A 69,927-nucleotide genomic window follows, 5' to 3' on the forward strand; every position below is an offset into this window, starting at 1 on the left:
GGGATGGAATTTGTAGGCGTTGAATCGGTTGAGGTTGGAGGCTGCACTTCGCCGACAAGAGATTAGGAAGTTGGAGGCTGGTCTTCAGCAGAAGAAGGAACGATCTCGTGATCTGGAGATCAAACTCACCGATGCGCAAGGTATATTTTTTACATAGTTGTGTTGATTGAGTTCTTCGTACCAATGTCCTGAGTCAATTATTGTTCTTCTAGCCGAAATATCTAGTATAGATCTAGACGCTTCTTCGGAGTATAGGCTTATGAAGAGAAAATGGGATATCGAGAAAGATCATGTGGAGAATCTTCGACAACGAATTTCCAATAAGGATGGGAAGATAGACCGATAGCAGGCCGAGATCCAACAACTTCAAGAGGAATTGGACATATATCGCCTGTTTGAGTATGTCCCTGAGGAGATAGATAACTTACAGGCTCGCTTGGGTATGTTTCAAAGACTTGCTGGTGATAAAACATTACTAGCCGATAATATGGAGAGTCAAAAAGGTTCCCTTAGGCTTCAAATCGAGATCTTCATGAAGATCGACGGCGAATTTTGAGGGGAAAAGCTGTGGCCAAACAGTCCAACTAAGATCTTATTGAAAGGACCAAAGGTTTCAATAAGATGTCCAGTGACCTAGAGTGGACCCAAGCCCAGTTATCGATGCTGCAATTGTCCTATAATCGTCAGAGGGCCGAGTGAAGCGATCACAAGAAATATTGCCCTTCGAATGAATTCAATGAACAATACTATAATGAGTTAACTTTGAAGCTTTCTAAGGCCGAGGATGACTTGTCCAAGTCCGTGGAGTCGTTAGAATCTGTGTTGTCAACCCTATCAGGTCTATGGAGTGCATGCTGGGGTGGCCTTAAGACCGAGTTAATTTGTTGTTTTTACCCCGTGTTCTGTTATATTCCGTGTTTAATATGCTTATAATGTTTTGTTGCATCCGAGCAAGGTCGTACTAAGGATCTGGAGCGAGATGTGCACAACCTCGGAAAGAGGTGGAGCAGTGGAAGAAGGCTGAAGGCGAGACGAAGGTTAAGCTCCAAGCCGCCAAGTCGAGGTCCGAGCAGCTTTCTCAGCAGATTGTGGACGAGAGAAACGCTCATCAGAGCGAGCTTGCTGAGGAGATCAAGGCCGATGTAAACGAGTACATCGCGCAAAAGCGCCGCGAGGTTGCTCAGAGGAAGGGAGGGTCCGGTGTTGTTCTACACAAGAGTTGATCACTCCTTTTGTAGTGTTGCGCCACTAATTTTCCCTTTGTTGCGGGTTGTAATTCGTTTGAACACTTGTCCCATGCTTATTTGAACAATTTCTTTAAATGGGGTGCTGCGTCGCCAAGCTTGCTTTTCCTTTTCCATTGTGTTGACAATTCTCTTGACAATTTCAGCCTTATCTTGTTGTTTATGTTACGCACCTGCATTTGATGTCACATGTATTGGTTATTAGTGCCTTTTCTGTCGAACACACTCAACAAGGAGGGTCATCGGGCCCGATGCCATGTCCCAGCCGAGGTATCTCATCACTATCTTTTAGATTCAGTGGAAGGGTTATAGTCGCCCTAAGTCTAGGCCCGATAGTCCCGAGTGGTTATCGATCAACCAACTCGGGCAAGTGGTCACGGCCACCTGCGATGGGGGTAACCTTTCAGATGTAAGTAGGTTACCTAGATGAGAAGAAATCGTATATTAACAACCTTTGTTATCTGGCTTCCAACCACCAGTACCCTTAGGCTACCTCGGCACTTGCACACTGCCACTGCCCCGAGTACCGAATAGCCAGTCGACTGTAAGTCACCTCGGCACTTCCACACTGGCTTAACCCCGAGCACAAATGATCATTCGAGTGTAAGTCACCTCGGCACTTCCTCACTGGCTTTTCCCCGAGTACGAATGACCATTCGAGTGTAAGTCACCTCGGCACTTCCTCACTGGCTTTGCCCCGAGTACGAATGACCATTGGTCGCTCATGTCATATTTCCTACCCCTCGTGGTTTTATAGAGATAAATGACAAGTATGTTTACCTGTTTCCCTCGAACCCCTCATGGGTAATAGAGTTTCAGATGTTGAGCGTTCCACGGTTTTAACTCGGGTTTGCCGTCTGGTTTGACTAATCGATAAGCTCCCTCGCCAGCTTTAGACATGATTGTGTATGGTCCTCCCTACCTTGCCGCTAGTTTACCGCCCTTTTTGCCACGTTCCCAATCGGCTAGATATTTCAACACTAACTGCCCCGGTTGAAACTCTCTTGGTCGAACTCGTTTGTTGTATTCTCGTTGTAATATCCTTTGGTAATTCTCCATTTTTTGCAACACCATCTCCCTTGTTTCCTCCAAGTCATCGAGCTTGGCCAATATTAGATCTGCCGATATGTTTTGCCTCCAGGCTTTAGTTCTTATGGTGGGTATCATTGCTTCAGTTGGTAGTATCGCTTCGGTTCCATAGGTCAGCATGAAAGGTGATAGCCCTGTTGCTTCCCTTCGAGTGGTTCGATAGGCCCATAAAACATTGTAGAGTTCTTCGCACCAATTACCGTATTCTCCATCTAATTTTTTCTTCATATTATCGGCGATAGTTTTGTTTGTGATCTCGGCCTGCCCATTACTTTGAGGGTATATGGGGGTAGCCTTGCTTTTTATGATGTTGTAGGTGTTAAATAGTAGGTCGATGTTTTCTCCCTGGAGCTGTTTTCCATTATCCGAGACGATGACCACCGGTACTCCGAAAAGACATATGATGTGCTCCCAAATGAACCTGAAGACGTCCTTGTCACGGATATGTCTCAGTGGTGCCGCCTCCACCCATTGAGTGAAGTAATTCGTCTCTACTATTAAGTATTTTCTCTGCCCCGATCCCACATGTAATGGTCCCACGATATTGATCCCCCACTTTGCGAAGGGCCAGGGGCTTACTACCGAGTTTATATTTACTGAAGGTGCATGTAACTTCTTACCAAACCGCTGGCATTTTTCGCAAGCTTGCACCATTTGTTTTGCATCATCGTTCATATACGACCAGAAGTATCCCATCGTTTTCGCTCTCGTTGACAGGCTTCGTCCCGAGCTGTGATTTCCGGCTGCTCCATAGTGTAGTTCATTCAAGATTGTCTGGCCTTTTTCCTTACTTAAGTATCTTAAGAGTGGTCCCAGGTATGATTTCCTGTATAGGATTCCGTCTCTTAGCACGTAAGCGGCCGATTTTCTTTTTACTTTGTTGATCTCGGGTCGCCCCTTAGGTAACTCGCCTGTCTCCAAGTACGAATGAATCGGCTTTCTCCAATATCCGTCCGGATAATTGTCGGCCGTGTTGATAGCCACGTCGACGTGCACCTCGGGTATTTCTGGTATAGATGGGGCGAGGAGTCTCACGACACGAATACCCTCCACACTTGGGTCTGTGAGCTGGGATGCAATATATGCCAATGCGTCCGAGTGTCAATTATTTTTTCTGCATATGTGGTGAAATTTGATGTTGGGGATCTGGTCAATATAGAATTGGGCGAGCTCCCAGTACTTCTGCAAAATCGGGTCGTGGATGGCGTATTTGCCTGTGATTTGTCGGATCACCAACTGCGAGTCGCTAGTTAGTCTTACATCTTGTAGGTCCATCTCGACGATTAATCTCAGGGCGTGAATCGCAGCTTCGTACTCGGTGACGTTGTTTGTCGCCTTAAATTCCAATCTAAACGAATAGACCATTTTTCGTCCCTTTGGTGTGGTAAAGACTATCCCAAGTCCCGATCCATCTTTGTTCGACGCTCCATCGACGAATACTTCCCAACGTGATGGGTTACTTGCTTCGAGTAAGTCGGCCGGGTCTTCTCGATCTTCTTCCATTCCGGGTATGTCCTCGACCTCATCTTCGTCGCTTAGTGGAAAATCTGCCAAGAAATCTGCCACTACTTGTTCCTTCACTGCTGTCGTCGTTTCGTAGAAAACATTGAACTGTTTAATTTTCCCCCCCATTTGGAGATCCTTCCAGATCGGCCTACATTGTCCAGTACCGCCTAAATAAGTGATTTTGTGAGCACGCGGATCCGATGGTCTTGGAAATATGTCCTTAGCTCCAGGGTGGCAAAAGCTAGCGCTAGAATCATCTGTTCCATCCTTGTATAATTTTTCTCGGCCGGACTTAATGTTTTGCTAATGAAGTAAACAGGCTTTTCCTCGCTCCCTTCATTTCGAACTAAGACTGCACTGATAGCATATGAAGTTGCTCCGAGGTATAATGTGAGGACCTCCGATGGCTCGGGTCTTTGTAATACTGGAAGACTTGCAAGATGTAGATTAATATTCTGAAACGCCTCCTCACAGGCGTCCGTCCATTTAAATTTCTCTCCCTTTTTAAGAGTGCTAAAGAAATCCTTGCATTTTTCGGACGACCGAGATATGAATCGCCCCAATGCTGCTATACTTCCGTTCAGCTTTTGTACGTATTTTGTTGTGGCCGGTGACGGTATATCGAGGATGGCTCTGACTTTCTCGGGATCTGCTTCTATCCCCTTTGGAGTGATGATATATCCCAAAAATTTGCCCGATGTGACCCAAAAAACGCATTTGGTCGGGTTAACTTTCATTTTATATTCTCTCATTGTTTGAAAAATTTCCCGCAGGTCTCAGATGTGATTCTTGGCTAGGCGACTTTTTACTAGCATATCGTCGACGTAGACCTCAATGGTGTTGTGGATCTGGTATTCAAACATGTCGCCCACCAACCTCTGATATGTGGCGCCTGCATTCTTCAGCCTAAACGGCATCTTGGTGTAGCAGTATAGGCCCCTTGGTGTGAAGAAGGAGGTGTGTTCTTGATCCTCGGGAGCCAGCGGGATCTGGTTATACCCCGCGTATCCGTCCATCAATGTTAGCGCCTCGTGCCCCACTATAGATTCCACCAGTTGATCGATGCTTTGGAAAGGGAAGCTGTCCTTCGGACAGGCTTTGTTCAGGTCGCTGAAGTCAATGCAGATTCTGACTCCTCCGTTTTTCTTTGGTACCACGACCATGTTGGATATCCACGGTGGGTAGTGTGATTTCCTGATTATCCCCGATTCTTGTAACTTCTTTAATTCCTACTCGACGGCCGTGTGTAATTATGGTGCGATTCGCCTCATCTTTTGTCGGACTGGCTTGAAGCTTGGGTCGATCCTTAGATGGTGACAGCATACCTCCGGATCTATACCCTCCATATCGTGCATGTTCCATGCGAATGCGTCCATGTTTTCCTTTAGCACCACCACGAGCTGGTTTACTTGTTCGTCCGATAGTAAGGACCCGATCCTTACCACCCTTGGTTCTTCTACAGTTCCCAAATTAATCTCCCGAGTAGGTTCCACGGCCGAGAAGTTTGGTTTTGATTCCTTCACCGGCGCCGTCTCCTTTAGTTGCTATGAAGGCTTGTTTCCTTGTGCTTCGTAAGTCATGACCGCCTGCGAAATAACTCTTTCCAGTTCTTCTGCGACTTTGGCTTCTTTAGCCTTTTTCTTCTCTCCCCTTTGTCGTGCTCGCCGCTCCTCATTTATCTGGGCATCGACCTGCATGCACTGTCGGGATGCCTGTGGATCTCCTACGACCTCAGCTATCCCCTTGTACGTTGGGAATCGTAGAATTTGATGATAGGACGATGCCACTCCTTTGATTCCCGCGATCCATGGTCTTACGATTATAGCTTCATAGGGCGAGGCGACATCAACCACGCAGAATGTGGTTAAAGTATCTAGGTAACCACCTCCATCCGATACCCTTAGAGTTACTTCGCCCTTCGGGATGGTTACGGTCCCATTAAAACCGTAGATATGATATGTCGATGGGACGAGTATATCATCTGACAACTCCATCCTTTTGAATGTATCGTAGAAGAGTACTTCGACTGAGCTCCCACTATCTACTAGTATCCTTCTTACCCCCCATTTCTCAATCAGCAGGGTGATAACCAAGGGATCACTGTGAGCTTGGCCGTTCATCGGGACATCCTGAGCCAAGAAAAAGATGGGTCGCATCATCCAGGGTTCCATCGGCAAAGCTTTTGCTACACTGAAAATTTCCTTCCCATTATGATCTCTCTTATGGATCCTTGACATGATTCCAGGATTCAGATTGTACGCTTGAGTGGCGGAATGGGAAATCGTGTTGACAAACTGCGTGGATCTGTCGATCCGGACCTGATGAACAGTTGCATCGGGCGTTGCAGTCGTCTGGGCTGAGTGTTGGACGAACTGTCTCAGATAACCATCTCTAATAAGGTGTTGCACGATGTCTTTCACTTCTCGACAGTTATTTGTAGAGTGGCATCGATTTGATGATAATGAAAATATTGTGGGTGATCCTTGGTCTCCTCGAACTGTATCCCTCTTGAAGCTGGGTATATGCTGTCACTCCTTTTTTCGACCTCTTTGAAGATTTATTCTAGTGGAGCATTCAAAGGGGTGTATGTCCTCGCCTCGTGCCTCGGCCTCTTTCCTTTATCTAACCATTCCTTCTTCCCCTTTCCTTGCGTAGGTGGGCTCGGTATCTTCTCGGGCCGACGTTGAACATCGTCCGATGTCGACTCGGGAGCCGCACTAGCCTCCTACACTCCCCTATCCCTTGACTCTTCCTGAATTTCTTCTAGGGCGATGAAATGTTCTTGCATTTTCCTCATTTCTTTCAATGTTTGTGGTTTTTCAGTGAACATGGCTATCCAGATGGGATCTGACCTCCCAAGTGCGTTTTCGAACCCGAATATCTGCTGGTCGATTGATACTTTCCCAATTTCTGTACACAAATTTCTCCATCTATCGGTCAATGATCTGAGAGGTTCTCTGAACCGCCGGGACAAGGTGAATAACATGTTGATCCTGGGCCGAGGTCTGCTGTTGTGCATGTATGTTTCAAGGAAGGCTTCGACTAGAGTCTCATAACTGTCGACTGTTCCTGGTGCGAGGTTGTAGAACCATTTCCTTGCCTCTCCTTCCAAGCTTGCAGGGAAGAACTTGAACATTACCACCTCATGGTTTTTCCATTGTATTAGGGACATTGTGTACATCTTCAAATGCTCAACTGCGTCTCCCGTGCCGTCGAACCTTGATGGGAAGGTGGGGAGCGTGCACTTAGGTGGGAAGGCCCTTAGTTCTATCTCTTGGGTGAAAGGGGTCCTCTCGGCCTCTCTTATAACCTCGGCGAGCTTATCTTCTTCGCCGATTCCTGACAACTTCCTTATCTTTTCCTCTAACTCTCTTAGCTTGGCTTCAGTCGCATTGTCGGACCTTGTGTTTCTCTGTTGATTATTCCTCTCGTGCCTTTCGTCGTCTGTCGATGAATCCTCGGGTAGACCGTATCTTCCGATAGGTGGTGTTGGGGGTGGTCCTGATCGAACGGAATTGCTTGGTCCTACTGCAGGTGGTACCTGCCCGATTCGACCTTGGTGTCCTGATGTCTCTCGGCTAGAAGATCCTCTTGACCTCGACCTTAAGTTCCGTAGCTGATAGTTCTCGAACTCTAGAGCTAGGTTCCTCTGCTGAAGATCCCTTAAAGCTGCCTCTTGCCTTCTTTGGCCTTCTAGAATTGCGAGTAGTGTTGGATCTGTATTCTCATGGCTAGAGTGACCATTTGGATGGCCTAAATGGGAAAGGGGTGGTGCCGTCATCACAGGTGGTGGAGGTGGTACTGTGGGGGGTATCTGAGTCGATGTCGCCGGATCGATTCCGATAGTTGTTTCTCGTCCTAGTTGTACTCTCCTTAGTCGTTCTTGCTCTCGCCCGAGGGTTTCTTGATACTCAGCTTGTCGTCTGATGTTTCGTCTCTGAGCATGCAGGATTAATGCTTCCTCATCATCTTCCGTGTCTGACGCGGTAAGTCCATCTATTTGATCATCCCTCCTTGGGGGCGAGGCGATTCACTCCAGAGGCGATGGGTCATCGTCTCGTCCTATATCGATCTCCTCGTCCACAGTTGGCATACCCCTTGCAGCAGCTCGTGATTCCTCTGGTGGTGGATGCCCGTCACTCCCTCGCATCGTCCCAGTTACTCCTCCTTGCATGATGTTACTGAAGATCGTGCGGTTCCTAAGAGTTCTTCCCATCCCTGACGTGCTAGCCATCGGACACAGTGTGTTGTTAGTACGAGAGTCGTCCCTACCTACGTCAGTGAAAACAGACAACACCTTACTTTGACCTGTTTCTGAAAAGTTTCTATAGTACGTACAGTTTTAGAAGAAACATGTGACTGACACTAAACTGAGTTTCAAAAGTACGATCCCCTCTGCCATGCTGACCTCGCCAATTTGCCCTGTTCAGACTCTAAGTATCTCCTTTTAGACGGGTATCATGCTACGTCGCTTTCAAAGTTGCATGACGTCACTTTCAGTACCACGACTCTGCATTAACTACAATTTGTCCTGCATTCCCTAGACTCCAAATCATTAACACCTAGTTCTCTGTGGGCAAAAGGTCCAAATTCGTACTTTTATGAGGTCAGCACGCCACGGAAAAAACTAGACTAAGACTTATGCACTCCCTTGGAACTACAAAGGGATGTCTTCCCTTGATTCCTTGGATTCCTTCACCGACGACCAATAATCTCGTTGTGCTGTTGTTTTGGCATTTTCCCCAGCCAACATGGAACCTCAAGCAACTTCAACCACACATCAAAGATGTTATTTGGGAGTTTATGGGTATTCCGTTGTTGAACTCGCAAGACAAAAACTAAGATCAAAATACGAAGACAAGTGCAAAAAATACTATGAAAACGAAGATTAAGACATGAAAACAGACTCGCTTACAAGCAAGACTAGTCGACTGTTTGGGATCGACCCAACTGAAAATGTTTGCTAAAGACTCGATCTTAACAACGAAAACTTAACTATATCAATAGACTTCAAACCAAACGATCATATACAGACTTTCACCGAGCAGAGTTGATCCCATAGCATCAACTAACACGCAAAGTGTTTTTAGGAGCTTTTGGATCGTATCCGTCGGCACATGCAGTCAAGGTATACGGAGAACTTAGACGATCCCCTTAGTCGGAGCCAGAATGTAGTTGCATAAAACAATACACTACATCCAATGGTATAGAAGATAAGTGAAAACTATGTCAATATGTTCAACAAACATATACACAAAGATATAGGTGGTTCGGTATGATTACCTACGTCCACGGGGTGAAAGGATGAATGTTATTATTTATTTTATTTGATTACAAGGTGTTCTCTCCTTCTCAAATGGTGTAACTATCAAACTCTCCTTCTCAAATGGTGTAACTCTCAAATGTAGTGTCTTCTTGCTCTCTCTTTCAACCTGCCTCTCTCTCTCGACCTGCCCTTATATTTATAGGCCAAGGTCGACATACAACAGAATTACAATGTTGGTCACATTACATCAATTTAGCTGTTCCCTATCAGACCTTCACTGCTCGCCCGACTTTCTGGTTTGACCGATAGTTCTTCACCCGAGGCCGAGTATTAATCGCCCTTCTTTCTTCTCGTTCCTTTGTTTGACCATCTTCCTTCGTCTGACCGAGTGCTTTCTGATTGTTCGCCCGACCTGCCAGAGGATAAGGGTCACGCCACATCCGACAACTATTGGGCCATCACGTCCGACCCACGTGATACCTCACTCTTTGCGCCGTTTGGTTCTATCTTGTGCTTCGCCGCTCTTTGTTCTTTGGTGTATCACAGCTTAGGATCTTTCCACCTATCCCTGTGGATTATCTACACCTACATAAAGATACACTGGGAATTTTATTGAGGAAGTTTGAGAAAAAGTGTTGGTAGAAGATGGTGGTGAGGATGACCAAGACAGCAAGCTTGAAGGCTTTTTCGAGAGGCTAGTCAGCTTTTTCAGACTTGGCGAGAACTTGAAGGCTGAAATGTGAACCTATCAATAGGACCCGTAAGGAAAGCGTGGGGAGAAGTCATAGAATCCAATCTAAAAGGTCTTAGTTGGTTGGTTTTGTCTTTGTGGCAGGCTGTTGGTTTTGTGATGCTGCTGGTCAACTTTTTTTGGGAGAGATTTGTTGAGTATCTCTCAGTTTTTTTCCCCTAGGATATTGTGCTAAGTCTTGTCGTGTTTCCTTTATTTCCGGCATGGGCTTTTGCCTTCCTTCTGTATAGTACATTTTTTATCGTATTTGAATGACGAGTTATTTATGGTAATGGTTGTTGGAATATTGTGTTCGTGTGCACTCGTGCAGTGAGCCGAAGTGACCGTGAAAAAAAGAATGTCCGTACAGTGTATATGAAGACAAGATAATTAAAGATTGCAAGATAGAGTATTGCATGTAATATTTTAGTTTCCTAAATAAGCATATTCTAATATTAATTAGTAGTATATTTTCACCCTCTCTTGAAACACTCAGAAGGGTGCCAAGTTCATTGAATCGGCCTGAGTTGCGCTCTGCAGCTTAGCGATTGAATCAGAGATTTTCTTCTCAAATGTTTTCGTTTTCAGTGCATCGTCTTCATCAATTAAGGTGTTAATACTGAATCAGGTGTTAGTTAGAAGTTTAATCATAATCATTTCCTTCAGGTGTTATCATTAATATATCTGAAAACTGAAGCAAATGGAGAATTTCTCAAATTCTCGATCGGAATCTGAGATTTCAAAAAAGTTTAATTCAGAAAATAATTTTGTTCCTATGACTCTTAATCCATCAGTGTTCATACCTGATGAGGTTATCGATGAGAGTGTAAACGAATGGAGATTTAGTTTGATTGGAAGGCTGGATTTTGTGATGTTGAAGATTTCAGCTGCTGAAACAAGTTTGAGAAAACAATGGACTCTTACAGGTAACTGTCAATTCATTCCTATTGGTAAAGGTTTTTTTATTATCAAATTAGAGAATAAGGATGATATGAAATTAGTTTATGAGGGTTTCTGGGAGATTGAAATGCAATATTTGAAGCTTAGATTATGGGAACGTGATTTTAAACCTGAATTACAAAAATCTTCTAGTGCTTTTGTATGGATGATGTTTCCAGTGCTTAGTATTCAATATAGGAAAGAAGACATTCTTATGTCAATGGGTAGAGAAATTGGTAGACCAATCCATGTTGATGCTACAACCCTGAAGAAAGAAATTGGTTATTATGCTAGTATCTTGGTGGAAATTGATTTGGCCAATGTTATCCCTAATAAGGTGGTATTCGAATCAAAATACTGTAATTTTGAACAAGAAACCAGAGTATCAAAATTTCCTAAGTTTTGTAGTCAGTGCAAGATTGTAGGACATTTGGTAACAGAATGTAGAGTGGCAAGAAAAGAACATCAGCAAAGAGGCAAAAATAATAATGTGCATATAGCTCAATGGAGATACACTCCAAAAAAAGTTTCAGTGCAGAATCCTGGTGGTTTTGATATATGTTTTCCTTCTTCTAGTAGTAAGATTTTGTGTCCAATAAAAGACAGTGAAGAAGTAACAAGTGATAAGTTGATGCAATAGTTCCTCATATTTTGAGTATTACTCCTTCTGCTCATAAGGATAAAGGTTTTATTGGAATTCTAGAGTCTCCTAAGGAATTTCCATTACTTTTTATGGGAAAGATTATCGATGTGGGTGCAAGTGTGCAAGCATTGCATTCAGTTAGTAGTACGCCAACTAGTGAAACAATTATGGAGCCAACTGAAGTAACATCTATTCAGAGCACTTCTGAAGATTCCAATAATGGCTTAAATGAGCTGTTAACAGCTCAGGTTTTATCTAATATAAATACAGAAATGGCAAGTGTTGAAGAATGGAAGGAAATAACAGGTACCAATGCTAAGTTCAGAAAAGTGATTAACAGTCCTACTTCAGTTAAAAGTTTTGGTTCTCCAAGTAAGTTTCAAGCCTTAGTTGAGGTTGCTGAAAAAAAAAATCACATTTTTTCCAAAGTAATTAGTAAACCTACTAAAGGTAAAACTACTAAAGGTGTTCCTAATGTTATAACTATAAAGCAAGCAAGCATTTCAGTTAAGTCAAATGTTGGTGGGGGAAGTACTAGTACTTCTCAATTAACTCATTGCCAATGAGAGTACTTTTTTGGAATGTCAAAGGCTTAAAAAGACTTCAATCCAAAGACAAATTAAGAAATTTTGTTAAAAACTTTAATCCTTCTTTACGGTGGGTGGCTGAACCTAAAATTAGAGTGTCTGGAAAAGGTATTCAACATCTAGAACTCCCTGGTATGAGTCAGAATTAGAGTGTCTGGAAAAGGTATTCAACATATTAGACTCCCTGGTATGAGTGATTAATCATAATTCTAGTGATAATGCAAAAGGAAATTTATGGTTGTTCTGGAATTCTTCTATATCAAAACTTATGGTGATTTCTACTACAAGACAAGCTATTACAGTTAAGTTGGAGATGTTCTGGTGACTGGAATTCATGTTGCTTGTATTACAGTGGATAGAAGGGATTTGTGGGAGGAATTGGTAGAAATCAGTGAGATGAAGCTTCCTTGGTTGGTTATTGGAGATTTTAATATCGTTTTGAGTAGTTATGAAAAAAGTAGGAGGAAGAAGACCTTTGAGAGTCTCAATGCAAGACTTCAGAGATTGTGTGGAGACTTGTAATTTAATACAAGCTACAAAAATAGGAATCAAATTCTCTTGGTGTAATAATAGGGTGGGAAAAAAAAGAATTTTGTATGATTTGGATAGAGCTTTCTATAATTTAAAATGGTTGGAAAAATTTGAAGGTTGGTGTAAGGGGTACTTCAGATCATGGAGCATTATTTGGTGAAGTTGTAACTATAGCTAAACCAGTGAATACTCCTTTTAGATATCAACCAGTATGATCTTCTCATCCTGATTCTTTGGAACTGATTAGAGAATCATGGGGTGAAAATGTATCAGGTAACCCAGCATTAGCATTTTCTTTCTTGTTCAAATTAAAAAAGGCTAGATCAAGTACTTAAAAAATGGAATTGGGAAGTATTTGGTGATCTAAGATTAATAGTGAAATCCACAGAGCAAGAGGTTTTGTCTGCTTCATTACAGTCAGATAATGACCCTGAAAATATTGAGTTACTCAATAAGTTAGTCACAGATAGAGGCAAGCATGAAGTAGTTGCACAACAATATAATGAGTTAATGAGAGCAAAGTCTAGAGTAAAATGGATGAAGGAAGGTGGGGCTAACACTGGTTTTTTCCATGCAAATATAAAAATTAGGAAATCTCAAAATAGCATCACTGAGGTTGAGGATGAAAATAGTAACTTGGTGACTGAACAAAATGCAATTGCTGGTACTTTGGTGAAGCACTTCACAATGAAGTTTGAACACAAAGATGTTAATATGTATAATGAGTTACTTGATATAATTCCAAGAATTTTAACTCAGGATGATAACATTTTCTTGGATGTTGTTCCTTCTTCAATGGAGATTAAAGAAGTTGTTTTTGGAATGGATGCAAACAGTGCTCCTGGTCCTGATGGGATTCCAGGCTGTTTTTATAGATATGCATGGGAATTTGTGAAAGATGACTTGGTAGAGGATATACAGTTTTGTTGAAAACATGGATTTATACCTAAAGGGTTGAATTCCAATTTTTTATTTCTTCTACCCAAGACTCAAGGTAATAAAAGGGTTGAACAGTTCAGACCAATGGGTTTGGAAAATTTTAATTTCAAAATTATCACCAGAATCATACTACTATGTTGGGTACAATGATTGAGAAGATGATTTCTATGCAGCATGGTGCTTTTATTAAAGGGAGGAACATATATGATAAAATTGTTCTAGCTTCAGAAATGATAAATGAACTAAATATCAAAAGAAGAGGAGGAAATGTAGGTTTGAAGCTAGACATTATTCAAACTTATGACTTATTGAGCTGGAATTTCTTGTTTGAAGTGCTTAGAAGATTTGGTTTTTCAGAAGTTGGTATTAACTGGTTGGAAATTTTTTGAATCTGCAAAGATCTCAGTGCTTGTAAATGGTGGTCCATGTGGCTTCTTTGGAGTAGGAAGGGGTCTCAGACAAGGTGATCCTTTGTCACCTTTCTTTTTATCTTAGATGAAGAAGTACTAAGCATAAATATAACTAGAATGGTGTAGGGGGGTAAGATACAAGCTATGGTTAATAGAGGGGGATGCCAACCTTCTCACCTGATGTTTGCTGATGATATTTTCATCTTTTGTGATGGGCACAAAATATCTCTGGATAACTTGATGACTATGTTGGGGAAATATCAAAGTTCATCTGGACAGGTGGTGAATAAAAGTAAAAGTAAGTGCTTTGTGGGTAGTGTTTCTGATTCAAGAAAAATAAAATAACAAATTACTTAAACATGGATTTGATTGAATTCCTAGATAAGTATTTGGGAGTAATTTTAAATCCTGGAAGAGTAAAATCATTTCAGGTCTGGGGGACGGTGGAAATGATGCAACAAATGCTTGCAGGATGGATAGGAAAGTTACTTGCATTCTCTTCCAGATTAACTTTAGTAAAATATGTGCTTTGCAGTATGCCAGTATACAACATGTCAGTGTATAGATGACCAAAGTCAGTTATAAAGGAGTGTGAAAAAATTATAAGGAATTTTTGTGGTCAGGTGACCCTGCAGTAAAAAAACTAGTAACAGTCAAATGGGATGAAGTAAATTCACCAATCTCAGAAGGGGGACTGGGATTAAGAAGATTGGAGATAATGAATAAGGCACTGCTAATGAAATTACTAAGGAAGATTGAGACAGAGGATGTAGAATGGACACAATTCATGAGGGACAAATAGAAAAACAACAAAAATGAATGGATTACATCTTATAAACAGTCATCCATATGGCCAGGCATTAAGTGGGTGATTCCCGAGATTAAGGAAGGAAGCATATGGTTAGTAGATGATGGCCTGCAAATCTCTGTGTGGAATGATAAATGGATTAAAATAATATGCATTGATTGAGAGGTATGTTGATGATCCATTTGTGTTACAGAATATGGATTTAAAAGTACATCAACTGACAGTGAATGGTAGATGGCAAGTACCTGAATATATGTACACATTCTTTGATAGGAGTGAACTTCCAGTACGTACTAGATCATGGGAAGGATAGACTAATTTGGGAAACTAATCTTCAAGGAAAATTCTCTGTTTCAAGTGCTACTCAGCTGGTGAGGAAGAAATACCAATAACTCATTGGGAAAGCAAGGTATGGGATCCATGCATTCATCCATATACTTCAACTAATTTGTGGAAAATTTTAAGAGGAGCTTGTGCTACTGAGGAAACAGTAAGAAAGAAAGGCTTTATAACTGTCTCCAAATGTTACTTGTGTGGTAATAATCAAGACACAATGGAGCACATATTATGGCAATGTGAATTTAGTGTTCAAATTTGGCACTGGCTGGGGGATTATTTAAATGTTTAAATCCAATGTCTTTTGAAAAAATATTGCAGGTGGCTAAAGGGAAGAGTGAAGCTATAAAAGCGGTATGGTATAACTGTGCTTTTAATACCATGACAGAATTGTGGCATACAAGGAACATAGTGATATATGATGATGAAAAGCCAAACCTCATTAAGTTTAAACAAAGAATTATAAGATTTACAGGGGAATGTGGAGTTAGAATCAAGAACACTAAATGGGGGGAATGTATGATTTGAATATCTTGATGTATTTTGGAATCACTAGAGTGAAAACTTAGAGTCCTCAGGTGAAGCAATGTTTCTCCAAACTTCCCTCAAGAAATCAAATATTAATATGATGTGATGGTGCATCTAAAGGAAACCCAAGGAATGCTGGTTTTGGTTTTGTGGCAAGGGATGAGGTTGGTGAATGTGTGGGGGCAGCATCTGGTGGATTGAGGATTGCAACCAACTATCTGGCTGAGGCAATGGCACTAGTAATAGCAGGTGAGTGGGCAGTTAGGAAACACTATACAGAGGTGTGTTTTAGTTTGGATTCAAATGCAGTGCTGCAGGTGTTCATGAGTGGCAATATACCATGGATTGTTGAGTCCAGATGGAATAATATTAAGACAAACATTGCTACAATATCTTTTAGACACTCATACAGAGAAATAAACTTCTCTGCTGATAAAATGGCAAAGAAAGGAGTATTTTTATCAAGAGGAACTGTCTTATATTATGAAGAGAAGCCAGATTGTCTGGGAGGACTGGAAAGCGAACAGGGTTTGTATTTTAGATTTAGCTCTTGATTTTTTTTATTTTTTTTTTAAATTTGAAGTGTAAAGCTTTTTAGCTTAAGGATTTTTAGCCTCTTTTGTATATTTTTGGTGTTATTTTAAGTAATAAAATTACATGATTTAGAAAAAAAATATTTTCACCCTCTCAACTCTATAAATAGAGTGTAATTGTAATTGTAATCTCATCTCAGAATTTTTGATGATCAATATCATTCACCCTTATGGGTTTCTCGGTGGACGTAGGTCGAGATCACCGAACCACGTAATATCGTTGTCTCATGTCTTTCCTGTTCCATTTTGGTATGTACATGTCAAAATTTAAGATGGTATCAGAGCGGTAAGATCCTCTCAAGTCGCTTCCGCAATCCATATTTCCATGACCAAGTATTTCATGGTTGTTTCACTTAGGCTGTGTTTGATAACGGAGAAAGGAAACAATTCCATGGAATGTGTTTCCATGGAATCAGTTTCCTGGGGGAGGCAAGGAAAGACTTTCCATAGAATTTCATGGAATTGAGTTTAAAACATACTTTAGGCCACGCTTTTATTGCAATTCCATGGAAACAGATTTTTGACCAAACGACGGAAAACACGCTATTTCCATGGAAAGATGGTTAATTCCATGGAATTAATTCCTATCAAACACAACCTTATTGTTGATTTGGATGAGTCATTCCCAAATCATCAATTGCTTCCTCTACTTATATTTTATACAGTCATTCAATGGCTTTATTCTTGCTGATGTCCAAAGCAACAAATAAAATAATCATTCAAATTGAATATATATATATATATATATATATATATATATATATATATATATCTTTATCATTAAAATTATATTACCTTGCTATATTTTTTTTCTCCTCCGAAACAAAATGGTTTGTTTTACATTTGTTTTGTGTATTATGGATTCTACTTTGGTTACTTGTTTGTTGGCATCAAGTAACTTAGTTCTTGTTCCAAAAATTATCTTCATATCTTATCATCATCAAAATATGTCTTTGATTCTATTGACAACTAATGGTTGCAATAAAATGTTCTAGTTGTTTTTCGTGCCATGGTCATTTGACACTTTCCATTTAGATCAATCAAATTGGTTCTATTTGTCTAACAATTGGTTGATGTGCGCTAAAGATTCCGTCTTTGATATCATTATCTATTGTTCATTGCATCTTCATCACTAAAGATGTATTATATCAATTCAGTTATCTAATCTCTTAACAATAATATTCAATTCAAAATATTGTTCGGAAAAACATTTACTTTGAATTATATTATTTCTTTTGGATATCAAGTATCCTTTATTATCAATTCAATTCTGAAAATCTCACTATATTTCAAATATCTCCTTATCTCCTTACATTTATAAGGACGAAAATATTCTATTTTCTGGGTAATCTTGAAAATCTCCATCATCTATTCTTGGTTTTTATATCATTATGATACGGGCATTCCCTATAAATTATCTCACTGTCAAATCCGGAACTATCTCTTAATTTTTCCCGTAATTTTAAAATATTTCTATATTTGTGAAAATCAATTCAAAATATTTTCCATCTTTATCTCGGTAAATTCCTATTCAAGATATCATACTTTATCCATTTTGGTAATTTATTTAACCAAAAGAACTATTATGGATACGAATCTGAAGATATTTCATTTTTGGAGTATTTTGTATTTAAAATAACAAAAAAAATCAATTCCGAAGATATTTTTATTTTCGTAGTTCTTGCCATATTCGGTAATCAATCATTTCCAAAATATCTTTGATATTTATGAATTCCAACTAAAATGATTTTCATCTTTATCCTAGATACTATCTATGGAAATCATAGTTCTGCCACTTTTGGTCACCAAAGATGATTTTACCATTTTTGGCAATACTTTTTACCCAAAAAGATTTCACATATTTCCGAGGAACAAATGATTCAAATCATTGTGAATTCTTTCATAATGTTATTTCTCCATTTGAGAAATATCTCAATACTTCATTTATTTTATTGAGGGAAATTCGATAATCAAATTTCAAGTTACAAGACTATTTTTCAAGAAAAAGGTTCAAGTTGATCGAACACTTCAAAAAATTTCCGTGTCCAACTTGAGGGGGGTGTTGGAATTTGTGTCCGTGTGCACTTGTGCAGTGAGCCGAAGTGACCGTGAAAAGAAGATTGTTTGTGCAGTGTATATGAAGAGAAGATAATTAATGATTGCAAGATAGAATTATTGCATGTAATATTTTAGTTTCCTAAATAAGCATATTCTAATATTAATTAATAATATATTTTCACCCTTTCAACTCTATAAAAAGAGTGTAATTGTAATTGTAATCTCATCTCAGAATTTCTGATGATCAATATCATTCATCCTTATGGGTTTCTCTGTGGACATAGGTCGAGAAGACCGAACCACGTAATATCGTTGTCTCATGTCTTTCCTATTCCATTTTGGTATGCAGATTTGGTTTTCTTTACTATTCATTTTATCATTGATTTAATTTTTATTGTTTGTCTAATCGATGATACCATCTAAATACCATCTCAAATTTTGACATGTAGATCAAATTTGAGATGAATATCATTGATTAGACAAACAATAAAAATTAAATCAATGATAAAATTAATAGTAAAGAAAACCAAATCTACATACCAAATGGAATAGGAAAGACATGAGACAATGATATTACGTGGTTCGGTCTTCTCGATCTACGTCCACGGAGAAACCATAAGGGTGAATGATATTGATTATCAGAAATTCTGAGATGAGATTACAATTACACTCTATTTATAGAGTTGAGAGGGTGAAAATATATTACTAATTAATATTAGAATATGCTTATTTAGGAAACTAAAATATTACATGCAATATTCTATCTTGTAATCTTTAATTATCTTCTCTCCATATACACTACACGGATAATCTTCTTTTCACGGTCAATTCGGCTCACTGCACGAGTACACACGGACACAATATTCCAACAACGGTAACTATGCAGTGAGCCCGCGGAATGTGCCAAAAAAAAATGCAGTGAATTTGGACCGTACCTTCGGTGACTGGCGTCGATTGTTTAAGTATTCCTAAACCCTATGACGATTTAGTTCTTCTATCTTCTTCCATTTTTTTCAATAGAACACGATTTATTCATTATTATTGTTCATAATATAGAAAGCACAAAGTAAATGGTAAAGAATCGATGTAATTGAGAGTCTGAGACATCATTTAAGACTTTATTGCATTATCAACAGCCTCCGAATTAGAATACCTACAAATCAAAGAAATGAAACACAAACATCACTTCAAAAACTAAAATTTAATTAGAACATGTGTACATATCGATCCAGAAGCAGAATGCGTCAATAGCACTCCCATTGACTCGCTATGTAACTATTGAAAATCCAGTAGTACACCCAAATAAGAAACAAATCAGATCTAAGACATAACCAATATTTTGGATAAAAAAATTCTTTATTAATCAACCACTAGAGATAATGAAAGTACAAGTTTCTGGATACAAGAAAATCCTAATCTCACACTCCAAGCAAGACTACTCCTCTCCCCAAAATTTCCGACCCCTCTTACATTGTCCAAGGGTCTCTATTTATAGACCATCCAATCCCAATGGAATACATCTCATTTTACTTCGTCCAATGTCGCCGAGTTCTCGTGGGAAGCTTTTTACTTAGCCCAGACCATTTTCCATAAAGTTTTTCCCCTTCTTTCGCTGACAACTTCAGGAACTTGTCGGGATAACTGTCTCTTTTCTTGTTCAATAATTTACTGACTTCACAGGTTATCTTTCCATCCAAGTAACCTTATTTCGCCTATCTGATTTCTTGATCGGTATCTTGTTGGGGACTCCAATTGATCCTTTGCGTTTTAGATTCTTCTAGCGAGTTACTTCGCCTTAAAATGCTATTTCGCACATGGATTTTCTTACTTCATTTCGCCGGTCAGTTAATAATGACGACCCTGACTTTTGATTTGACAAGTCACTGAAGGGGATTCTTGGGGAATGATACAAGATCTTTCGGCAGGATTTCCCAAGAATACTTCGTGTCTTCTCCCGCGACCACGTGGCGAACGTTTTTTTAGGTATCTACATTTTTCCTTTTCTTATTCTACTCGAACGAGGTAAGAGTGGAATAAGAACCGTCTAAGGTTGTCTAACCGTCATGTCTCCTCTTTCATGCCCTCCATGTGGTCTCTTCCCTTGTGCAACCGTTGATTACCGGTTCATATTCCTTAATCGTGTGTATGGCCTGGTTTGATCATTTATCCCTTTATAAATACTCCACCCTTCTAGGTTTTCTCTTTTAACCTTTTTCTTCTTCTCTACCTTTTACTGTCTTCTGTAAATTTTGAACTTTCTCCGTCCTTTATCAATGGCTCCTAAGAAGATCCATAATCCTACCATATCTAGGGCTTATGAGGAATTCAAAGCCGACTTCGAGAAGATGGGTTTCTCTCTGTCCCTAGCGATTGATTCTACTGTTTCACTTCCAGTTACAACAACCAAATTCATGGAATTGAATTATCGATGGATTCAGGATGGGACATGGACTTCTACGAAGATGCTAATCACCGCCGGTCAGTTGAGGGCTGGTCTTTCTTTTCCCTTGTATGATCCAAAGAACCCTTTCTTTTATGAGATTCTGGTCAAACTTCAACGAGGTATTTATCAATTGAGTGGGAATGCGATTCGTCTTTGTAATGAATTCGTCAGAAGATCTAATGGTGGTCCTTCCCAGATTCCACTCTTGCTGCAAGAATTTAATCCTGTGGATTATAACATTAACTCTTTCTCCGCGAATTACATTGATAAAGCTATGACCACGAGAACCTATCAGGAATGGGGTGTCAAGATTTATCGCAAGCCTGTGGATGACCCGACCAAGGTCCTTCTTCTGTATGTTGATCCTACTGGTAAGAAGCGAAACAGATATCTTCGTTTTTCTAATGACGAGTACTGGATGATGTTTCCTTTAGTAGCTGAGGGCCCTCTGGTAGGGTTTTGATGAGAATGGTAACGCCCGGACCGGACCTCTTCCGGAGCATGCCCGTCTCGCGGCATATGAACCGGGTATGCTTCGCTGGTCTGAAATTCCCGACGAGGTTAGTTTACTTCTCATTTTATTTTCGTATGGTTTTATACTTCGAGTGACGCACTGGGATTTTTGCCTTGCTGGACGGGTTAAAATCTAACCCGCTAGAATGGGAAATTCCTGGTATGTTACAACTTTGATGTTATATAATAATACTATGATACTGTATAATAATGATCGAGAATATCGATTTCTCTCATTGTTATAGCTACGGATCTTCAACAACGATGGTGCTAAACTTACAACCTTTGGGATCATTGGAGTACTTGGAAGGACGAAGATTTCAAGGAACGTTGAAGATTAGACTATGGAATAGGAGCCACTAAAGTTTATCTTTTTTGTATTCCATATGTATTAATAGTTTTGTCACTAAAATTGACAAAGGGGGAGATTGTTAGAGCATAGCTCGGTCAACCTCGCATGCGTTGCTATCTCAAGCATGTTTGTCAATGTTAGTGATCAAAACTATAAGTCTTGATTTCTAGCCTACATAGCTAAGTCTCGGACTAGGATAGAAAAGTGTAGTTGAGCTCAAGGACTTCATGGTGATTCATCATACAATGACGAATATCATCAACAAAAAGTTATGTGGAGACTTGAACTTATCTATCACTCAAAAGTCTATCTCTTCTATCTCCTACTTCTTATGAGACAAAAGTCGTATGCTATATAGACTAGATCATACACATTTGACATTTTGAGCTGAGCATTCATTGCTTATCTTTTATCTCGAAATCGTGTGTTGGTAAAGCGTTTCGCTTTGATCAAGTTTATTTTCACCTAGTGACGAAAGTTATGAAAAGTTTCAATCACTTTGAGAACTGCTCTGACGTGAATCGGTCTGTGAATAACGGCTACATAGCGTCCTCTGAGAATGTCTCAATGATAGAAATAAGAGTTTAGATTACATAACCATGTATTCCTTGAACCGAAGTTTTCGAACTTTGTTGATCAAGAGAAATTGGGAGGATTGTGGAATTGGCTTACCAAGTCCACGAACCTAGTTCGCAGACTCAGTCCGGGAACTGTCGGAAGTTCTCGACCGAGAATTTCTACTGGGATTTTCCAAATACTCATTGTGTGCTTAGTCCGCGAACCCAGTCCGCGAACTGGCGGAAGTTCTCATCCCGAGAATTTCTGCTGAGTTTGGAAAACTCAACCGATTAACTTAAGTCCGCGAACTTGTTTGTGAACTTAAGAGGTTATGATCTAAAGATGTGCTCTGAACATGAAACATTAAATTACTAAGGAATGCTTTATGCAAACCGTGGCTATAATGTTCATGAGCCGATTCAATTGAATCGAATCATATTTGCTTCAATTGTGTCTTGTGTAGTTACATAAGATCTCATACCAATTGAAAAACTCTGTAACTAGTTCATTTGAGTCAATTGAACTAGTTATGGTGAAGATGAACAAGGTTAATATGAAATGCTCATATGGTTAACCTTTTGGGTTACTATGTTGAACCGACATACATGTACACGTTTGGGCATGGTTTTCACGAACCCAGTAAACGTCTACCCAAGTGTGTGTGACAAGCTAAGTTTTAGATATAACGGTTGAGAAATATTAGCTTGAATCTAAATCAGGTTTTCATCTAACGGTGAATAAGAATTGCTGTGTAACTAAGGCAAAACCCTGATTTGAAGGCTATATAAAGAAGACATCTAGCATTGTGCAAAATTAATCCCCACACGTCTGTGTGCTACTAGTGCGCCCGCTAGAGTCGATCTCCATTAACCTTTGATTTTCTTCTCTAAAATCAGGTTAACGACTTAAAGACTTCATTGGGATTATGAAGCCAGACCGATACTACTTTATCGTAGTTGTGTGATCTGATCTTGCATCTTCTATCGTACAAGTACAATCGATTAATTGTCTTGAGATCGTGAGAGTTATCCAATAGGCAAGATAAAGAAGTCACAAACATCTTCGTCTCACTGTTTGTGATTCCTCGACAATCCGCTTGTGTAGTCAGGAAGGATTGTAGAGAGGTGATTGATTAATCTAGAATGTTCTTCGGGAATATAAGACTGGATTATCAATTTGTTCCTGTTACCTTGATTTTATATATAAAGACGGAACAAAACCTAGGGTTTATCTTTGGGATACAGATTTATCCGTTTATAGACTTTTGTGTGTGAAACAGATCTGTTTATTATCAAGTCTGTGAGTTTGGGTTACAACAACTCTTGGTTGTGGATGAGATCATCTAAGGAAATCAAGTGCGCAGTATCCTGCTGGGATCAGAGGCGTAGGAGTACAATTAATATAGCAACACATGCGAGGTCGACCGAGCTATGCTCTAACACTTCGCATCTCCCAAATTTCCTTTTATCTCGCAAATCCCGCTTGGCATTGGGAATCGTATCGCCTGGTGATAAGTCGATGCGACACCTTTTATCCCATGGATCCATGGTATGCCCATGAGAGCATTATACGGCGACTCCACATCCACCACACAGACAGTAACCTCCGTCTCTAGTTCTCCCGCGAAGATCTTCACGCATATTTCTCCCTTTGGTTTTGTTGCTACCCCATTGAACCCGTATAGATTGTATGACGAAGACACCATGTCAGAATCCTCATATCCCAAAGCTTTGAATGCATAATATAAAAAAACGTCCACTGAGCTTCCCATGTCCACTAAGACCTTGTCCATAGCCCAGATCTTTCTTTTATCGTATCAATCCTCTTTTCCTCGTGAGTGTTTACCACTGGTCAAGGTGATGACCAATGAGTTCGTGTGCGAGATTCCTCCTGTTAGTGCATCTTGCACTGAAAATGATATATATCTTTTTTGCCATTCCTTTAGAGGTTCATTCTTCATCACAGGGAATATCTCATTCCCTTCGTAGTCCCTTTTATACACCCTTGAGAGCACGTTATCATGGAAATTTTGGAAGTCTTCCTTCGAGTGCACTATGAAATTACAGTCGAACCCCCGTGTCCCTTGGTTTATCTCAATCTGATGCCCCTTTGCCTGGCTCCCATGATAATCATGTTGCGGTGGCGGTGGTAACCCCCGGTCCTTTACGTAATGTGCGAGTTTTCCTTGTTCAATGAGACGAAGTATGGTCTTCTGGACATTCCTACAGTTGTTCGTATGGTGCCCATGAAAGCGATGATATCGGCAAAACTCATGGCTTTTATTTCCGGGTGTGGATCCTTCCCCAAGTTTGGTGGTGTTGGGATTTCTTCAGTCAATACTACTTCCTCCCATATCCTTCCTATAGTCGTGTTTAGTCTTGGGAGCTTTACCTCCGTGAATGCCAGTATATTTGATCCTTTCTTCTCTGGTCCCAAGTTGTTCATTAGATGATATATCGCTTCACCACTTCACGGCTTTTGATTTCTTCGCCGTGATCCTCCTTTTTTTGGGTTCTGATTACCCCTCATTAGTTCTTCATCTGGCGTTGTTACCAACTCCACACGAGCCAGAGCAGTAAGTGAGTTCAACGTGTCTTCCTCCATCCATTGCGGTGCCCTTCCTCTTTGCGAGCTCCCCGTTTGTATCTTCATACTTCGAAGCTCATGTAGGATTTCCCGATCTAAATTCCTTCCTCTTACTTCGTGTACGTTTCTTCCTTCCTCATTGCGTTTGCTTTCATCCTCGCGCCTTCTTTCCTCCTCGTACCTTAGCTTTTGATTCTCGTACCTCGCCTCTACTAGATCTCTTTCCCGGTCATATCCTTCTTGTAACATCCTTCTCTGCATTCTTCCTTCTTTACTTCGTCTTCCTTCATATTCATATCTTTCATAAGAACCGTTCCCTCGACGTGGGATCATCTTTTGGCATGAAACTGTTATCGCTTCCGAATTCATATCTCCATCTCGCGGGTTTCCCATTATCATTTTGATGCAGTGTTCATACTCTTGTTGCGTCACCTGGTCGTCTTGCTTTGCCATTCCAACTCGCCCTTTCAATTGGTATCTTACTCGCCTTTTCTCTCGACGGGGCGTCTTACTCGGTTCTTCCAACGTCATGTTCTCGTCAACAACATCCTTTCCCATTCTTCTCGGGTCGATCCTTTTCCGTGACAGCTCCGGCTTTCATAATTCGTACAGGTTCCTCCATGAATTCAGTTTCTTCACCCGTCTTGTTTTTTCGTTGGCTTACGCTGTTTTTTCCATATACAACTGATGCCTTTTCTTTCATTTCTTTTCTCTGGGCCTCCAACCGCTTGCTCCTTCTTACCACCGTTAAAGATTTCGTTCTCCCCGCCCTTCTTGCCATCATTCGATCCTTTTTTGGTACCTACAAACCAATTTTTCGCTTGCCGCCTCACCAATATTCTCTTTCAGATCTCAGATCCTAGACGTAAGCAAATCACAAAATCTATGAAACCCTACCGTGTAAAACAACTCGCCTAGATCTCAAGCTATTAAGATTTTAAAATGATTTCAACTTTTCTCAAACTCTTAGATGAGGATGAATCCTCAATCCAAGTTCCATGTTTCTGGACGCCAAGATGTAACTACTGGAAATCCAGTAGTAGACCCAAATAAGAAACAAATCAGATCTAAGACATGACCAATATTTTGGATAAGAAATTCTTTATTAATCAACCACTCGAGATAATGAAAGTACAATTTTCTAGATACAAGAAAACCCTAATCTCACACTCTAAGCAAGACTACTCTTCTCCCCAAAATTTCCGACCCCTCTTACATTGTCCAAGGGTCTCTATTTATAGACCATCCAATCCTAATGGAATACAACTCATTTTACTTCGTCCAATATCGCCGAGTTCTCGTGGGTAAGCTTTTTACTTCGCCCAGACCATTTTCCATAAAGTTTTTCCCCTTCTTTCGCTGACAACTTCAGGAACTTGTCGGGACAACTGTCTCTTTTCTTGTTCAATAATTTACTGACTTCGCAGGTTATCTTTCCAGCCAAGTAACCTTATTTCGCCTATCTGATTTCGTGATCGGTGTCTTGTTGGGTACTCCAATTAATCCTTCGCGCTTTAGATTCTTCTAGCGAGTTACTTCGCCTTAAAATGCTATTTCGCACATGGATTTTCTTACTTCATTTTGCCGGTCAGTTAATAATGACGACCCTGAATTTTGATTTGACAAGTCACTGACGGGGATTCTTGGGGAATGATACAAGATCTTTCGGCAGGATTTCCCAGGTGTACTTCGTGTCTTCTCCTGCCACATGTCCATGTGTTGTGTTTAAACATAAGGGAATAGTGAAATGTTTAGCTTCCTATGGAAATCAAAGTTTGGATCTCGAGCTTTTTCCTTTGCCAAGATCATTTCGTTTATTCTCCTAATCTAGGAAAGTAGAATGTACTCTGTACATTTCATCTTTGTTTTTCTACGGATTTTCAATTTTCTTTAAGTCTCACTCTACTTCCCTGACCAAAGAAAACACCGATCGATTTAGGGACACATCATGGTGTCTGTTTTCCGGTGTCCAGGTGCAGGCAGCTTGAAAAAATCATTCAGTTACAGAAGTAGGATGAACAGGCCTGCAACTCATTCCACTACAAAAATATTCATCTTTATCCACGATAAGAATCCGTGGGTATAAATCAAAAATCAGTGGCAAAAAATACATTGCCACGGCTGACCCTTCGTGACTAATAGTCCAGTGGCTAATAGTTTTTGCCACGATGTCAGCCACGGGTTTTATGTCGTGTCTTGATCGTGGCTAATTAAGGGAGGAGATTCACACGTTTGTGTTAATTATCCATGGAAATAAATCAGCTGTGGCTATAGCTCGGTCGGAAATTTGCTACAGATATGTTTGACAAATGTCCATTCTAGTGGGTTCTTACTTGACAATTTCAAATAGACCTGAAAAATGAATTTATTTAACACAAGTATTTCCAACAAGGCAACAACATTATCCATTCATTCAAACGATTATTACAAGGTCATAATTGATTACATTCAAACAACGCAAGTAAGAGCTAAATGAAATATGATTTCAAGTTATAATGTTGAAATTTCCAACTAACAATTTAATTTAACATTAAAAAATTAAAATTAAAATGAATAACAAGGGGATGACGTGACATTCCTTCACTTCCAATGTAAATCAACATGTATCTTCACCACAACCTTCAATATATACGTCACTACAGCCTTCAACTTATACCACTTAGTGAAACCTGGAGCATAAATACGGTTACACATCAATGGAAACTTAATACGACAACAAGATAAATAAATCGATCTCTTAGTATTCATATCATTTAGTGAAACCTGGAGCATAAAATTGATACAGCTGCACATCAATGGAAAGTTAATACGACAACAAGATAATAAATCAATCTCTTAACTACAAGCATTAACCTACCGGTGATCAACATGCTAAGTTCAACTGAAAGCTATTGGTCCACCACCTTGCTGTAACATATTAAAACAAAATCCTTTTTGTGTGAGCATATTCCGTTTCATCAATTTTTATCCTGCAACTCTTAAGGAAGAGTTACCTGTCTGTAATAAAATGAATGTCAGCATCACTCTTTTCATAGCTATCATCTGTTTTAGTGCTAGTGGTGGTTACTCTAATAAGATTTCAATTTCATGGAAAAATTGGAATCCAAGCTCAATCACAATTCACAAGGCGTGAAAAGGCACTAGCAACAATAATGTAACAAAACTGTCAACCCAACCAAAAAGGGTGTGCAAGCGCCAAAAGTTGCATATAAATTTCACATAATACGCTAATAAGGTAGTATCCAAAAACAAGAAATGATAGGCACTGTACCATAGTACCTTAAAACATTTGCTCCGCATAGTTAATTCCGGAAAGAGACATATTGTACGCCCAGCACAATCCTTATCCCATCCTACAATAAGAAACCAACTCCCCAGCTGATTGATCAAAAAAAACAAACAAACTCAGTTTAAACATCCAAAGGGGATGACAAATAAATCAATCTGGAAATTAAGCGTAGACCTTAAGGAAAACATAAAAGAAACATATTCCATTACAAGCACTCATAAACCATATATGATTTCAAGAGTAAGAGCTCGAAGACTTAAAGATCTACAGTTATACAAATCAACTTCAAAGATTATATACACTTTGTTATATGTACAATAACAAAATCACAATGTCCACCATTACCATAATCGAAGCAATCTAATATCAATGCAAGTAATTTAATTAGAGTTTTCAAACTTCAAAGTTTGGATAAAAATCAAACTTTAGATGTAAGACATTTTTACCAGGAAATTAAAGGAACAACGGATTTTATTCCAGCCGAGCTAAAAATCAATGTACTTAAATCCCACAACTACAACTGAACTTACTTGATCAGTGCGACCAATGCATTCACAATTGACCATTGGTCCATTGGGAAAAAAAACATATATCTCTAAAACTCTAAGGTTAACCTATGAAAATGGCTAGATAGAAAAATTACCATAAAATAACTCCATCCTTTACAATTTTGAAGAGATCATTAGTCAAAGAATGTACAGGAAGGTATTTCTTTAAGAATTGATCTTTTCCGAGGTAACTGTGGATATTATGTAATGACGTCTTCGTCCGTAGCAACCAAGAGGAACGAAGAGTCGTATGCACCACCACCATCCGTTCTAGTATTTGTATGGGCTAGCATTTTCAAATACACCTGCCAATGAAGATATATTTTAATTTCATTCCTTAAAACAACAACCAAAAATTATTGAATCATTAATACTCTACAACCTCATAGTACAATCCTCTGAATCTTGAAAAATTGGCCTACCAGTCTCGGATTAGATTCCTAAAATCTCAATTTCTACTAGATGTTGTACTGGTACCAAAATTTTTTTAATTAAAGATAAGTTTACATGACTATTACCTGAGCAGATCAATTGTATTGTAATTTCTAACAAAATCAGTATAAAATTGAAATCCTTAGAAACAAATACCTGTGGAAACTAATATGACTTGATTCAATCAAACCACTAGCAATTGCGGTTTTCTCACCCTAAGAAAGACTTCAAAATTAATTGCTCGATTCAACTCCAACTAGATTCAAACTCCACTAAAAACCATTTTCTCTCCTCAATAAGATTTTCAAACCCTCAAATACATTCTCTCAAATCAACTATGATCGACCCTTTTTTGGTTGACAACTATAAATACAGGTGATTGATGAAATTGTATTCAAGAATTAATAGTGTTTGCGGTTTAAAGAGAATATTAGAACGGAGGAGAACAAGGCGGGAAGGATTTTCATGTTCGGCTAATGGAGTAAAAGAAGAAGTATTGGATTTAGGGTTTTTTCTTTCACGGGAAAGGAAAGGAAGCTGTAGGTTTAGTTTTTTTTTCAAGTTTTGAGGGGTCGATCGTAGTGGAGGCTAACTCCGAGTAGAAGGGGGAGTGGGTAGGTTTCCATCGTGGGCCAAATTTTCATTCGGCGCGGGAATTTTTGGCGCTCAAGAATTTGGCAGAAAGGGAAAAGTTTATTAAGAGAAAACATGGAATCCACAAAGCAGTGGAAAGCATGAGAAAAAATTACAACTGCTATTTCAAGGAAAGAACATCACAAAAAAGAAAAGGAAAACTAGCCTTAAGCTCACATTATAGGCTTTGACAAAATATGTACTAAGTAATGCCTAACACCCCATTCCAGTTGAATAAAAACTGTTAATAGAAATGTTCTCAAAGATCTTTGTACCTAGAGACCAATTGTAAAGCAAGCATTTTACTTCAATCAAAAGCTGATTGTAGTTCTTATATTTCCCTTGAAATAATCTGGCATTCCTTTCATTCCAAATTATCCACCAAATTGCAAAAGGAATCATGCTCCAAATTTTTTGTCTCCAAGACCTACCCTTTTTTCCATTCCATTCACATTGTTCCCTTAACATCTTCCCTGAAAACCCACACAAGCTTGAAACTTGTAAAGAAAATATTCCAGAGTTTTCTTACTTCTTCACAATGTAATAATAAGTGAGAGTTATTTGCACATGATACATCCATTAATCACAATGGAGTTATGCAGAGAATCAAGAGTTGGAGCTGCATTGTAACATAAATTCCAAGTGAAAAATAATACCTTCTGAGGAATTCTTGGATTCCATAAACTTTTATGAGGGAATCTGATGAAACCTGCCACTTCAATAGCATCATAACAGGTTTTTACTGAGAAACCATTACCAGGATTCCAAGACAAATAATCATCTCCAACTTCAGTTAGATTAGGAACATTGATTTGGCCCAGCAGATCTGCAACCATAACCACTTCCTCTTCTTTTATATTCCTAATGAAATTGAAATCCCAAGCACTTCCATTGTCATTCACCTTCACCATCTCTTTTATAGTAGCATGTTTGTTTCTAGAGAGTTTATAAAGAGAAGGAAATAGCTTAGCTAGTGATATTGTCCCAATCCAGATGTCATTCCAGAAGGAACATCTATTGCCACTTTGAATATGCATTGTAGATAGCTGCTGAATGGTGCTTTTTGATTTTAGAATGCCAGTCCACAAACTCTTTCCCACTGAGTTGTTAGTGTCATTTGGCAAAATAGCTTCAATAGCACCTCCAAATTTTTGATGCACGATAGATCTCCAGAATGCTCTTCTTTCTGTGTTGTATCTCCAAATCCATTTGGCATGTAGAGCTCTATTCATGAGTCTCAGCTTCTTTACACCAAAACCTCCTCTTTGCTTTGATAAAGAGACATTTTTCCATCCCACCCAACCTTTTTTTTTCCATTACCCCACAGAAAGCTTCTCATTATGCTATCCATTTGCTTTTCTACAGAAGCTGGTAATTGGAAAAGTGAAAGATAGTAAATAGGAAGGCTACAAAGGACATGTTTAATAAGCATCAATCTACCTCCTTTAGACAAATATCTTCTTTGCCAATTGCCCAGTCTTTTTTGGAACTTCTGCAAAATTACTTCCCAAACTGTTACTGACTTTGATTTGCTTCCAGGTGGAATTCCCAAGTATTTTAGAGCAAATTGCACAACTGGACAACCAAAGATTAATGCACTGGAATGAGCATAATGTGCATTTCCAACAGCAACCAAGGCACTCTTCTTGTAATTCACTTTTAAGCCTGAAACCATCTCAAAAGCAATCAAAAGATTCTTGAGGTTTGCAACTTCTTCTTCACTGTCACCTAGAAACATTATCAAGTCATCTGCAAATTGCAAATGATTTATTGTGTCTCCATTTGCAGAAGGTTTTAAACCCTGAATCGGATTTAACTCTGCAGATTTTTGTATCATCAAGGACAAGACTTCCACCACTAAGATAAATAAGAATTGTGACAAATGGTCACCTTGTCTTACTCCTTTACTGCTTCTGAAAAGTTCTGAACAAGTCCCATTTAAGGCTATTGAGAATCTCATAGAAGATATGCACCAATGGATCCATTTCCTCCAAAAATTCCCAAAACCAAATCTTGACAAAGTATAATCTAGACAACCCAAATTTATGTTGTCAAAAGCTTTTTGCATATCTACTTTGACAATTAGCCCTAGAATATTAGACCTCTCTCTTGCATCTATCAACTCAGAAGCTATAAGAATTCCATCTGTAATTTGTCTTTTATCAACAAAAGCACCTTGAAATTTTGAGATAATTGTAGGCATTACAATTTTAATTCTGTCTGCCAAGCACTTAGAAATAATTTTGTAGATGCCTCCAATTAGGCTAATTGGCCTGAAATTGTGCATAGAAACTGCACCTTCAATCTTTGGCAGAAGGATAATGTTTGTGCAATTGAGTCTCCAATCTAGAGTACCAGTAAAGTGAAATTCATGAAAGACATTCATTATGTCCTGTTTGATTATATCCCATGAGGCTTTAAAAAATTCCATAGTATATCCATCTGGACCTGGAGACTTGTTCAAACCAAATGACATTGCTCACTTCTTCTTCTGTAAAAGGTTTCTCTAGCATAATGTTGTGTTGCACTGACAAAGAAGGCAGCTGCAGATCATCAAAAGTTGGTCTCAGAATTTGGTCCTCTTTGAACATATCAATGTAAAACCTCTTAACTTCAGCATTGATTGCATCTTTGTCATGACTCATATTGTCATTTATGATTAGAGAAGTAATGCCTTTAGTTATGTATCTACAAGAAGCATTCTTGTGAAAAAACTTAGAATTTCTTTCACCATCCATTAGCCATTGGCCTTTGGATCTAGGATGCCACTTTCTTGCAAGATTCAAAGAAGCATATTTATGTTGAATTATAAATTCCTCCCTTTCAGCAAAGTCATCTTGAGATAAACCAGTTATTTCTTCTAAAATTATCCATCACATCAATAAGATTCTCCAACATGTCTACTTCAGCCTGTAAAGAACCAAAATTATCTCTCCCCCATTTCTTGATGAAAAATTTCAGACCTTGAAGCTTCTTTGCAAGAATATAACTTGGTTTCCCAGTGAAGGTCAAGTTATTCCACCAAATTCTCAAACAATTCAAAAAATCTGGATGAGATAAGAAATAATTTTCAAATATAAATGGAGATTTGAAAGAAGTACGTCCATTACAGCTCAAAAGGATAGGGGCATGATCAGAGATAGGACTTTTGAGTCTTGTTTGCACTAAACCTGGACATCTATCTACCCATTCCATAGACACAACAAATCTATCTAATCTCTGGAGAAGTGGAGAGCTTTGGGAATTTGTCCAAGTGAATCTACTTCCTGCTGTTTTGGGAATTTAGGAAATTCCTAAAATTCTTTCTATTTATTTTTTCTCCACTAGCTTTATTTCTCTCAGCCTGACACAAAATGGCATTCCAGTCTCCACCAACACACCATGGCTCATGCAAAATTGTGCGGATGTCTTCTAATTCTAGCCAAAATTAAGCATAGTTAGCTGGATCAGAAGCACCATAGACTGAGGTAAAAATCCAAGTGAAACCATCTTTGACATTTCTAAATTTGATAGTCATTGAGAAAGCTCCCATAAGGATCTCCTCCATACACACCTCACCCCCATTCCAAAGAGTAATGATACCTCCAGAATTACCTTCAGATGGTAAAAAAGCATATTCACAATTGTTACTTCCCCACAAAGATCTTATTAGGGCTTCATTCACTACTTCCATTTTTGTTTCTTGAATAGTGCAAATTGAGACTCTATTTTTCCTTATTGCTTGTCTGACTGCCTGAATTTTGAGTTCATCATTCAATCCCCGAAGATTCCATGACATGATGCTAAGATCCATTAGACAGATTATTCCCAGAATCGACAAGATAATCTTGAACAATTTCTTCCTCAAAAGCAGAATCATAGTCTTCCAAACCATCTAAATCTTCAAATATAGTTTGGATGTTACTTTCCTCCGATTTCTTTAGATTAAGGAGAAGATTCTTACATACATTGCGAGAGTAGACATTATCGCAATTGATACCCAATTTTTTATTAAATGAGATATAAAAATCCACCATTTTTCCAATCTTCTGTACTGAAGTAATTGGAATTGTAGATTCAACGGCTACATGTTTTGGGGAATGGACTGTGTCAGCTACAACGGTGCCATTAGTAGTATTTGAATTTTCAAAAATTGGGTACACTTCTAGAGGGGAAGAAATAACCTGATTAATAGCCAAGGAACCAAACTGAAACTGTGAACAATTGACTCTACTCCAGTCTGATTGACACGCACGCGAGACAGATCAGAGTGAGTTTTGCTGAACACTTTCTGTTGACTCAGATCTCAATGAATCCTGGACTGGTGAAGACCCTGATTTACACGCAAGCGAGACAACCAAATCACAGTGATTCATAGAGATTGAGTGTGGTATGTCTTGGGAAGAAACACCAGCCAAGTGCCCCAAATTGTGACCTTCCACATTCCTTTTTCTCCTTCTTACCGTAATCCATGGGTGTGGATCGTCCGAGTCTAGCAGTAACTCTGAGTTATATGGAACAACTCGAGTTGTGCTAGGTGAAATTGAGTATCCCCTTAACAACAACGTGTTTACTGGTGGTGAAACCTCAGTATTCAAATTTGGCGCCGAAGAATCCGCCCCATTTGAATTCAAAAAATTATGTGGAATATTTCCCGTGCTAATTGGAGTAAACTTAGCCGGAGACTTTCCGTTATTGCATGAAACTGAATTAGTGGAAGAATTCTGTTAATAGGGATTTGTTGAGCCTCTGTCGTAATCACCGATCTGAGTTGTTTCTTGAGATCATGATCAAGAATGAAATCATCTTGAATCCATTAAACACTCAACCAAACACCTTGAAAGTTAATAACAACATGGATTTTATGAAGTTCACCTAGTATCTTAACCTTACTGATGTTAGTTTTGGTAAGATTGATAGTGGATGGATGAAGATCGATGACTCTTCCCCAAGGATGACAAATTAATTCGAACGTACGTCTATTCCAAAGATGTAATGGCAATCCCCTTATGCCGATCCAATGCTGCTCCGACGATGAAAATGCCTTATTGATATAAGCGTCTTCCTGTTTCCATTGTCTAATCATGATTTGGGACTTGCCCACATTTAAAGATTGTGGATTAGAAAACATAGAAAAAGTTTTCTGAGAATCTACTTTGAAGAAAGCCATTTTCCCGTTGATATTACAAAGATTAATTTTACCCCATCTATAAAACTTTAAAATACCTTTTGCGATCTTTGTCCAGCCAACATTGTAGTTTTGAATGGATACTGCCAAGCCAAGAGAGTAAATTCCTCATCATTGGATTGTATAATCGATTCAGATGGTGGAGCGATGGGCTGCCATCTATTTAGAAAATCCACTGAAGGGTTTGAGTACCTTCTATAACCTGAGGTTTCTTTGCAACTGATGACCAAAAACTGCTCCAGACAGCTCCATCTAGACCACTTGGTATGCAGACAAATCTTTGAACTAAATCAGGAGAAGTGCGTGTGATTTTGAGATAACTACCTTTTTGTTAGATAATAGCTCCAAAAGGACTACTATCTGATTAAATCCTCTAGACCACTTTTGCTTGTTTTTCAAAATTGCTTTCACGGCTTCTAAAGTGGATTGGAAAAACCAATCAATAGCTTCAACATTGATGAAAATCCAATTCTGAAACCCTCTATATCTCTCCAGAACTTTTAAATCTTTAGTTTTTCCTTTGAGAGACCAAGATAGCTCAAAAGATTTGGATTCAAGAAGAATCGTTGTTGAAGATTTCATACTGAAAAAGATTAAAACTAAGAAAAATGAAAAAACAAAGGCGAGAAAGATCTCTACTAACCAATAAATCTCGGCCCCAAGGGGAAAGATCCAGAGATCCGTCCTTGGACATCGGAGAAGTTCAGTGTAGCACACTCCTAAATTGAATCACATCACAAGGATTGAAACGATTAGGAGGCTGAGATAAAAAACCAGAATGGTGAAAATCGCCATGAGAGAGAAGCTCCGTGAAAATTGCACTTATTACAAATAGCCCTCCGAATCAAGAAGTTTGATCAGTTAGCATGGCAAACAAAGATAACTAAAAGATTTTTGTACTTCCTCAAGAATTTGGCAGTTCCCTCATAAATTACCCAATGCTACTTTAGGATTGACGTGGCAAAAGCCTACCAATTGCTACGACCAACTAACACGTGACTAGAAAGTCATTATCACGTTCATAGCATAAAAAAGATGGATCTACTATCAGCCGTAGCAAATTCTCCTCCTGTCGTGGCAAATTAGTGACATACTGCCACGGCTGAATTTAAGTTGTGGAAATATGTCATCAATAGCCACGAGTTAGATGAAACCGTGGCAAGAAGATCGTGGCTAAAAGTTAACATTTTTGTAGTGTTCCAAACATCTTCAAAATCAATATATCATAAGCATCATTCCTTATAGTGCACTTCATTCTGAAACTGCAGCCATGAGTCAATTGTACTACTACTCTATGTTGAAGTTCATAAATAACATCAAACATTGATCGGTTTCTAGAAAACCAAACTTCAACCATCAAGCTAAAGGCTGCTACTCTCCAGATTTGCTTCATTGTGGGACTTTTTTATCTTACCAAATACAAGTATATCAGAAGATGATGTTGGATTTCAACTGCCTACTTGTTCAGTTGTAAGTTATTTTCCTTCTGACAGAGAGATATATCTGTAGGATAAAAGGATAAATTTATTTGTAATTAGTAAATAATAATCCATAGTTGTAAATACACATTTTAGGTTCATAGATGACAGATAAAGTAAAATTAGTGATCCAAGAGCAATCTTAAAAAGAATGGATAAGCATTAGTAAATATAGGCTATGACTATTTTCAGCAAAAATTTAGTTATGCGCCTCATTACACAATTCAATTAAATACTAAATTTAGATTACATTTGCAATTACAGATAGTTAGTATAGCAAAAGAAGCTAATCCAAAAAAAAGATAGTGTCTATAAAAGCTAAAGATTTCAATGATCTTTCCACAAAAAGAAGTTTGGAGGTTTCTTTTTTCTTTCTTTTTTTTATAAGAAACCATCGAAGACTTCTTTAGTTCATTTTGCAGCAATGGCTGTAGGAGGTTTTACTTCAACTGATGACTCGAAAGATTATGGCGGAAAAGTTACAATGTTTGTGTTGATGTCTTGTTTGGTTGCTACCAGTGGTGGTCTAATCTTTGGTTATGACCTTGGAATTTCAGGTATGCTGCAAATTCTTTATACTTATGACATTGTCTTGCATCATGTGCATGACCTTCAATCTTCTTGTGGTTTATATCTTTTTTGATTTGTTATTTGGTTTACTTTTGCAGGAGGTGCGACATCCATGGACGAGTTTTTGATTGGTTATTTCCCATCAGTGTACCATAGGATGCACGATGCAACCGAACATCAAAACCAATACTGCAAATTCAATAGTCATTTATTGACGAGTTTCACTTCTTCACTCTACATTGCAGCTTTAGTTGCATCTTTCTTTGCCTCTGCAACGACAAGAGTCTTTGGTAGAAAAGTTTCTATGCTTGTAGGAGGAGTTGTATTTTTAGTTGGTTCTGCACTCAATGGTGCTGCCAAAAACGTTAAAATGCTTATCATCGGCCGTATACTTCTTGGTATTGGAATTGGATATGCCAATCAGGTGAGTTATCCTGAAAATAGTACTCCATTGTATATCTGGTAGCCCTTGATTTATCCATCGGAAATACATACTCTTCTAGAGATTTACCTAATGCATGCATGAGAATGTTTCTACAGTCTGTTCCTATATATCTATCCGAAATGGCGCCACCAAGATTAAGAGGAGCACTTAACATGGGGTTTCAGTTGGCCATTACAATTGGAATTTTAATAGCAAATCTTGTGAACTACGACAAGACTAAGATTAAAGGTGGATATGGGTGGAGAGTATCACTAGCTCTCGCAGCTGTCCCAGCCGTCCTAATGACAATTGGTGCATTTTCCTTCCCGATACTCCAAATTCTCTCATTGAAAGAGAACACCAAGAAAAAGCGAAGGCAATGTTAAAGAAAATTCGTGGTAGCGAGAAAGTTGAAGAAGAATTTCAAGACTTAATCGACGAGAGTGAAGCATCAAAGAAGATAGAACACCCATGGAGAAAAATACTGGAACCGAAGTATAGACCTCAGCTCATCATGGCCATTGTTATTCCATTCTTTCAGCAGCTCACTGGTATCAATGTCATCATGTTTTATGCACCGGTCCTCTTTAAGACTTTGGGCTTTGGTGATGATGCTGCTCTTATGTACGCTGTTATAACTGTCCTTGTTAACATGTTTGCCACCTTTATATCTATTTCCACTGTTGATAAGTGGGGTAGAAGATTCTTATTCCTCGAAGGCGGCCTTCAAATGCTTGTTTGCCAGGTAAAATCCTATTCCAAATCTGTACTAATAGACCCGTTGGGATTCAACTAATATTTTTCCAACATATGACAGGTTTTTGTTGGAGTCATCCTTGGTCTAAAATTCGGAGTCGCTGGTGTCGGATCAATGTCAAAGGGCTACGCCGATCTTGTTTTGATCTTGATCTGTTTGTATGTTGCCACATTTGCATGGTCATGGGGACCATTGGGTTGGTTAGTACCAAGTGAAATCTTCCCTCTAGAAATTAGATCAGCAGGATAAGCCATAAATGTGTCAGTGAACATGTTCTTCACATTCATCATCGCTCAAGTCTTCCTCACCGCGCTTTGCTACCTGAAATTCGGCCTCTTCTTTTTCTTCGCTGGTTTCGTTGTTCTAATGACACTCTTCATCTATTTCTTCTTGCCCGAGACAAAGAATGTGCCTATTGAGGAAATGAATGGTGTGTGGAAGAAACATTGATTCTGGGGTAAATACATTCCAGATGAAGCAGTCATTGGCAGAAATAATCATTGAAATGTGACTAAAATAAAATAAATTTACGAAATTTTTCCATGAAATCAATCAACATTGTTGTGACAGCGTATGGGAGAAGCACAAAAAAAAAGTACTCCTCTATGATTATCTTCATTAGTGTTCAAATTAATCCAAAACTTAAAAGTTCCACACATATTGTGAGTTTCGTATGGTCTATGAAGGTCTTTACAATTTTGGACCCTCTTGTTCTCGGAAGTTTTATCTCTGCAGCTACAGGTCAGGTCCCATAATTTCCTCATCCAGACTTTTTTTAGGGGCACCGAATTAGGTCGCAAGTGAGGTGTCCTGATTCCTAATATTCTCTATAGGGGCAACCTCAATTCCTCAAAAGACCCCCAAACCTAGCCCCTGAAATAGAGCGGTGAAGGCAAGAGAATGGAGACTCAAACTGCTTCACACAAGATGGAAGTAGCGAGGGAAAAAGAAGAAGAAGAGATGGCAGCTCCTACTGCTTCAGAGAATATGGAAGTAGAGATGGAAAAGGAAGTAGAAGAAGAGGATATGGCGTCTCCAACTGCTTCACAGAAGACAGGTTTTTATTTTTTCTTCTTTTACTTATGACTCAAATTTAGAGCGATTCAACATTAGCAGAACGTTTAATCAGGGTTCTTTCAAAATTTTGTTGATAATTCCTACAAATTCTGTTATTCCCATTATATGATTTTACCCCTTATGATGGGGTTTATCATCCTAGTGAACATTGTGGCAACTTTTAGGGTTTTGTCATAATTTAGCTTGCCCATGACTGTAGGCACTATATAAGCACTACTAGTTAATAAGATATTTCATATTTGGGAGTTTGATGAACTATTTGATTCCCTTCTGATCAGGTTGTTGATTTGTGTTATTATTCAGTTTCTGATGATGATGAAATAGACTATTCTGTCAAGCCAGAGTTCTATGATCCAAAACTTGATAATAAAGATGAGTTATGGGTTCAGAAGGAAAGAAAAGGTCGTGATTCTGATGCTGTTCTTACTTGCCCTGCTTGTTTTACGACTCTTTGCTTAGAATGTCAAAGGTATGCACATTTGATTCATCTAATTAGTCATATTACAGATTATCCTGTATTTGAGATTTCGAATGATTATATGACTTTAGATATCTAAGGCATAATTGATAATTGTAATGGTAGACACCTTTGATTTCTTCCATTCTGTGTGCCTGAATTCAAGTATCCACAATTTTTCTCGTATTTATGATAAGCTGCCATATAGTAGCATATCCACATGCAAATACCCAAAAGTGTCTGGAAGGAAGTACTTGGAAATCTTTTTTGAAGTTTTTACCATGTTATAAAGCTTAAAATATCCTCCTTGCTTCCTTCGAATGAGTTGATAATAAAGTTGTAACGCCTAATTGCTTATGTGCAATGGGGTGTTATATTATGCGGACTGCAGTCCTACATACACATTAGCAGAGGCTTGTGCATTGTGCGATTGACCAACTTTAAGTAAAGTACTAAAATGTTGTTGCAAAAATACAGTCGTCCTTATAGGTTTAGTTTAATCAGAAAATTGCTTATCATGGTGTAAATAAGAACTTGGTTCTGCAAGTAGATCAAATGAGGTTCAGGCCGAGTCTATCAATGGGGTTGGGAGTGTTTTTATTTAGGGAATCAACCGTGGGGTAGTTGTGAACTGTTTGAGTTGCTTAGGTTCCTGAAATCAACCCCAGGAAAGCAGTAAAAGACAGCAAAAAACTTATAATAAACCATTCATTCTTTATGGTGAAAAGCTATGGATGAATTGTCATTAAGAGGCTCTTGTGAAACTCTAGCGATCCTAGATGTAATCCTTGGACTTTTGGTTTAAAATAATAAGATGAAAGGGTCTACCCTTGCTGGGGTTGTTAGCTACCGAAAGTCACTTTCAGCGTCGAACTTAAAGAGCGCTTGAAAGAGAAGATAAAGAAAATAACCAGAGGTTTCTTTTACACTTTCATTACATGTCTGTGTCTCAGGAAATGTTTCTGAACTTGATACCCTTTATCATATCTAGTGATTATGGATTCCTTTCTCAAAAGGTTTACCTAGTGGAACGAGAAGCACACAATCCTAATTTGGGTAAGACTATGTGCGACCTGAATCCTAAAGCCTAGACGAAAATAGAAAGCTTACTCATAATTATAAATCATCTCAACTATCTCAAGAATCAGTTGCAATCAATTTTCTTATGCATATCTGTCAAAAAATTCTTAAGGTAATATTTGTGTATCCCTTAACATGATCTGGTGTCTGTAGGCATGAAAAGTACCTTACACAATACAGAGCCATATTCATTGTCAACTGCAAGATTAAGATCAATCAAGTTCTACGGCCAAGTAATCAAAAACCAAAGACAAGTAAGAAACGTGGAAGAGAACGAGGTGGAATTGATGAAGTGGGTGCCTCAACTAAGGAAACATTTAAGCCTGTGTGTTGCGTAGTTTGCTCGACAGAAGTCGGTGTCATCGACGAAGATGAGGTTTATCATTTCTTCAATGTTCTTCCTGGTGAGTCGTAACTTTCTTGATGATTTACATTTCACAGAAATTTAACTTGTTTAAGCCCAATCTCAGAAGTTAGTTGTAGTATGTATACTAAGTTACTAACACAGTTACACTGCATTTATATGAAAAAAGAAGAAACAGAACAAGATACCCCAAAACTCATTTTTCTTAGTGCCGTTTCTTGTTTTATTGTTCATCTGGTTGTATGAATTTGCGTTGTATATCAAAATAGTCTGTGCTAGATGTAGTTATGATATGATAGGTTCTGGCTCTTTATCAAGTAAATGTCCTGAAATATGAAACCAGAACTCAGGTACACTATGGTGCCAGTTCTTCTGTCATAATCTCGTTTCTTTGCGAATGAAGGATTGAAGGGTTTCTTCTGTGTCTTTGACCATGCTAAATGATAACTTCAGAACTTAATGTGGAATATGGGGCATTTTACCATGCTATTGTTTTCAGATGTTTTAGTTTACTAATTTAATCGTGGCAAAGGCCAAAAAATAGCCTATCTTCTGATGATTTGATTTGTGGAGCTATCATCACAATCTCCAGTCCATATAAAAGTTCGTGACAGCCTGCTTGAGTACCCAACTAGGCGAAAAAGAAAGAAGGTCCCACCCTCTGAGAGGCCAGGACCAACCAGTCAAATAAGACGAAGAAAGGTCAAAACAAGTAACCTTTGTAATTTCCCTAGTCAATGTCGTCAACTCGTATTAAAAAAAAAATCGTACAAGACGTCATATGCTCATGTTTACTTGATCTAACTCCCATGTTTTTTTATTCTAGATCTTTTAGATATATTTTCTTAATTTGTTGGGTGCGTGAGTTATAACCCCAAATATGTCGCTATCCAGTATCCATCCACAAAAACTCATAAAAATAAAAATAACACAAAAATCCCAAAAATACAAAAATAACACAAGAACCTCAAAGAATTTCATAAAATTTAATGAAACATCATAGAATTTGATGAAACCAATTTTGAAATTTGGGGTTTTTGTATCAAATTTTAAAAATTTAGGGTTTGTGTATCAATTTTGTTTAACATGGAGTTTTAATGGATCCCAACATTTGAAGTGGATTTTTGTACCACAAGTTTGGTCACCTTGGGTTTTTATGACTAGTTCTGTAATTTGCTTAATGAGATCTTTTCTATGATAAAATCTTTCTAAATGGATAATATAAGCTTCATTTTTTATTTTTTTTTGATAATATTAGCATCATGGAACAATTGGGGTGAATGGTCCTATATAGCTAGAGCCAACTTTAAGATCCCAACTGGACACTAAAAGTATAAATCAGAAGCAAACATAAAAATTTAATCTTTTTTGCTTTTAGAAGTCGTTATGAAATTTTGAGTCCAAATTAATCTTTTGCTTTCTAACTCTATACAAGTCAAAAGTCACTTTTTAGTGTGCATGTAAACATGATATAAAAGAGTGTTGGATGTCATAAACAAAAGTTGATCCTAAAAATTAGAAGCAAAAACAATTTGCTTCACAAAAAGTAGATCTTTTTGTTTTGCTTCTACGAGTCATCCTAAAATTGTTTCCCAAGTCCCAACAATTCTCGTAAGAGTAAAATCTTAACTTGTACATCGTGCTTAAATATCAAAAATAGAATTCAGTTCCAAAAATCCGAAGCAAAGTTAACTTTTCGTATTTGTATTTTTAGATGTTATTCAGAAACTATAAACCAAGCCAGTAAAGTCTTTTGACACCACTGAAAGACAAAAGACAGAAACTTATCCAAACAATTCTTTTACCTTGCAAACACTGAACTCAACCAAAACAAACGGCCAGGATTTAGCAGCCTTAAACTTAAATAAACAATTCTTTTTTCCAAGAAACCGGTAAAGCCACCACCAGAGACCAAAGTAAACTCAACTGGTCAATATATTACTAATATAACTGTCAGTCTCACAGAGACGACAACTCTCTATATATTCTTTTGCTTTTTACTCTTTCGTATTTTTTCGAAATCCCTAGGGTTTTGATTTTGGGGAAAAATGGATGATAGACAGAGGAGATACATAGAAAGATCAAACAGTATGTTGAGAAGAGAAAGTAATAGTAAACGAGGGTTGGATGATTCTGAAGATGCTCCATCTCAACCTGATACTAAGAAGCGGCCTGCTCTTGCTAGGTATATATATATATATGTATATATCTTCTTTTCTCCCTTTCTTCCTGTGAATTGTTTTGGAATTCTTTGGGTTTCTGTGTTAAAATTAAGCTCAGTTTTAAAATCAAGTGCCCCTTTGGTTTGTTTTTGTGTTTTTTTTTCTGTTGTTTACTTATAAGATGAATTTTGTTAAGAATGGAACTTCTTCTTTTTGTTGTTGTTGCAGTGTGATTGTGGAAGCTTTAAAGATGGATAGTCTTCAGAAACTCTGCTCATCTTTGGAGCCTATTCTTCGTAGAGTTGTAAGATTATACATGAACTCATATTTCTGTGTTGATGTCTGTGATTAGATTGTACTATGTATGTGTTTAGTTTCTGTAGTGGTTAAATGATAAAGCGTGGACTGGCTTTTTAGCAACATCATCGATTTCGGTTTTTGTATCTATTTACTTTTAGTTCAATGTAGTATGAATTTTGGGATGGAGATTTACTTATGCTACAAATTGCACTGTATACTGCACCCCCTTTTGTCTAGTTATTAGTTATAATCTTTGTTTATTTACATCTCGTCATGTTGGAATCTTCTATCTTTGTTAACGTGTTTCCATTGCATTGCCATTTTTGTCTCTTTTTTTTTTCATTTTAATTGAAGCTCCTTGTAACTGTTTGTTTGTGGTAAATAGGTTAGTGAAGAGGTTGAGCGTGCTCTTGCAAAGATGGGCCCTGCCAGCTTGAATGGAAGGTACAGATTCTTATGATATTGTTATCCTTGAAAAAATCAATTAAGTAGAGGTGTAACTTGGCAAACCATGACTGACTTTGCGATTTTGAGTTGTGCATTATACATCTTAGGTATACATATCTAACAACTGAGCCTATGCAGGTCTTCTCCTAAACGAATTGAAGGTCCTGATGGGAGGAACTTGCAGTTACAGTTTAGGTCTAGGTTGTCCCTCCCCCTTTTTACTGGTGGGAAAGTGGAGGGAGAGCAAGGTGCTGCAATCCATGTTGTGCTGCTTGATGCAAATACAGGCCATGTTGTAACAGTTGGACCTGAGTCCGGCGCGAAGTTGGATGTTGTAGTGCTTGAAGGAGACTTCAGCAATGAGGACAACGACAACTGGACCCAAGAGGAATTTGAAAGCCGCACTGTTAAAGAGCGTGAAGGGAAACGGCCACTTCTGACAGGGGATTTGGTTCTGACACTTAAAGAAGGTGTAGGAACTCTTGGAGACCTGACATTTACTGATAACTCAAGCTGGATTCGCAGTAGGAAATTCAGGCTAGGGCTTAAAGTGTCCTCAGGTTACTGCGAGGGTCTTCGTATTCGTGAGGCAAAAACCGAGGCCTTCACGGTGAAGGATCACCGAGGAGAATGTAAGTTTTCACATTGTTATTTCCTCACTTATTGTCTTTTGCTACATGTTCAAATGTTGGTTGAATCTGAAGTTACTTACTTATCGTTTCACTTCAGTATACAAAAAACACTACCCACCAGCACTAAATGATGATGTTTGGAGACTGGAGAAGATTGGTAAGGATGGGTCATTCCACAAGAGGCTGAATAAGTCCGGAATATACACAGTGGAAGATTTTCTCCGCCTTGTAGTTAGAGATTCACCAAGATTGCGAAGTGTAAGCATGCAGAATTTTGTATTTAGTTGGTTACAGTTCCATGTTTCTTGCACTTTATGTTGTGATCTGAAGTTTCTCTTTTTTGGGTTTAGGTCCTCGGCAGTGGTATGTCAAATAAGATGTGGGATGTTCTCATCGAACATGCAAAGACATGTGTTTTGAGTGGAAAGCATTATGTTTTTTATGATGACGCGACAAGGAATGTTGGTGTTGTTTTCAATAATATCTACGAGCTGAATGGTCTTATTGCTGGTGGACAGTATCGGCCAGCTGATTCTCTTTCTGATAGTGAGAAGGTTAGTTTCAATTATTACCTGAATTCTAAATTCTGTCCTAACTTATCTACATGCACGATTCATCTCATCTGATTAGTAGAAAGTTTGACTGTTGTGCCAGACATTCTAGCTATGGTTAAACTATGAATTGGTTCCTATAATAGCTGCTCTTATTACTTTTATATAGAAAGTATAAACACCGTTATAAGCTTTTCAAGCTGTTTCTGAGAACTTAAGAAATACCTAATAGGAGAAACTTGGAGGCTAATAAAGAATTGTGGCATTGCAGGTATATGTGGATGCCTTGGTGAAAAGAGCATATGAGAATTGGACGCAAGTTATAGAATATGATGGCCAGGCCCTTCTAAGTTTTTATCAAAATAAACAACTGTGTGCTGCCTCTGAATCAGAAGTTCAACAAGATCATCATAATCAACAAGGGTCTCTTTTGACCTTTCCAGTTTCAGTTCCTCCACCACAACCATCACCACCTTCAGGCTTGCCCATTGGTGGTAAGCATTTTAGACAACGAAATAATGTTACATTTTGTTTGAATGCAATACTAGTTTGAAGAAAGGGTTTAGTAATTTTGAGACAGATGGACTAAGCCGCAAGGGTTTAGTAATCTGATTTGATTTGAAATCATCTTGCTCATGTTCATTTGATAGACTAAGCCGCAAGGTTGCTGTGCTCCTAAAGCTTTGCTCATTTAGAAATTAGGCTTGAGATTATTAGTCATCTGCAAACATCACTAGCTGCAAAAACTTAATATATGGCACTAAACTACATCATGACACCTGCAATCTTCCCTGCTTCACTCTTAATTATATTATTATCATGTTTATGTTTATAAGTACTTTATGAAGTTCCCTTCTAGGCCTTTATGTGGTTGTAATTAATGTGTTAGATTTGTTCTTTTGTAGGACACTTTGACAATACGCCAAATGGTTACTTGATGAATTCTCAACAAGTAAACTCAAATGTGCATACACAGTTTGATGGCTTTGTTGCACCACAGAACCAGCTCATTGGTGCTTCCCACCAACCTCCAATGACAGGACAGGACATTGGCATGGTCCCTGGTCAATCACAATCATCCACTTTAGGGTTTCAAATAGTAGGCCCATCAGTTGGGTTGTCAAATCCTACTTCTTTCAGCGAAGACTTTTTAACAGAGGAAGACATCCGAATGAGAAGTCATCAAATACTTGAGAATGAAGATGATATGCAGCAGTTACTTCGTTTATACAGTATGGGCAATCACAATTCTGCAAACCCAACTGATGATATTTACAATTTCACATTAAACAGTCCTTTCCCACCATCAACTAACTACAAGTACGACGAGGATAATAGTCGTTTGACAAGCAAATCTGGAGTAGTGGGGTGGCTGAAGATAAAGGCGGCTTTGAGGTGGGGCTTCTTTATTAGGAAACAAGCTGCTGAAAGGCGACGGGCTCAGATCGTCGAGTTAGACGATGAGTAGATTTCTTCTGCAGGTGCTGTGTGGGGGGTATATTATTTTGTCAGCCCTGAGATTAGGTTTCAAACTAAAATCAACATCTAGGAACTTACTCTAGCTGTGTTAAAGACAAGGTTTAATGGTCTCAGCTTGTGTTCGAGACTTTATATATATATTATTTGTATTTATGCTCTTCTTCCTACTGTTGAACCAGGAAAACTCTCCTAGTATTGGTGTACATTTGTTGCATGTACAGTTAGTTTCATATCTGGCTCAACAATACTAAAGGTTGCTTATGTTATATGACTGTTCATTGTTTATTCTGATAGATTGATTATTCTCCCCTACTCTGGGTCTGAGGTGGAAAGACAAAGGGATTTTGCAAGATGATTGTTTAATTCACTTTAATGCCGACCACTTTTGATAAACTCAGCATCTAGTGCCAAGAAGTGGGATCCAAAGCAAACTAGGAACCTTCACTGGCTTAACAAAAAAGTGGTGCAGTGATTCCAAACGGTCGGAATTATATTAAAATAAACTCAATATTCAACACCAATAATGCAATGCCTCAACGGCCTTTGCACAAATCACATCTACTTCTTTTAGAAGGTTATTATTGGGGCGTCACATTTCATTAGAGGGGTGTCACCTAATAGAACAAAAACGGGTCACCTATAAGTTATATCAAAAACTCCTTATCTCAAATAATTTTGTAATGACTAAACAATCCTTATTTAGTTAATTTTAATTTAATTTAATTAGATAAAAATTAAATTAACGAATTTTGTTGTATGCTTGGTGAATTCTAGGACAAAGCTTTTGTGTGAAGAAAAACTGACCGTAAAATAAACTTTTACGGTTGGAAATAATCCAAACCTGGATGTAAAATCACTTCTACGGTTGGAAATAATCCAAATCTAGACGTAAAATCAGATTCTACGGTTGGAATTAAAAGGAACCTGGACGTAAAATGAGCTTCTACGGTTGGAACTAATTCAAACCTGGACGTAAAACTACATGCAAATAAAATTCTACGGTTGGAATTAATCCAAACCTGGACGTAAAATCTCCAAACCTGGACGTAAAATCACTTCTACCGTTGGAACTTATAGAAAACTGGACGTAAAATCGGATTCTACGGTTGGAATTAAAAGAAACCTGGACGCAAAATGAGCTTCTACGGTTGGAACTAATCCAAACCTGGACGTAAAATTACATGCAAATAAAATTATAAGGTTGGAATTAAAAGAAACCAGGACGTAAAATCACTTCTAGTTAAAGGGTAATCTAGACATTTTGTATATGTGTTAGGATATCCCATAACCACTTTTTTGGACATTAAGAATCCAAATGAAGCCCCTCTATTGGAGTGTGACGCCCAATGATAGCCTTCTTCTTTTAGCATTTCTGTTTTAGTGAGTGATTTTGAAGCTCTTTCTCCATAACCAAAGCATCAACTCAGAAGGCTGGAGAAATGCTAAAAGCTATTAAGAAGTTGAAAAATTGGTCTAAGAAAAAGAAGAAAACCAGAAAGACACTTCCTCCTCAACCTTCTTCTCTCCCTGCTGCAACTAGTACTCAGTGCTGTTTCTGCTCCACAGTATGCCCCTCGGCCCCGCCTTTACCTCCATGGCTCGATTACGAACAAACACATAATACGGTTTCGGGTTCTTTGGTCTTTCAAGCTTCAAGTTTTAATTCTCCTTCTACATCAGAACCTGACAGATTTTCACCCTCGCAAGTTGTTTCTGACAGTAGTCCTTTATATTCACCATTACCAGCAGTTAGTAGTCAGCAATCTTATCAGCAATATATGGTTCCTAATGCTGCTTATGGTGTTCCAGTTTTGGATACTTCGCAAAGAAACGGTAGATCTGGTGGGGTTCTTGGATTTGTTATTAGTTTTGGTGCTCATTTTATCCGCTGTTTTTGTCCTTGTTTTTGTTTTTCAGAAGCCAAATGTTAATGTTAACAAACTGCAATAAGAATTTTAATGGAAGAAGTTCACATTGTACTATTGCAAGGAATTCCCTTACATTTGCGAGTACAGATAACAATTGCAGGTCTTCCATATTAAGTGCAAAAAACTTCATCTGGCAACAGTTTTGGTTTTGGCCAAAAAACTGCAAAAGGTACCATGGTGTTCCGCCAAGAATCATCATGGCACCATGGCAAGACCACATCGGCCAAGCGTACAAGATTTGTAGCCTGGGGAGGCTCAAAGACCATTCTGTTCTGTAATGGTGTTTCGAATTCCAAGCCACAGCTCTTGTACACTCAGCCGATGTTAAAGTCTGGAATGTTTCGGTATAAAAACGGAAGCTAATCGATAATGAGAGCGATGTGGGACAAAAACTTTGTAATTTCAAGTCTCAAACAGTACCTCTTTGAAGTCACTGGGTCAAATCCCGATCTGCGCATTCAAAATTACCAATTTGAGCAGAAGCATAATTATCGCCAAATTATAATGAAAAAAGTTCACATCCCTATTACAATTTATTTCAAAGCCTTAGGAGACCTAAGGCATGGCTTTGAGAGTACAAACTACAGACAACAAATTACAAGTCTTTCCATAAGAAGTGCATAAAACTTCATTTTCAATCTTTATATTTTTTTCTTAATATTTGCGATGAAAGAAATCGTGCATATTCAGTATCAGTCTTTGCAAACTATCTCTGCCAGAGTGTTGACATTCTTGGTGGAACTCCCATTCGGACCAACAGCATGTTTTGCAAAACCTCTGAGAGCACCAACCTTCTCTCTCAATTTCTCCTCAGAGAAGATCATATCTAAACATTTCATCGTTTCATCTTTCGTAAACACTCCATCTTTAACCCTAGTACCTATCCCCCAAACATCCGATACTAGACGGCAGTTAATTCTCTGATCACCGAAGCATGGCCGGCATATCATTGGTACACCAGCCATTATGCTCTCCATAACTGAATTCCATCCACAGTGTGTCACGAAAACACCGACTGCGTTGTGCTTAAGTATTCGTTCTTGTGGCGTCCATGGAGCGGTGAACCCTCTGTTTCTAGTTCTTTCGAGGAACCCATTAGGCAATTGACTTACCAGATGGTCTTTCAATGACCATATAAACGGCACACCACTTTCTTCTAATCCTTCTGCTAAGGCAGCAAGTTCATGTGGTGGTGGTGTGCTCATTGTACCGAAACTGATGTAAGCTACTGAAGTTGGGTTTTGCTTGTCTAACCAAGTAAGACAGCCATGAGGATCATCATGAGCATGCGACAGATTCTGGGAAGTTAGTGTAAATGGACCCATTGGCAGACATTTTACTGACTCGGATTTTAAATACTCCAGAGTCGGTAGGTCCAATTCCGCAAAGGAATTCATGGTAGTTGCTGCGGCACGCGGCAATGCTAGTCCCGTCTTATGCAACATAACTGCCAATTCTGATTCCCAACCTCCAAAAAGAACACCATCCGGCAAGTCTCCGATTTTTACAAACGATAATCCTGGAACGAAGTCCATCGGTTCTTCTTCACGTCCTTCAATTTCTGGCAAGTATCATTCCGTGTTAGAATAATTCAATATTAATACAACGTTATTTACAAAATCTAAAAACAATTTGTAGAAAAAACAAAATAAACAGGGTCAAATGTTGACTTTGACGGTCAAAGAAAAGAGAAAAATTGTAGAAAAAAATGCACAAAATTGATCAATTACCCCAATAACGACAATGTCCGGGGGAAAACGATATGTAAATTTTGATACTGTTTAAATGGACGAGAACGTAAAAATAGCAAGGATGTAAAAAGTTTCATCCTACCCATTTTCAAATATTTTTTTTTATTTTTAATTTACATCAGGATGCATCCAGTTTCTCCCTCGCTATTTTTTAAGTTTAAACCAAGATGAATCCAGATTCGTTCTTGCTAATTTTTTTGGTGTCCATTTCACTCATACTAATTTTTTTTTACTCGTCCGTTAAAACCATGTTTTAAAAATATTTGGACAATTGACCCATTTTCTCAAAAAAAAAAATAGGAGGAGGAAAATAAATACCATTAGGGCCAAGAGGTATGGATAGACGAATAAGATCAGTATGAAAATGAGCAGATAAAGAACAAGGACCACCAGCCCAGAATGAAACCCATGGTACACCCATTTGATCAGCCATATCACTAACAAAATACAAGAACGTATCACTTATAAAACATTTGATCATCTTATCGTGACCACCATACACTGAATCAACTCCATTTTTAAATTTCTCAACCATGGATTTGATAAAGGAAAAAACCTCATTCTTTGGATGCCCAGTAAAACTTTCCCCATCATCAACATTATATGGCTTAATATTTCTTGGAATATCATTTGGTGATGATGTTCCAAAAACTGATTGATTGGATTTAGATGTTGAGAAGAACGAGAATGTTAATGATGGTGCTTGTATTGCGAATCTACGTACTACGTTGAATAATGGTATTGCATGTGTTCCATATGGAAATGCCATTACCACTACATGGTTTGGCTTCATTGATGCCATTTTTTACTGAGAAAAGAAAGAGGTGAACTGGCCAATTGTACGGAGAGTGAGTGATGAAAATTTATATGGAGAGGCTGGGGGACGCGGAGGAATGGGGGCTAAAAGGAGGTTAGAGAATGTTTATTTTTAGAGGAACTAAGTAATATCACACCCGTGCAACAGATTGTTTGACAAATTAAGTCATATTAGATGACATCTTACAGCAAAAACTCGTGTTGGATAAGTCATTTTACCAACTTAGTTGTTTTGGAAGACAACTGCTATAGCTAATAATGTAAATTTTTTTGTTATTCTAAATCTTAAACAAATCCATTCAGGGTCGTCAAATTTTGGAAGGACCCAAACAGATGACAACCTAATCAATTTAAAGAAAATAGAAAGCATCCTTTTTTTTCCAAGATATAAATCAAGGATAGTGAACAATAAAAAATGAGATCAATTAATGGTTTAGTAATATTACTTTTACCAGTATTTGGTACATACCTATAGAAAGTATTTATTATATTTCGTTAACCCTCAAAAGTTTTGGTGCTGGAAATTTTCGAATTTAAGTCACTAATATCATCACTCAATGATTTTACCATTATATTACAGTGATATCTAGTGAAGTTGATCGTTAATCTTTAAAAGTTATCCTCCGTCTATTGTATTTGTTAAATCATAAAGTTATTATTCATCAATGAATTTGATTGATTTACTTTATAAACATTTTGCAACATGTGTACCATTGTGGTGACATTTCTTTTAGCAAACAACAGGATAAAAATGCTAAAAGAATGTGGGCGGACTTCACCAACTATTTTTTAGCCGACAACAAGATAAAAATGACATTATGGTGACATTCCTTCGCCTGATAACTTGTTAGCCGCATGCAGGTTTTCAAGACATCTAGGCTGACAAGTTGTCAGCCGAACTGCCCATAGTTCTTCATATATAAAGAATACTCAGACGTTCAAATGTTAATTTGTCAATCGAACCTAGTGTATTGTAAATAAAAAATTTATAAAAAAATAATACAAAAAAAAGAACATTTTTTTTCTTTTAAAAAAAATATGAATAAGGGAGGTTTCGCTATTAATAAAAATATATGGATAAGAGGCTTTTAGGATTACTAATATATACAATGATATGTTTTTGTCCTTATTTGGTATACCCCAAAATTTTCATTCATGTCCTAAAACAGGGTTCTGAAAGTAAATCCCTCTGGTTCAAACTTATCTGTAAGAGCATCTCCAATGCTAGATGTCAAGGTCATCCTATATGGAGGTCGTATTTATATTTTTTGGTTGTGGGTCACTTACTATATGAAAAATAAATAATGTATTTGGGTACCCTCGTCTTTTAAATTTGCACATTTCACTATTTTATTTCCATTCTCTTATTTATCCATGTTATTTCAGTACGCGAGTGTTGCGGAAAAAATGTTGAGATACATTGCAACAAGTTTTCAATGACTACTGAGTAGAGTTATGCAATCAGGTTGAATGTGAAAAAACGGGGTCTAACAACCACACCCAATATTTGTCTTAGCAATCTGCATGGACTAACTCCAATATACTTTTAAGAAAAGTATATCCAACAGTTATATCTCTATTTCTCAATTCAATCTGCAATCAAACAAATAGGAATTTGCGAGCCCGATTGAATATAAGAAAGAACTTGGACGGTATCAAAAACCAATATCCAAGTGTCAATCAATTTATATCAACAAACAAAGGTTGGATTATCTAAATGATTGAACTACACATAACCTGTGATATTTCAATTATATAAACAAATATAATGCGGATAAGAAATAACACAAACACCAGAAGTTTTGTTAACGAGGAAACCGAAAATGCAGAAAAACCCCGGTACTTAGTCCAAATTTGAACACCATACTGTATTAAGCCGCTACAAACACTAGCCTACTCCAAGTTAACTTTGGACTGGAATGTAGTTGAGCCCTAACCAATCTCACACTGATCAAGGTACAGTCGCGTTCCTTACGCATATGAATCCCAGTAGGACTCTACGCACTTGATTCCCTTAAGAGTTGCTATGATCCAAAGTCGAAGACTTGACAAACCAATCTGTCTCACACAGAAAAGTCTATTGAATAGATAAATCTGTCTCCCACAAAAATACCTATGAGTTTTGTTCTGTCTTTTGATAAATTAAGGTGAACAGGAACCAATTGATACACCGGACTTATATTCCCGAAGAACAGTCTAGTAATATCAATCACCTCACAATAATCTTAATCATATGGTACCGAAACAAGATATTGTGGAATCACAAACGATGAGACGAAGATGTTTGTGACTGCTTTTTATCTTGCATATCAGAGATTAAATCTCTACCAAATCGTAGAGAAGATAGTGCTCAATCACGATAGAAAACCGCAAGATCAGAACACGCAACTACAGAGAAAATAGTTGGGGTCTGACTTCACAATCCCAATGAAGTCTTCAAGTCGTTAACCTACAGGGTTTTGGAAAAACCTAAGGTTAAAGGAGAATCGACTCTAGTCGCAACTAATATCACACATGAGGTGTGGGGATTAGGTTTCCCAGTTGCTAGAGTTCTCCCTTATATAGTCTTCAAATCAGGATTTGCAATCAATGCTACCTTGGTAACAAAGCATTCAATATTCACCTTTAGATGAAAATATGATTAGACTCAAGCTAATATCTTTCAACCGTTAGATCGAATTTAGCTTGTTACACACAAATGAAAAGTGACTTCATTTATATATGAGTAACCGTACCTAAACGTGTACACTTTGTTGGCTCAACAATAGTTAACCGAAGTTAGCCATATGAACACTTTCATATCAACCTTATGCATCTTAACCATAACTAGTTCAAATGACTCAAATGAAACTAGTTCTAGAGTTGTTCAATTGTTTATATTCTCATAGAAGTATACAAGACACAATTGAAGCAAAATAGATTCACTCGAATCAAGTCATGAACATTATAGCCACGGTTTGCAAAAGATTGCATTCCTTATTATATAAATGTATTAGTTCATGAACAAAACCGATTTTAGAACATAACCTACTCAAGTATGCAAACAGGTACGCATACCTAAGTGGCCAGACTAAGTTTGGGTTCGTAATTTATGCGAACGGGTACGCATACCTTTCAAACTCAATTGAATTTCCGGAACTTGAAACTCACGCCAGTACGCATACCGGTATGCATACTAAATTCCCAGACTTTCACTAACAACCCAGTACGCATACGAGTATGCATACTATGGTTCCCGGACTTGGGATAACTTGCAACAGTTAGTATACAAGTACACATACTATGCTATATCCAATCATGGTTATTTTTTCTAAACTCTCATTTCAATTATTGAAATATTCTTAGAAGACGATAATAGCTGTCTCACACAAACTATTAGCTTCGAAGCAATTTTTGAGTAATCAAATGATCAATGCGAAACATTCCGAGTCTAAATCAAATGATTGTCTCACAAAAATCATGTAAGATGTTACAAGGCGATTTTCACATTATCATCTTTTGACTTTCATCAAGAATATAAGATGAACTTGGTTAAAGCGAAAGCTTACCAACATAAATTTTGAGAAATATGTAAGCGAGTTAAACTCAGCTCGAAATATCAAATGTGTATAATCGAAGTTTATATAACTATACGACTTTTTTCCCAAATAGGAGATAGAGTAGATATACTTTTGAGTGATAGATAAGTTCAAGTCTCCACATGCCTTTTGTTGATGAAGTTCCACAAGCTCCCCTTAGTAGTTCTTCGTCTTCAATTGATGAACGTCGTGAAGTCTGATGCTAAACTACACTTTCTATCCTAATCCGAGACTTAGCTATAAGTAGACTAGAAATCAATACTTATAGTTTTGGCAACTAAACTTGACAAACAAGCTTGAGATAGCAACGCTTGCGAGTTCGAACGAGCAGTGCTCTAACAGAATGTCACACGTAAGTAATTGCTTATGTGTGATGATTGGAATGTATGTGGGATGTTTGCAGCTAAAGAACTTATACAGGATAAATATTTGGCTTTATGCTTTGTGTTTATCCTTAATGGTTCTTCAAGGCTAGAAATCGGAGTAGGTTTTATGGGTATACCTCTTGTAAACCCTCACGAGACTATAACTCGTCCACTAGGGACACCTAGGGGTTTAAAAGCATGTTTGCATTAGCTAAGTGTAACTGTATTCTACCTAAATTTCGTCTCCAATTCCCAAGGTCTTGTTTAGCACTTTTTATTTAAATTTAGATACAAAAGATGATATCGATTTAAGACCCAAGGTCACGAAGAAAGTCTAATCTAGACGACTTTGTCCTTTACCCCCATTTAGCCATGTCATCTTTTTTTATAACCTTTACCCTTGAATTGAAGATGAAAATTGGATAAAAAAATGTCTTAAGTCTTATGCGTCATGTTATTTTAAGACCTTGACCACTTACATTTGAGAAGCTCTACGAGATATCCGCAAAATGTTCGAACACCAAAGCCCAAGAATAGACAGTATACTTGGTAACATAACCATGTTATTATGATGGATTAATAATAGAATGAACTTTCTCATTCCTTCCAAATACAAAAAATGATTATCATCCTAATAAGGTTTGAAATATTCAAAGATTGAGCAGGACCATTAATCATCTGCCAAGATATAGTGGTATGAAAGAGTGAATGTGATACAGTTTATAATTAACCACTAGCACCTACTGAAAAGACGGGGGTAAAAAAATACACCACCAACTTTTTCTTAGGCAACCTGTATGAAAAAACATAAATACAATTCCGAGAGTTCAACTTAATGAATGTAAATCAAGGAATAATATTTAGAGGTATATCTCTTTCTCCCATAATCAGAAAGTTTACAGAGACAAGTCTGTGAACCTGATTTACGCGTGAGAGTACTTGGAAGATTATAAAGATAAACAATATAATGCAGAAAAGGAAATAACACAGACACCAGAAATTTTGTTAACGAGAAAACCACAAATGCTGAAAACCCCCGGGACATAGTCCAGATTGAACACCAAACTATATTAAGCCACTACAGACACTAGCCTACTACCGATCAACTTCACACTGGAATATAGTTGAGACTAAATTCACAACAATTCAGTTACAATCGCGTTCCTTATGTCTCTTTAATCCCAGCAGAACTCTGCGCAATTGGTTCCCTTAGCTGGCGTCCTTTACATCCTAAGTTGCTTCGACTCAATTGAAAACTTTAAACCAATCTTCCTCCCACAGGTAAGACATGATTTCCTTTTTGATCATAGATCAAGGTGAGACTGGAAATCGATAGCAATAGACAAAGTCTAGCTAGCCTCAAAATCCGGATTTATGCTTCCCGAAGAGCAGCCTAGATTATTATTCACCTCACAACTATTAAACACGTGGAATCACAAAGACTGAGATGAAGAGAACTTTGTGATTTCTATCTATCTTGTTCGAGTGAGCATCTCAACAATCAAACAAGATCAGGATACACGAACTATCAAGATAAAAGATAGTTGGACCTGACTTCATGATGAGTGCTAAATAGTGCATATTTATATATATTTTTGTTGGCATTTAACTCATCTTTTGTGCATTAATTCTACATTTTATCCCATATTCTGTATTTTCATTGTTTTCAAGAATAAATATTTTTCTTACTTAATTTTGCATTCTTAGGTAACAAATAAAATCTGGATGAAGTGCGGAGCAAAAAGAGCAGAAAAGTAGTGAAAAGCCGGGAGGAATTACGCAAGGAAGCCGCGAAGAATGTTGCGCGCAAGACCAAAAAGCTAGGAATGGGCTCAAGAAGGAAGAATTGTTCTTAAAGAAGATATGGGCTTGGCATACCCAAGGCCCAAAACCCTTACCCAAATCCATTTCCTTTATCCATACCCATTTCCATGAGAGCCGTCAGATTGGATCCATTTTGTCATCCAGCGGTCACCTCATCACTGTGCATCAAATCCCGATGATTCCGCCCAACACTACAGCACCTAACCTAATCTAGCACCGTTGACTTCGTTGTGTTACACATCCAACGGTCTCTACAAACTGCTTCTCTCTTAGCCGTCCGATCTACCTACCATCTCCATATCCAGCAGCTCAGCTCGCCAAACATCGAACCAGATGATCCCGCTTCACACCCTAGCACCAAACCCTATACTACCACCCAAACACTCCCTCCTTCCCAAAACATCGAACTCATCTTCTCCACCCGACCATTTCCAGAACCACCATCGCCTGCAACTCCACTGCCACCACCAGACCTCGAGCTCCACCACCACCACAACCAGCCGACCAAGAGACCTATCGAACCCCCTAGTCTATCTCTCTCCCTCGTAGCGTCTTCTCACATAGGTGCTAAGATTAAGAGAGGCAGGCTTAGGGTTTCGCTCCAAGATAGGGTTGCAGTGCAAAGAAGACGAAGAATAGGGGATTTCGAGCAGCGTAAAGCCAGTACAAAGCATGGGTCGAGCCAATTTTGGGAGAATGTAAGCAAATTTTAGGTAATTTAAAATTGCCCTAATTTTCTGATTTGGGGAAAATGTGTGTGAACCCTAATTTGCTAATTTGGGTATAAATAGAACTGTGTATGAGATGTTAAAACGTGTGCTTGGACTAGCCAAGTTTCCACCCAATTTGGGTTAGGTTAATTTAATTCCAATTTTAATTGCACTGTTAACTTTTAGGGTTCTTGTTTGGCAATTTTAATTCTCTGCTTAGTAGTTCAATTTCAGTTATGTTCATTGTTAGTGTTTCTGTTAATGTGTTCATTGTTAGTGTTTCTGTTAATGTGTTCATTGTTAGTGTGTGTCCTGTTACATGTGTCCTGTTAACATGTGTTGTTCTTGTTTATGTGTTAGAGTCTTTGTTAATGTTCCTGTCATGTTTAATTCACTGTCAGTTACATGATGGAATGCTAGGTTAGAGTTCTGTGAAGCTTGTTGCTAATTGTGCAATGGCAAGAAATCAGTGCTCATAGCAAGCTGATTTTCTTGCCATTCTAGTTGTATGCTTAGGCTGCACTTTGATTGAGTATTGGGAGAAGCTAGTGCTTATAGCAAGCTAGCTTTCAACCCATTCTATAGGAATGCCTGTATTCTGCCTAGTATTGCTTCTATTCATTTCAGTTTCACCATAACCCTGCCCTTGGCCTTAGGCCTTGGTTCATCCTTTGTGTCATTTTGTTTTGCCTTTGTGTTCTGTTGTTGCTGTTTAATCTTTCCTTTGCTTTTGTTTTGTTTTTGCTGTTTAGTTTTCTTTCATTGCTATGCATATTTTGTTTCCTGTTACTTGTCCTGCCACTCCATCTTTGCCTTGTGCTGTGCACTGCCTTGTGTTGCTGCCACTCCACTTCCCTGCAACTCTTTTGCTTACTTGCTTTCCCTGCTGCATTTCTTCTATTGCTGCAACTGCTGCTGCAGCACTTGTGCTGCTGCACTGTTTTTTTCCCTCTTCTTGGCCTTGTGCTGCTGCCCCTTCTTCTCCTGCAGCCAAGCCAATTCTTCTGTTGCTGCTGCCTTTCTGCAGCTGCTGCTGCCAAACTGCTGCAGCTCTTGCTCCTGCTGCTGCCAATCCATTTCTGTTGCTGCTGCAGCTTCTTCTGCTGTAGCTGCCTCCCTGCAGCTCCACTGCTGCCTCCTCCCCAAAGGCTTAGCCACAGTTCACTAAGGCCCATTCCTTTAGTTAAAGCCCAAAGCCTAATTCATTACCAAGCCCAAGTCACTTCAAACTGAAGCCCAATTCAGTCAACTGTGGGTTCAACCAAAGCCCAGTTGTTTAAAGACCAAAGCCCAAACTCATTAAGGCCCAATCCAACTTAACTGTGGGCTTAATCAAAAACCTAAGTTTAAGGCCAAAGCCCATTTGCACTTCAAAGATAACTGAGCCCAAGCTCAGTTCATTTTAACAAACCCATTAGCACTTTAAGCCCAACATTTCCAAAAGGCTTCTAAGCCCAAAGCAAACTTAGGAACCCAATTAGCTAAAACACTTCCGAAACACACCCGATCTCTGTGGATCGACCCGTACTTGCACGAGCTACAACTGACGACCGTGCACTTGCGGTATTACTGTAGGCCCGTTTTCATCGCATCAATTTCTATACACTTTCCGGACCTGCCAAGTTTTTGGCGCCGCTGCCGGGGATTGGTGCTGTGTTTTATCTGTGTTTTTCTTAGCTATTTTGCATTTCATTTCATAGCATTTGCATCTGCATCTGCTTCATTTCATTTGCTATTGGACCTGCTGATTCTGAACCTGTTTTTCCTCTGCTGGGACGCCACTAAGGAAAAGAACCAAAACCCAACTGGGTTTTTGCAACAATATCAGAGCAGCTGGGCTGTGCTAAAAAGGTAAGCCTAAACCCATTCAATTGAGAGAACCCAACCTGTGGGCTTCCAATTTTTTATTTGTGGGCTTGTAATAATTAACCCAATTTTTTGGGCTTTTTATTTTTCTATTTGGGTTTGTATAATTTATTTGTGGGCTTGTTGTTTAATTTGTGGGTTTGTATTTATTTTGTGTGGGCTTGTTTAAATTTTTCCATTGGACTTATATTTTGGACTCTGGGTTTAAACCAGCTGAGCTGTAACCGATTGGGGGCCGCAGCCTTCCTTCCATTTCATTAGAGGCTTGCACAGTGGGCTTGCTCCCATTCAAAACCAAATTTTACTTTTACTTTTTAAAAAAAAAAAAAAAAAAAAAAATCTAAATTTTACTTGCTCCCATTTTAAACCAATTTTTATATATCCCACCAAAACCAAATTTTTCCCAAAAATCCAAACCCATCAAAAACCAAAATTTTCCCATTTAAAACCAAATAGGGGCTTTGTGTCATTTCAAAATGGACCAACCTCGTGCTCTCCATGAATACATGTATCCATCAGTAAAAATTCCATTATCATGTATTGTATTCCTCAAACCAAACCAAAACCCTTTTAAAATAAATGCAAACATGATACAAATACTTCCTATATTTCGAGGGTTCGATTCTGAGAACCCCTATACTCATGTAAGGGAGTTTGAACAAATTTGCCGGACTATGCAACCTGATCATATGTCCGAAGACTCTCTGAAATTGCGTTTGTTTACATTTTCTTTAAGGAAGGGCCAAAACATGGTTTTACGGTTTGAGACCACAATCAATCACCACTTGGGAACAACTCACTAATCAATTTTTCCAAAATTCTTTCCACATCATAGGACCATCGCTATTCGTCAAAGTATCAATTGTTTTGTCCAATTGGATGAGGAAACTGTTTTTCACTATTTTGAACGTTTTAATGATTTGTTGAGTGAATGTCCGCACCATGGAATTGAGAAGTGGAGACTTGTCGTCATCCTCTATGAGGGACTAGACTTAAATCTCGAACCATGGTTGAGTCTATGTGTAATGGTGATTTGATAAATCTGTGGATGATGCATGGAATTTTTTAGCCGAGATTGCAGAGAAAACCCATCAATGGGAATCCGTTAGGGAAACAGGAACAACACCACATGATATGAGTCACCCCCATGAATTAGAGTTTTATTCTTGTAATAACTCCGACCTTAGGATTGAAAATTATCCTAGATTGCAAAATGCCTATCATGATGATGATGATGATTATGATGTTATGCTAGAAGAACATGTTTATACTAAAAATGTTATGGAACCTTTGGGTTCAAATACATTAGGCTTCTCTGCCCCGACCTTAATGCATGATATTTCTTCTAGTATTCCATGTGATGTTTCCCCTGATGTGCCGATACACGAAAATAAATCTGTTGATGATAATTCTGATTGTGATCTTGCCAATTTGATTGATGATTGTGAGCATGATGTGACATGTGTAGATGAGTTAGGAGATTTTGATTTGATTGATAATGATGTGCCTATCGTCCTACCTAAGTCACAATCTGATGGCCTTCCACCCAACCTAGATTTGGTTTGTACCCATATTGTCAAACCGATTTTTCTGAAAATGCCTAATCTAGGATTGGAACTGTGTGCTTCCCAAGTCCTCTTGGACTATTTTGCTTCAAAATATAACACTTTTAAAGAGCCACAGTTGGAAATTGCATGTTTGCCCATCCCGAAAACAGTCCATTATGAGTTAGACCTTTTGAATCCTGAACCCTTAAAATTAAAAAATTTTGTGCTTAAAAGTAAACCTGTTGAACAATTTAGGTTTAGGGGTGATTCATTCGGTTTTTCACTCTCACTCCCATTTAAGTCCAATTTTAGTGTTTTGAAACTTCCTTTGTCTCTACACTTTTCTTTTGGGTTGATCCTCAACTCTTTAGATTGTTAGTGTATGGTGAATTTTTGTATATAATCCAGTAGATAAAATTTTAAAACCCTTTTGTTCCTTTTGTATATATTTTGCTAATCCAATATGATCTCGGTTGAAATATGTTGGATTTTTGCCTTGAATAACGGAGTTTTAATCGAGCTTTCGCCGTACAATCGGGTATTCTCTCTCCTTTTACTCTACTCAACATGTTCCTCTTCATATATTGTTTTTTAATTCTTTCCATATTTTGAAACATTGAGGACAATGTTTAGTTTAGGTTTGGGGGTATAGAGTAGATACCATGATAATTTGCTATAATTGAAAACGAACTCCTTCTTCTTTTTGAAAAAAGTAAAAAATTCCAAAAAAATTAAAAAATCAAAATTCAAAAAAATTAAAAAATGAAAAATCATAAAAAATGGAGCTCATTTACCTTGAAATGTTGACTCTTGTGCAAATATGTATTTTTATTAGGAGTCTTAGTCTAGATATTTAGGCACCCCGATTCTAGCACAATTCACATAGTGATAAGAAATTTGCACGCGCACGATCTACCAATACATGTATGGCCTCGATCTTCAAGGTGTTGGATAGGAAGTTACGATTGCCAATCACTTTAGAATACTGAACGAAACTTGACTAGCTTGTTCTTTGGTTGGTTGGGATAGAAGGTGGAGGTTACATTAAGAAAGACAACCATCGAATTTAACTGGGTGCATCAAAAAGGGCTACCTCTTGCAAAGTGTCATGTAATTTTTGTTTCTTTTTGTCATGTATCAAAAGTGTTTCCTGTTCAAAAAAAAAAAAAAAAAAAAAAAAAAAAAAAAAAAAAAAAAAAAAAAAAAAAAATGAATGAGAAAAAAAAAAAAGAGAAAAAAAAATCAAAAAATACAAAAAAAAAAAAAAAAAAAAAAAAAAAAAATCAAGTATTTATCAATTCCATCATCTCTTGTTCCAAAAATAAAAGAGATTTGTCAATGTAAATAAGAGTCATGTAAGAGTCATTTTATTGTTTCTTTGTAATAAGCAAGGAGGGTGTATGCCATTGATGTACAAACGCGAGAAATTGTGAAATACCTCCAACTCATTCACAATTCTCGTAAAGTCCGGACAGCTAGCTAGATTTCGACCTCAGTTCTTAGCCTGAGAAACTATCTCTTGGTGATTAGTAGTCATAACTTCAGATCTTTCTTTACACATGTGTAGATACACTTTACACTCTTATCACATGTCTTTATTTGTTATCAGTGCTAGGATTGTGCCTTCGATAGCTAGATTGACATCTCCATTTTGCTGTGAGCTTAAACTGTTTTGCACATGTCACGTTTGATGGAATATGAGCTTATATTTTGTCCTTAGGTTTTGTAGGCACACCTCTGGTAAACCTTCACGAGACTTCAACTCGTCCACTAGGGACACTTAGTGGTTTAAAAGGCTTAGTGCATACGCTAAATGCATTCGAGAGACCAGCGACAGTGGTATAGTTAGGATTTCCTTAGTTCTGTTTTACTTGAGGACAAGTAAAATTCAGGTTTGGGGGTATTTGATGAGTGCTAAATAGTGCATATTTATATATATTTTTGTTGGCATTTAACTCATCTTTTGTGCATTAATTCTACATTTTATCCCATATTCTGTATTTTCATTGTTTTCAAGAATAAATATTTTTCTTACTTAATTTTGCATTCTTAGGTAACAAATAAAATCTGGATGAAGTGCGGAGCAAAAAGAGCAGAAAAAGTAGTGAAAAGCCGGGAGGAATTACGCAGGAAGCCGCGAAGAATGTTGCGCGCAAGACCAAAAAGCTAGGAATGGGCTCAAGAAGGAAGAATTGTTCTTAAAGAAGATATGGGCTTGGCATACCCAAGGCCCAAAACCCTTACCCCAAATCCATTTCCTTTATCCATACCCATTTCCATGAGAGCCGTCAGATTGGATCCATTTGTCATCCAGCGGTCACCTCATCACTGGCATCAAATCCCGATGATTCCGCCCAACACTACAGCCCTAACCTAATCTAGCACCGTTGACTTCGTTGTGTTTACACATCCAACGGTCGCTACAAACTCTTCTCTCTTAGCCGTCCGATCTACCTACCATCTCCATATCCAGCAGCTCAGCTCGCCAAACATCGAACCAGATGATCCCGCTTCACACCCTAGCACCAACCCTATACTACCACCCAAACACTCCCTCCTTCCCAAAACATCGAACTCATCTTCTCCACCCGACCATTCCAGAACCACCATCGCCTGCAACTCCACTGCCACCACAGACCTCGAGCTCCACCACCACCACAACCAGCCGACCAAGAGACCTATCGAACCCCCTAGTCTATCTCTCTCCCTCGTAGCGTCTTCTCACATAGGTGCTAAGATTAAGAGAGGCATCTTAGGGTTTCGCTCCAAGATAGGGTTGCAGTGCAAAAAGACGAAGAATAGGGGATTTCGAGCAGCGTAAAGCCAGTACAAAGCATGGGTCGAGCCAATTTTGGGAGAATGTAAGCAAATTTTAGGTAATTTAAATTGCCCAATTTTCTGATTTGGGGAAATGTGTGTGAACCCTAATTTGCTAATTTGGGTATAAATAGAACTGTGTATGAGATGTTAAAACGTGTGCTTGGACTAGCCAAGTTTCCACCCAATTTGGGTTAGGTTAATTTAATTCCAATTTAATTGCACTGTTAACTTTTAGGGTTCTTGTTTGGCAATTTTAATTCTCTGCTTAGTAGTTCAATTTCAGTTATGTTCATTGTTAGTGTTTCTGTTAATGTGTTCATTGTTAGTGTTTCTGTTAATGTGTTCATTGTTAGTGTGTGTCCTGTTACATGTGTCCTGTTAACATGTGTTGTTCTTTTTTATGTGTTAGAGTCTTTGTTAATGTTCCTGTCATGTTTAATTCACTGTCAGTTACATGATGGAATGCTAGGTTAGAGTTCTGTGAAGCTTGTTGCTAATTGTGCAATGGCAAGAAATCAGTGCTCATAGCAAGCTGATTTTCTTGCCATTCTAGTTGTATGCTTAGGCTGCACTTTGATTGAGTATTGGGAGAAGCTAGTGCTTATAGCAAGCTAGCTTTCAACCCATTCTATAGGAATGCCTGTATTCTGCCTAGTATTGCTTCTATTCATTTCAGTTTCACCATAACCCTGCCCTTGGCCTTAGGCCTTGGTTCATCCTTTGTGTCATTTTGTTTTGCCTTTGTGTTCTGTTGTTGCTGTTTAATCTTTCCTTTGCTTTTGTTTTGTTTTTGCTGTTTAGTTTTTCTTTCATTGCTATGCATATTTTGTTTCCTGTTACTTGTCCTGCCACTCCATCTTTGCCTTGTGCTGTGCACTGCCTTGTGTTGCTGCCACTCCACTTCCCTGCAACTCTTTTGCTTACTTGCTTTCCCTGCTGCATTTCTTCTATTGCTGCAACTGCTGCTGCAGCACTTGTGCTGCTGCACTGTTTTTTTCCCTCTTCTTGGCCTTGTGCTGCTGCCCCTTCTTCTCCTGCAGCCAAGCCAATTCTTCTGTTGCTGCTGCCTTTCTGCAGCTGCTGCTGCCAAACTGCTGCAGCTCTTGCTCCTGCTGCTGCCAATCCATTTCTGTTGCTGCTGCAGCTTCTTCTGCTGTAGCTGCCTCCCTGCAGCTCCACTGCTGCCTCCTCCCCAAAGGCTTAGCCACAGTTCACTAAGGCCCATTCCTTTAGTTAAAGCCCAAAGCCTAATTCATTACCAAGCCCAAGTCACTTCAAACTGAAGCCCAATTCAGTCAACTGTGGGTTCAACCAAAGCCCAGTTGTTTAAAGACCAAAGCCCAAACTCATTAAGGCCCAATCCAACTTAACTGTGGGCTTAATCAAAAACCTAAGTTTAAGGCCAAAGCCCATTTGCACTTCAAAGATAACTGAGCCCAAGCTCAGTTCATTTTAACAAACCCATTAGCACTTTAAGCCCAACATTTCCAAAAGGCTTCTAAGCCCAAAGCAAACTTAGGAACCCAATTAGCTAAAACACTTCCGAAACACACCCGATCTCTGTGGATCGACCCGTACTTGCACGAGCTACAACTGACGACCGTGCACTTGCGGTATTACTGTAGGCCCGTTTTCATCGCATCAATTTCTATACACTTTCCGGACCTGCCACTTCACAAATCCCTATAAAGTCTCTTTAGTCGCTAAACCATAAATTTTTTTTAGGAAGAGGACGACTCTAGTTTACAACTAGGACACACAAAGATATTGTCCGGATTCAAAGATCCCAGTTGCTTGAGGTTCCCCTTTTATACACCTTCAAAGTATAGGTTTCTTTAGGTTTAAGCTTAGATATCTTTGGAACCAAGCAAACAATATCCATCGTTAGATGAATCTTTGAAATGTGATTGACATATCAAGAAATGCACTCTGATTAGGATGAACCATAGCCGAACCGTGCACAAAGACATTGTTCATAAACGGTTAGCCGAAACTAGCCGATTGAACTATAAGCTTATTCATATTCATAAACACTTAAGACTTTAAGTTTGAGTCACAACCATAGGTTATAATGTGAGCAATGATGTCTATATAGTGTTCTTAGAGATTTATACAAATGTTAATCATCTCACAGAAATAATTTTATGTGCATCTGAAATTATTCGAAAGGGTAAGTACGTGTACTCGACCTTGTTCATGACTATATTTGTCATGGTACATGTACCGGGTATGTGTACCCTTAAGACAAATATAAATTCCAGAACATATAGAACTTTTTCGGTTTGCGTTCCGGATATGGATACCACACCGGTTTCAAAACCAACAGTTCTTTTTCGGTATGCTTACTAGGTACGGGTACCATTCAAGGTTCACGACTTCACAGAATTTTTGTGGTATGGATCCGGGTATGCGTACCACTAAGTCACTATCGACATATAGCTACTCCGCTACGTGTACTGGGTACATGTACTGTGGCTCCAAATCTGGTAAGCATACTATCTTGTATCCAGATTTTCAGTAGCTCTATATTTTTACTGAATCAATTTGAAACATTCCCAAATAAAATCAATGACACATATGTTCCAAGCTATTTTTGAATGATAACCTTGAATCATAATTTAGATTATGAACAATAAATTGTTCTTAACCGAAATTCATCAAGTATGAACAAATTTTCATTAAGCTTAGTTATACATATATTTCGAGAACTAATTACCAAGATAAACTTGACTCGAAATTATTGATATGTTTACCACAGTCTAATTAGTTATGCAACAACGTCTCTGTAGGATCAGAATCTCGCAACAATAATGTCTCAGCGAAATTATTAACAACACAACATGATAAACACATTTTTGTGTCTGAATTGTCCTCAATGTTCTGTATTGTTAGTGCTCGATTTTGTACTAATTATGGTGTTTTTGTGTTTGGATAGGTGTTTTTCGAGAAATACATTTGTGCGGAAAAAGTTGCTCGAAAAGTGCTATTTGGACCCCCGGAGAAAATTACTAAAGGCACCCTAGAAAAGTGTTAAAGGCACTCTCATTTTGGATAAGGGCACCCCCAGGCACCCCAGCTGTTAAAGGCGCCCATATTTTGGATAAGGGTTAACCATCTTCTACCTTTCAAAACTGATTTTTGGCGGGAAAAATGGCAGCAACAAAGGCAGATTTTTGATCGGATTTTTGGGCGTGAAAGAGTGAGACTCAATGGCTCAGATTAATTGGGATTGTTCCTATGAGTGAAACAGGCATGGTATGGGATTTGGATACAAATAAAAATGGCTGGATAATCCATTCGAAGCAAGACATATTCACGGGATATTTGGTCAGATTTCCAGCATTAAATTTCAATAAGCTTTGGCCGGATTTAATGGGATATGTGGATTGGATATACCCTGTTTCGACTAAACAGGGCTGGTATATGAGTTGGAATCGATAAAATTGGGATGGTTACGTTGATTGGAGAAAACAGAGCATCAGAGTTTCATGGGGTTCTGTTAAAAAGATTACGTGAATATTCCATGCGTGCACGAGTTTTACTCCGTCTTGGAGTTGTATTTAGCGTGTAAGGAGTGTGCTGAGATAAAACAGACGCATGAGAAGAAAAATCAGGGAAGAAAATATTCCCGAGAATATTTTTCTTCACTGCCGTATAATGGGAGATTTCTTGGAGTAATGAGGAGTTATTCTTAGACCTGTTGAGTATAAATAAGGCTCTGGGGTAGCATAGAGGGGTTATGGAGAGTTTGGGCGGAGTTTAGAGCATCACAGAGGCGTGAAATCAGAGTTGCAGAGACGAGTTTTTTGCTGGTGCTGTGAAGAACACGAAGAACAACGACCCACCAAAAACTGTCGTTCATGCTACAGTAACAACGACACTTTGTAGGCAGACTTATTTGCTACAGTAAAAACGACAGTTCATCTTTATCGTTCTCTGTAAAAGTGTAATTGCAACACTTATAACTGTTGCGAATCTCTGTATTAGCTCTTTTCACCTCTTTTTATACACTTTTGAGCTATGAACCAATATTTTGAGCAAGTGAATAATATGAGGAGCTAAACCCAACCTTCGGGGTGATGGAGGAAGCCATTCTTCCAATAATTATGTGGTAAAATTTATTTAAAATTATTTACGCAATTCTTTTATGATTATTTGCACCGAATGAAAATTGAGTAAATGATTTTTATTAATTAATTGTGTTTTCTCTTGATGAAGTATGCTTAGTTTAGGACTTTTGATACTTCATGCTTGCGATTAACAATTAATGTTTTGAAAATCTAGTTAAGGCAATGATTAGAATCACAAGTTCTTTTAAATTGGAGTAATATTGTCTAGAATTGCATGATAAAAATTAACATTGAATCACATGAATATTGGTGAATGGTGAAATCCTGAACCCCGGTTTCTCTAATTTAATCTTTACATCAACTTTTACTTGCTTTATTTTCTTTATTCTTAAAATTTACATCTAAAATCACAACCTTCACAAGTCTTAACGAACCACTTTCTTACCACTTCTACAACCACTGTAAAAATACCATCAATTTTTGGCGCCGCCGATGCGGACTTGTCTTTAGGCTAGAGTTTTTAGATTTATTTTTTAGGTTTTTATTTTTATTAATTTTATTTGTTCTATTTTACGTTTTTGGCTTTTTGTCTTTTCATTACAGATTTTGGAATTCGGAGCGACAGAATAAGTTGCCAAAGCAGTTGGTGATTACTTGAAGATTTGGAGTCAAAGGACAAACCGAAAAGATCGAAGAAAAAAAAGAAAAAAAAAAGAGAGAGAGAGAATTTTATTTTATTAGGAATTTTTTATTTTCTTTTTGCACTTTATTTTTGGACTTTATTTTGGACTTTGGACACTTGGACTTTATTTTATTTTTAAACCCTACGGAAGGGTAGTATTAAATATTAAATTGTTTGCAGAGAAGGACGGCGATTACGATATCGCCTCGGCCCCTCGGGTTCGTACATGACATAGGAGTCGTGGCCCGAGTCGACTTCAGTGGTTCATCTCCCGTCTGGAACGGGAGGCAAGTTTGTCGAAACACTCGCGAATCCCCTGCTAGCGAGTTACTATTCCTTCGTTTGCATATTTGCTGAGGAACTGAAAACGGCTGCTTTATTTTCCTAGTAAAGGGAAAGGACTGGCTATACAAGATAAGGGTTCGGATTTCATCATCGTTCTCTTCTTGCCCGCCTTAGGAAAACGAAACCAAACGCGAACCTAAGCTTTAAATTTTGTAATAGAACGAGACCTATAGGGTAACGAGCTTAGTAGGAAAGTCGTTCGAAAAATATTGGTTACTCTTTTAAGCGTACTTCGAAGTTCATGATAGTTTCTGTGAGTTGAATGCGTGACTGCGCCGCCTTGTAATAGCGGTGACGCCTTGGGTATCAAAGCTCCACTGAGCTTCCCTCGCCTCAATTCAACTTACTTTGACTCGGATTGATTCCAGAGGGGTTTGCTTAAATTGTAACGAATTCCCTTTCGAAGGATTAGAAGCTGGTCTAGAAACAATCTAAGTGGAGCCATCATGCTTTTTGTTTGCTAGAATTCAGTAGGTTTGCTGTGGTGGAGTCATCCTTGTTTGTGTTTGCATAGAACTTCCCTTCCTTTTAGGGCTTTTGTTTTTTTTAATTTTGTTTTTCTAGTGTATGCCCGAGGTCATTAAAGAACGGGCTTGGAAAAGAAATACTCTAGGTCGTTTGATTAGTAACAAACCTAGTAGTTCTTCTTGTGAAGGCGGGGAGCTCGAAGATTCTTCTTTTGAGAGCCCTGTCTTTGGAAATTTCATCTTTGGAAACTTGACATTTAGTGAAGAAAGTACTCCTAGTCCTTTTGTCGTTCCAGAAATGGCAACTTTGAAAGCTTTATTAAACCCAACTAGGACCTCTCGTCCGTCTTGTATCAAGTTAGCCGAAACCGAGGCAAATTATGAACTCAAACCTGGGACTTTACAGATGCTTCCAATCTTTTTAGGAAAAGAGAATGAGAACCCCTATTTTCATGTTAGGGAATTTGAGGAAGTTTGTAGTACTCTGAAAATTAAAAACCTTAGTGATGATGAGTTGAAACTTAGGTTGTTCCCCTTTTCCTTAAAAGATAAAGCCAAATCTTGGCTGTATAGTTTGGATTCTGAGTCAATTGAAACTTATGACCAACTTACATCTGCCTTTATACATGAGTTTTTCCCAAGGCACAAAACA

General features: G+C 38.2%; 5 protein-coding genes and 1 pseudogene across 5 annotated transcripts; 5 read left to right on the forward strand and 1 right to left on the reverse strand.

The window, feature by feature from the left end:
- The first annotated feature begins 10,535 nt into the window (after positions 1 to 10,535).
- LOC113279544 lies at positions 10,536 to 11,414 on the forward strand. The gene has a single exon (XM_026528234.1). The coding sequence runs from the start codon at positions 10,536 to 10,538 to the stop codon at positions 11,412 to 11,414; it is 879 nt and encodes a 292-aa protein (XP_026384019.1).
- A 25,216-nt stretch (positions 11,415 to 36,630) lies between these two features.
- LOC113279545 lies at positions 36,631 to 38,461 on the forward strand (annotated as a pseudogene).
- Positions 38,462 to 38,818: 357 nt separating this feature from the next.
- Positions 38,819 to 41,359, forward strand: LOC113277771 (E2F-associated phosphoprotein-like). The gene is made up of 3 exons (XM_026526767.1): positions 38,819 to 39,014; positions 39,338 to 39,503; positions 40,725 to 41,359. Exons 1-3 carry the CDS (start codon positions 38,858 to 38,860, stop codon positions 40,984 to 40,986), a joined length of 585 nt encoding a protein of 194 aa, XP_026382552.1. The 5' UTR covers positions 38,819 to 38,857; the 3' UTR covers positions 40,987 to 41,359.
- A 1,527-nt stretch (positions 41,360 to 42,886) lies between these two features.
- LOC113282607 (calmodulin-binding protein 60 D-like) lies at positions 42,887 to 46,799 on the forward strand. The gene is made up of 8 exons (XM_026531652.1): positions 42,887 to 43,120; positions 43,326 to 43,401; positions 43,783 to 43,841; positions 43,983 to 44,476; positions 44,574 to 44,734; positions 44,827 to 45,030; positions 45,299 to 45,521; positions 45,933 to 46,799. The coding sequence occupies exons 1-8, from the start codon at positions 42,984 to 42,986 to the stop codon at positions 46,493 to 46,495; spliced, it is 1,917 nt and encodes a 638-aa protein (XP_026387437.1). The 5' UTR covers positions 42,887 to 42,983; the 3' UTR covers positions 46,496 to 46,799.
- A 1,146-nt stretch (positions 46,800 to 47,945) lies between these two features.
- On the forward strand, positions 47,946 to 48,437 carry LOC113279547. Its single transcript, XM_026528235.1, has one exon. The coding sequence runs from the start codon at positions 47,946 to 47,948 to the stop codon at positions 48,435 to 48,437; it is 492 nt and encodes a 163-aa protein (XP_026384020.1).
- Positions 48,438 to 49,126: 689 nt separating this feature from the next.
- On the reverse strand, positions 49,127 to 50,987 carry LOC113279548 (anthocyanidin 3-O-glucosyltransferase 7-like). The gene is made up of 2 exons (XM_026528236.1): positions 50,504 to 50,987; positions 49,127 to 49,995 (listed from the first exon to the last, which is right to left on the reverse strand). The coding sequence occupies exons 1-2, from the start codon at positions 50,985 to 50,987 to the stop codon at positions 49,127 to 49,129; spliced, it is 1,353 nt and encodes a 450-aa protein (XP_026384021.1).
- Between the last annotated feature and the right edge of the window lie 18,940 nt (positions 50,988 to 69,927).

Source organism: Papaver somniferum, chromosome 5, assembly GCF_003573695.1.
Source record: "Papaver somniferum cultivar HN1 chromosome 5, ASM357369v1, whole genome shotgun sequence".
NCBI lineage: Eukaryota > Viridiplantae > Streptophyta > Magnoliopsida > Ranunculales > Papaveraceae > Papaver > Papaver somniferum.

Excerpts from the sequence above, each read along its gene's own strand:
- LOC113279544 (XM_026528234.1), top strand. The coding sequence starts at position 10,536 with ATGGAGAATTTCTCAAATTCTCGATCGGAATCTGAGATTTCAAAAAAG.
- LOC113277771 (XM_026526767.1), top strand. The coding sequence starts at position 38,858 with ATGGAGACTCAAACTGCTTCACACAAGATGGAAGTAGCGAGGGAAAAA. Across the intron at positions 39,015-39,337 it reads AACTGCTTCACAGAAGACAG|TTTCTGATGATGATGAAATA; the intron begins GTTTTTATTTTT and ends GTTATTATTCAG. Across the intron at positions 39,504-40,724 it reads CTTTGCTTAGAATGTCAAAG|GCATGAAAAGTACCTTACAC; the intron begins GTATGCACATTT and ends TGGTGTCTGTAG.
- LOC113282607 (XM_026531652.1), top strand. The coding sequence starts at position 42,984 with ATGGATGATAGACAGAGGAGATACATAGAAAGATCAAACAGTATGTTG. Across the intron at positions 43,121-43,325 it reads AAGCGGCCTGCTCTTGCTAG|TGTGATTGTGGAAGCTTTAA; the intron begins GTATATATATAT and ends TTGTTGTTGCAG. Across the intron at positions 44,477-44,573 it reads GAAGGATCACCGAGGAGAAT|TATACAAAAAACACTACCCA; the intron begins GTAAGTTTTCAC and ends GTTTCACTTCAG.
- LOC113279547 (XM_026528235.1), top strand. The coding sequence starts at position 47,946 with ATGCTAAAAGCTATTAAGAAGTTGAAAAATTGGTCTAAGAAAAAGAAG.
- LOC113279548 (XM_026528236.1), bottom strand. The coding sequence starts at position 50,987 with ATGGCATCAATGAAGCCAAACCATGTAGTGGTAATGGCATTTCCATAT. Across the intron at positions 49,996-50,503 it reads CATACCTCTTGGCCCTAATG|AAATTGAAGGACGTGAAGAA; the intron begins GTATTTATTTTC and ends GATACTTGCCAG.